Source organism: Rhopalosiphum padi, chromosome 2 (assembly GCF_020882245.1).
Source record: "Rhopalosiphum padi isolate XX-2018 chromosome 2, ASM2088224v1, whole genome shotgun sequence".
NCBI classification, from domain to species: domain Eukaryota; kingdom Metazoa; phylum Arthropoda; class Insecta; order Hemiptera; family Aphididae; genus Rhopalosiphum; species Rhopalosiphum padi.
In genome coordinates, this window is record NC_083598.1 from 73234418 (window position 1) to 73306506 (window position 72089).

At 26.7% G+C, this 72089-nt stretch overlaps 3 protein-coding genes and 1 long non-coding RNA gene across 7 annotated transcripts; 1 reads left to right on the top strand and 3 right to left on the bottom strand.

Moving 5' to 3' along the window:
• Positions 1-10330: 10330 nt before the first annotated feature.
• LOC132921005 (zinc finger protein 236-like) lies at positions 10331-20610 on the bottom strand. Its single transcript, XM_060983798.1, is given in 20 exon segments — positions 10331-11265; positions 11387-11883; positions 11958-12007; positions 12009-12020; positions 12088-12162; positions 13100-13174; positions 14755-14825; positions 15633-15781; positions 15850-15925; positions 16548-16772; positions 16854-16971; positions 17039-17209; positions 17525-17680; positions 18440-18604; positions 18686-18814; positions 18905-19068; positions 19151-19298; positions 19362-19480; positions 19931-20061; positions 20153-20610. Coding segments are annotated over 19 exon segments (2625 nt in total). The 5' UTR covers positions 20052-20061; positions 20153-20610; the 3' UTR covers positions 10331-11161.
• Positions 19822-54016, top strand: LOC132921004 (cytochrome P450 306a1-like). Of its 4 annotated transcripts, none has more exons than XM_060983797.1 (8): positions 19822-19998; positions 46214-46400; positions 49987-50310; positions 50680-50825; positions 50917-51116; positions 51198-51492; positions 53112-53430; positions 53521-54016. In XM_060983797.1, exons 3-8 carry the CDS (start codon positions 49998-50000, stop codon positions 53712-53714), a joined length of 1467 nt encoding a protein of 488 aa, XP_060839780.1. In that variant the 5' UTR covers positions 19822-19998; positions 46214-46400; positions 49987-49997; the 3' UTR covers positions 53715-54016. The 4 variants fall into 4 exon arrangements, with proteins under 4 accessions (XP_060839780.1, XP_060839779.1, XP_060839776.1 ...); XM_060983793.1 differs by having other exon boundaries at positions 19823-19998; positions 53100-53430; XM_060983795.1 differs by lacking the exon at positions 19822-19998 and adding an exon at positions 45916-46157 and having other exon boundaries at positions 53100-53430.
• Positions 42254-43341, bottom strand: LOC132921006 (uncharacterized). Its single transcript, XR_009660814.1, has 2 exons — positions 43067-43341; positions 42254-42786 (listed from the first exon to the last, which is right to left on the bottom strand). It is a non-coding gene; the product is annotated as an uncharacterized LOC132921006 (long non-coding RNA).
• Positions 54017-57788: 3772 nt separating the features above from the next.
• Positions 57789-61368, bottom strand: LOC132920890 (cytochrome P450 18a1-like). The gene is made up of 5 exons (XM_060983616.1): positions 60518-61368; positions 59765-59886; positions 58858-59555; positions 58586-58761; positions 57789-58421 (listed from the first exon to the last, which is right to left on the bottom strand). The coding sequence occupies exons 1-5, from the start codon at positions 60873-60875 to the stop codon at positions 58237-58239; spliced, it is 1539 nt and encodes a 512-aa protein (XP_060839599.1). The 5' UTR covers positions 60876-61368; the 3' UTR covers positions 57789-58236.
• Positions 61369-72089: the final 10721 nt, after the last annotated feature.

The window sequence follows — 72089 nt, forward strand, 5'->3', positions numbered from 1 at the left end:
GTATTTTTTGCATTAAGTCACTTCAGTGTATTATCAATCAAGGTGTGCGTTTTTTTTCTAATTTTAATGAGATATAAATATATCTAAATATCTTAATATATTAAATACCTTTAAAACTATTCTGATTATGAGCTTTTTTTCCTTAACAGAACGGAAAACCAAAAATGCTGTTAAAATATTTAAGTCAGATAGGTAGTTAGAAGATAATATAATATTAAATAATTATTTTAATTATTTTTTATTCTTAAATAATGATTATTATTAGGCTTACGAGTATACGTTGTGTATTTAATTAAATTATGTTTTAAATGTATTGTTGTATTAATATTAAAATACGTGTTTTAAAAAATATTGAATATAATATTTAGATGTAAATTTTATAAAAAAAATCACTTTAATTATGCGTTATTCGGTTGTTCATTTAATAATAGGTAGTTTCCTACCAATCTAGATACAATTATTTAAGTGTCGTGTTAACAACTTTTTATCGTATAAATTAAATTATTCGACAAGTTATATTTTAAAATAAAATCGCGTGACAGTAACCTATTACCTATTTTATAAGTACGCACCTATAATTTGCAAACTATAATCAAACAATTAACTTTTTTTATTTTTCACAATTATATGCTACCTATAATACCTGTTACATATACATGTATAATTAAATAATAACGAATTTACAGTAAAATGTATCAATTTAAAATCTACGCAGTTCAGATGTAAGTATTTACATTAAATCTATGTTAATAACAACTTTTATCAATATTTTAATCGAGGTAAACACATCTTTATAGTATCTGCTATTAGAAGCTTATTTTTCTCACGTTTATTTATGCCAAGAAATTTGTAAATGAGAGTGGGTCTTCTATTAAGTAATTCGTAAATTGAGATTACACACTGTTTATGGTGAACATGAAGATGTGCTTTAAAAAAAATTTGGCAGGGGGACTCAAAACTAATCAAGTACGTACTTACTAAATATTATATTTTATAATATTTAAAAATGGTTTATATTTTTTATTTGTAACAATTAACAATCTTGTTTTAGTTCTTTCTTTCTTTCTTCTTTCAAATCATCATCATAGTCAGTGTTACGTATGTGCTATACTGTGTATACAGAAAATCATAAATCTTAGTGGGAGCTATTATTTAGTGGGGAAGCATCAACTCGACGAATTGCACAGATAAATATATAACAAAGCAATTGAATTTGTATTAAATATAATTATTCAGATAAATCATTTATGGTTAATATAAATTAAAATAAAATTCTCATATGGATAATTTATTTTGATACAGTAGTTTTTCGGATATGTCTCAACGCGGAATACTGGTATTAAATACTTGTTAAAATCAATTCGAACATTTGATGTTATCTGAAAAAATTATTTTTATATAGTAATACCAACACAATGACACTTGTCCAGGGACGTCATTAAGAAAGGACGAGACAATAAGACATTCCGTTCCGCGTCTCTTACTTTAAAGCTTTTCAAAAAATGCTTAATTTTTTATAGTGATTTTTTCTGTAACTGAACTTTTTCTCTTTATATCAATGATTAATAAAACTGTATATATATTATGAATGATTCCATATAAATATTATAATAGTATTACTAATAATAAATTAAATAGTTACATTTTCATATATTAATATTTTATTTTATTATCTCGAAACAATACAACACTATAACGGTTATGCATTATCACAGTTACTGGGAACTAACCTTTTAATGGTTAAAATGTAATCCTTGATCTCAAGGATTTTGTACCTGTTGTCTCCGTTATGCTGTGCATTATTTAGTTACACAAAATATCGATTTTTAAGTTTAGGTAAATTTTAAGTCCATTTTCCTTGTTGTTTAATATTAACCTTAGGAAATTGATAATTCAACATAATATAAAAAAAAAAAAAAACAACAAATAAATATTTAAACTGTAGATATCATAATACAAATGCATAATAGTTTCTTAAAATGTTATTGGTAATCAAGAAAAATTGTAGCATAAAGTGAAAAATTTAATTTGTTAAAATGGACACTCTATACAATTTATAAATATAATATTATCAGTGTGAGAAATTTAAAATAAATCTAAATTGTTTAGATAAATTTATTAATATTATTTGTATTAAAGAAAAATGTTCTTAAAAAATTGAGCTTACCGTATTTACGGTAGGTATAGTCTGTTTATTGAATGTTTATATAATATTTTATGCAATATTTTTTATTAGGTACCTACAATATTTTAAGAAAATATTAAAAAGTTAAATTTATGATTAATATGATATAAACAGTTAATTTTTTATTATATAAGATTAAAAACATATCGCCATGCGTCCGTGCATATTACATTATTACCCATGAACACTTATAAATATTATAAATTAAATTGAAACTATTTTTCAAAAAAGAATTAATGTTATACACATTTAAAAATTACAATTGTATGCTATATTTATGTTATTATTTATTATTAACTATTTTATAACGCAATTATAATTGATTTAATTTCAATGCTATAAATATAAATTATGCATAATAAAATCGTATAAAATTGGATTTAAAATTAACCATAACCCAAAATTTGTGATACAGAACTAATAGAAACTTATTTTTTTGTAAGGGATAAGTCCGAAACGACGCTACGCTCGAAACACGATCGTATGACCGTGTCGAATATATTATATGTACGCCGAGCCATTGTCCCGGATCGGCGCGAAACAGTAAATAAAAAACTGCGTCTTACACATTTGGCTTAGCAGGTTGAGTCGCAGTAACGGCCGGCAAACCGATTCCATGATCAACAGATCGTGAACGTCATCCAGTACTCTAATTTATTGTTGTGGGCCTCGGAGGCGGCGGAGACGCGGTCATACTTTCGCCACACCGGGGGGTGAAACGAACAGCAATACGGTCGTAATCACCGGGTTAACTAGCCCCATCGCGTTGCTCAGCATTTCAAGTAGATTGCTAAGACTTTTTTTAATGAATATTCTTGACAGTCATAATTGTATGTAACTTTATTGTAAAGCATTTGGAACTTGGGTAGGCACTCGCTAGTATTTAAACATTTTTTTAAAAATCGATGAGTCGAATGTTTTAAAGTACTTAACTACTTTTTTTAAAAAAAAAAATAGATAATATAAATAATTATTTTTAAACATAATTTTCTAGTTGGTAAAGAATAATAGCCAATAGGTATTATATTAAATACCTATTAGTTATTACATTTTTTTCTTATCTTTACAAGATATTACACAAGGACAACTTCCTATATTAAATTGTAAAATTGACTAAAGATAAAAAAATATTGACAAAACCAAATTCAATATTGTATAATGATTAAATTTCCCATACATACAGACTATTGACTTATCAATTATCACAATCGTAGGAAATCATATAATAATAAGCTCGGAAAAATAATTACATAATTATATACAGTAACAATTTAAATTATTTTTTACTTGAAAGTACCTACCTAACTGAAATATCGAGTTCGAGTAAAAGTATTTTTGAGACTATGAGACTAGTATTCATTTTTAAATATTTTTTATATACCTACATTTTTTATAACATAGCGTTTAGATAATTAATAATTAACTAATATTATTTACTTGATTAACATCTAATCATTTGATATTTAATTTTATTGTTCAATCATAATTAATAATTGTATGAGAGTTAATGTATTATTATTTTTTGAAATTGTGAAATTCGTGGCTTTAAAATATATTGTGTTTTAATTAATTCTGATATACCTACCAACACATTTGAATCAACTTTTGTGATATATGTAAATATCATAAGTAAACGTCATTCTTGCATATATAGCGAATAAGCTATTATATGACTATACATTATTAAAATCAATATAACATTTATAGCAATATTATATCGTATAGTTCAATATTTTTTATATACAGACATACAGTATATGATTTAATTTATCTTTTTGGCTTATTGTTTTAAAATACGTCTAAGTATACGTATATGTATTTTCTTGCATAACTATTTTTTTCTGCCCAATTGTACCCTATTTTATACTTGAATGACTACCTATAATATAATATTCATAGGAAATAAATGGACCGGCCAGAGATTCCAACATCGTTATGAATAATTCACTTTAATTAACATTATTTTTCTCTGGCTTTTTATTTTCTTAAAAACAATGAAGCTCTTCTAGTATATTGTTTACAAAATACAACATAATAACAGGTGATAATGAATATTTTGATAATACAATAAAACGAACAAAAGTTATTTTTTTTTTTTTTTTACAAGTAGGTCAGGACCGAAAGAATTAATGACAGCTTAAACTAAATAGATGAGTTATAGAAGATTTCGAACGTACCGCATTGTTGTGTAAATCTAAAGTCACCATGTGGAAGTATTTAATTAATTAAAAAACTTAAAAAGTCAATACATCAACGTAGGTACCTACGGACCGTAAATAAGTAGTTCGTGGTATAAATAGCTTAACATTAGGTACTCTAGCTAAATATTGTGAAAGTTTCATTATATATATCTATAAGAAATAATAATAACCATAATATTCGTAATGTCGTAATGGCGAAAAATGTCAAATCTCATTGATAAATACATTTTGTATTATAACAAAAACAGAATAGGAACGCTCATTCTGCTAACAGTGCTAACATGTTAACTTGCGACCGTTCGATAATTTTCCAAAAAAAAAATTCGGGAAGCGATAGTTTTGGACAATGTCACCAATCGGGACATTGTTCAATAACACACAAATTTTTTCAATTATAAAAAAATGAAATTTGGAAGGCCGATAATTAAAAACTATACACATTTGATTGACAGTTAAAAATTAAACATGTATTGTTATTAAAACAAATTGTCGTAAAAATAATTCAATAGATGAGATTTTATAATTTTAATAATACTAGCTAGTACTAACCTAATTAAAAATAATTGAATATATATAATGATAATAAAATATGTATAGTAGATATTACTTAGATTGGAATAAAAATAATTGATCCTAATGTTTTCAAATATTTAATTCATTTCATTTCATTGCTAATAATTTTGTGATTTTGATTAAATATGATATAATGATTATTAATGTACAGTTCTAAACGATAATATGATTTGCTATGATTTTAATATGTGTGCTTTAGGTATTAATACATATCAGTGTGCGCGGTATTAGATGGTTTGATTTTGGAAAAACTGTGTGCAGGAATTGATGTATAAAAATGTGCATATTTGAACGACGACCTTTTTTTGAATGTGTGTGGTTATGACGACCGCCAACAACCAACAACCCGAAACGTCGTGCATTTCAGAATAAACAATAAACATAAAGTGGAAATAAATAACAATAATAATAATAAAATACAACTTACGACACAATAATAGATATAGAGAAAAATTTCGTTTAATCTTAAATACAAATTCATTTAATTCTGAGAAAACTCCAACCGGTGTAAAACTTGGTCAGAAAAAGAAAATAATTAGAGATAAGATTTAATATCTTACCTAAGATGGTGAAACATAAAATCATCCTGTAAATCTCTGTCCTGTGACATTTATAATGATAAATACATAAACCACCAACTGACAATCAAAGCGACTCTGGACGGCCATTGAACAATATTATATCGATGTCAAGTTATGACAATATTATTTTATGTACATAACTAGATATATATACCTCACATAATTTATTTACCTGTTTTTTTACGCAAAACATCGTCACCCGTACACGGAGAGCGCATTTAGAGCGGTGTACCTCTACTATACGGTATTATACAAAAATGTCAGAGGAAAAAATGTCCACGGTAAAAATGTCCGGAAAAAATGTCCGAAACCAATAATGTCCTTGGTAAAAATGTCCGAAATCAAGAATATCCGAGGTGAAAATGTCCGAAACCAAGAATGTCCTAGGTGAAAATTTCCGAAACCAAGAATGTCCGTGGCAAAATTTAGTTAAAATTGGGCAAAGAGATATAGGACAACCTCCGGCAAAAAAAAATATATATTAATATGCAAGAAAAATTTTAAAAAATTTGCAAGAGTATAATAATAAAGAAAGAAGTATAGAAAACTTTTTAAAATGTATATCGTTGACATTCATAAATTTTGAATTAGGCAATAATTATCTGGGGTTTTTTTTGGACATTTTTATAATCAATTTTTTTATTTATTTTTATATTCAATAACGAAAGAATTATTAATTATTTTTTTAAATATTATAATCAATGTTGTATAAATACACTTTTCATATCTGACTACCGCAATAATGATATAATTGTTTATTTTTTTTTTAAATATTATTATAATCAATGTTGTAACGAGGTCTTTTACTTAGTTTATTTTGGACAATTTTACCATGAACATTTTTGGTTTTGGACAATTTTACCATGTACATTTTTGGTTTTGGACAATTTTACCACGGACATTTTTACCTAGATTCCTATTTCCTACTATACACAGTCACGTCATACACACTATAAATAAAGTTTGGATATGATAAATAACGGGATCTGTGATGTAGAAAAATATCATCACTATTGACACTATTAAAAATGGGGAGAGAAAATGTTGGATTATAGCGAAACGTACGTGTGTGTTGATGGCTGATGCGGTAGCCTGAATATAGGTATGTGTATGTATATAGTTTTTAGCTGGGAATCTGAGATAGACGGGATAGTACGTGCGTATTATCGTAATCACGAAAATACGAGATACTTCAATAATTATTTGTGTACGGATGCAGATCTGTAACCAGCTTACCAGCGTACGTATTACCATTCTGCACATGAAATAAAACCCATGATAAGTCCGGCTCCATGATTGGTCTATATACATTTGGTGTGAAAAATTAAATTATCACAGACTTATTATTAACTTAATATGGTATATGTACTCGTAATATTATGATAACACACAGTCTGATATTTAATTACATTTCATAGCAGCCAATTAGCAGGGGAGTAATTAATAAGGGGTGGTTGATCAATGATCATGGTAGGTATGTATATTTAAAAAAAAATCCCAGGAATCTACTTAAAAATATAAAACTTTGTCCGTTGTTTAACTAATAGAAAAACTCAGCAATAATGTATATCTAAATATATTAAATTATTATTATTGAATTGAATATTTAAATATAATAGGTATTATTTACTTTTGAAATGAGATATAAATATATTCTTACATATTTCCATAACCGTATTTTCAAATGGTTAATTATTTAATTTACTCATTAATTACGTAGATACACCTTTAGGCTTTAGTTGATTAATTTGATTACCTAGTAATAATAATATAAATACCTAATAACCATTCATGTCATTATTTGGTAATTTCATATAGGTACTATTACTTTTCATACAAATCTCGAAATAGTTGATTAAGTATAATATAAATAATATGGTAGGTACAAATTTTTTATTTTATTTTACTAATTAAAGTAGATTTTAAGAACTTAAAAAATACTTCGAATAATCTATTTACACCTAGCTATAGGATTCTAGTGGTTATTAAATCCAGAAGCAAATATAGTCGGAAAGAAATCCCAAAATTCAAGTCACTTCCATTTCAATGTTTTCATTTGTATTTATATCTATTTTTTATAGGCAGCATTGTGCAACGATATATATATATATCGTGTCGTCGCAGGCGGAGGATATCACTATAAATACTGCAAGTCGCGGTCGCGTATTCCTCCAACGTTTCGTGTAATTTATTGCCGACGCGCGACGTGCTAAAACTAGCCTACACGGCTACACGACGGTACCTATTCAATCGTCGTATTTGAAGCTCTACTACAATATCCCGTTCGACCATCTTCACAATATAATAGTATGATGTAGGTACGTTTGCAAGTTTATCTGTACTGTTACAGCTGAACACATATTTCTATAGATTTGTCTTATCCGAGACGCATAAGGCATAACGAATTAGCAAATATATTTCTCAGTTTCTCACGGCCTGTCGTCTGTGCGGCTGTGCAAGTGTGCCCAGGGCCTGATTTAGGCATTTTATGGCCTTAGGCAAAATAAAAAATATGGCTCCTTATTGTCAACAGTAGCGTATATAGGCATATAGCAATACCCCCCTCGACGAATGAGTTGTACAGAACAAAATAATAATTTATTACAATTTAGTCTTTACCTACTTATACATTTTCACAAACATAATGATAATTTTATACATTTTTTTTACCTCTACAGGATTTCTTTTGTACCTATTATTTTCATTTACATTTTACGCTGAAAAGGATTAATTATTTTATTTTTTTGAAATATTTCATGTTTCTTATATTTATTTTATATAATGAATAAATGAAAGTAGTACTCTAAAAAAAAAAAAAGGTTCATAAAAATCCGAGGCCTTGTAATAACGGAGGCTATAGGCAGTTGCCTATCCTGCCTAATGTAAATATGGCCCTGAGTGTGCCGATTTTAATTTGTTCGACTGTAAAAGTCAGATCTGTTGTCTAAGATGGCCTAGCTAAGATATAAATAATATGGGTTCAAAAAGTCTACGTGTAATGTGTGTATGCCCAAAATCATAAATGAAAACTAGTAAAAACTGTTTTGTGATCGAGTGTAAATGCCGTGAAAGTGAATATTATATTCCGTTCACGTCAGACGAACGACTACGATAGTACGATACAATATAATAAAACATAATTTTATTTTGGATTTAACGCATAATATTATACGACTGACCGCACTCGTTAAGAAAGAATTATATCTTTGATACTTAGGTATAAAAATGTATAAATCAAAATAATAACATTCGATTTAATACAAGTAACTATTCCATTTTTTTTTCGTTGTTTATGTAGGTACATATTATGAAAATTTTAATTTCATAAATAATATTAAATTTCGTTATACATTCATAACATTGTAGTCATCGCCAATCGATCATCTTATTATATTACAATAATTTATCAATAAGTAACCATTGCAAACAACATTAAATTATTCGACTATGACAATATTTTTTTTTCAATTTTATAACACGGAAAATGTTTAACTTTGTAATCAATTATTTATATTTTTTAATTTTTGGGTTATAGAAACTTGCGGTTGGCGTCAAGAGGGCCATATTACATTAATAATAATATCAGACGCTAAAGATTTTCAACTTTTATACGGACAGCGAATTCTTGGTATCGTACACCAATTTTAATTGTTCACACCTTTGTTTAAATTGTATAAGATCATTAATTATACGGTACACTTATAATGGTTTATGACTATTATTGAATCATTTATAAAAAAAAATCCTTTTAAAAAAAATATCGTTAAATCAACAATAATTAAATATAAAAATGAAATGAACGTTTATTAACCGATTCATGATTATTTTAGTAAACATGACATTAACGAATTTATCGCGAGAACGGCTGAACAGTTATAGAAGGAAAAAACGACAAGCATATTAAAATAATTTCATATACAATTTTATTTGAAACATTAACAATAACAAGTCCTATTAAGGAAAAAATAGTAGAAGATTCAAAAGTGTAAAAATACTAGAATATGTCTTAAATGTTTAATTGACTAAGATAGAAGGGATAGGTAACATTAATATTTTTATAAATATGAGACTTCGTCAGCCCTCAATTCAAGCATTGTATAATATATTAACCCAGTGGTTTTCAACCTTTTTGGGTCCACGGCTCCTTTTGATTTTGGAATCAAATATACGGCTCCCATACGAATAATGATAATAATAAAAACATATTGTTTACAATTTTATTATTAGTTTATACTACGGACGCTGCTCCTTTAATAATAACCAACGCCGCCCCTGGGAGCCGCGACGCACAGGTTGAAAATACACTACTGTATGTCTGTATTAACCTATACATGCCACTGATCGAGTATATTATTATGTACACATATATTATATAAATTGTATATAACACAATCTATAATGACTGCATATTATAATATGATGGTCATTTTTACGACGAAAAAACATAACGCAAATAACATTTATCGAATACATAGCGATTTGCTGCAATGTAACTACTCAAAAGTGAGTGAAAATAATGCAGAAGTCATTATTGGGACACGTCGCGCGAAATAACCTTCTTTTAAAAACTTATATTTTGTAGTTTTTATACCATTCTGCCCATAATTTTTTTAATTTTTTGCAAGGACTAAGAAACAATATAATATATTTAGAGAGTTAGAGCTATGAACCGTGGCACAAGCATCATTCCTACAACTGTATAATCAGATCAACTTATCAGATTATTTATTTAGAAACTTGATTACAAAGGAGATTTATCTATGTTTCAAAGGATAAATAAAAGAAATCTGTAAAATGTATACATTTACTAATTTACGTAAATTACATCTTTAGTTACAATTCAGACAATAAGAGGAAGATTCAAGATATTGAATAGTTTTAAGTTATAAGAGTAATTTATAACGTACAAATTATAAGATATTAGTATAATTACACAATACAATTATAGCTAATAGGTATACACTTTTACATTGGTAAGCGTATATGTTAACTTTATAAATATTATTTTTGATCTGTAAGGGCTCGAATTAAGATATTAAGACTGTTGTCTATCATATACATTATACATATTATACATACATCATAATTCATGATTAAGCTAGTAGGAACATATTACCTTATAACATATAAAAAGTTATTACAATAGAATATAATCATATAAAATTATCAAAAAGCGGCTATATTATACATTAATATATACATTATACATTTATATAAATTAGATATATGTCTGCATAAATTCTTAAATTTTTAAATTATTTTTTTCATTATTTATTTATATTACTTGCATATGGATTATTTAAACATAAAATATAAAATCTTAAATTTTCTATTGAAATAATATATTATATATATTGATAAATATGTTTCATGTTTTTTCTGCCTAAACCAGTTATAGGACTGGCTAAATAATTCCTGATTATTTCTGGTTTATGGATATCAGAAGAGGCTATAATAATTTACTGATGGATGATGGTTAATAAAAAAAATAAGTTATTAACAAAACTATTCAAGAGAATTAATGCTCATGTTGGAAGGCAAATATGTCCAGTGTTTACTTTCAAGACCATCAGTAATGAGTATATTCTTACAAAATTTTAATCTGATGAAATAACATACTTTTATTTGCGTTTTTTTTTTCGTTCATGGATTATCACATGTGTATGTAAATGCCCAGTTGTTCGAAATGCATCCCCGCATACAGGACATTTAAATGGCTTTTCACCTAAGATATAATAATAAACTCATAATTATACTTAAAATTTCATAAAATGTTGGTTTAAAAATATTTAAGCATACAAATTAGGTATGTAAGTAGTTTGATTAAAAAAATAATAACCAATTACCTGTATGCTGTCGCATGTGAACTTTCAAAGTTGAGGTGGTAGCAAATAATCCATTACATTGAGGGCACTCGGCTCTTTTCATCTTACCTGAATGAGTAATTATATGATATTCAAGTGAACTCTTAGTGGCAAATGCTTTGTTACAATCTGGTTGGTCGCATTTATATGGTTTGTCACCAGTGTGTATTCTTTCATGTCTTTCGAGATCAGCATTCTTTTTAAATATTTTTTCACAGAACTGACACACTTTTGGCGATGGTTTTTTGTGTCTATATTTAAAAAACAAATTTAAAGAAATTCTTAAAATTGGTATGGTAAAATAATACTTATAACTTACAATACTAATAGTTTTTTCTGCTGAATTAGTAGCTATATTTGGTACATATAAAACTTTTGGTTCAGCTTTACTACTTGCATGATTTATACTTTTCTTAACTTCATTACTAATACTATTCTTCTTTTTCAAATTAAATGTGCGCACATTTTTTTTTTTTTGGTCTAAAATTTAATTATACATTTAAATGAAACATTATTAAATAATAATACTATTACATATAACTTATAAGCTTACACAATCTTTTGTGAATCCAATTTAGATATTTTATCACCACATTTTTTTTTTTCTTAAAGGAAGCTATTTAACATGACACAGAATTAAGTATACATGTAAATCTTATATATCTATCTAATAAATATACTACCTTTTTAGTGGTTTCTTTTAAAACACTCAATGGTATTGATTCATTTTCTGTAGTAGTCATTTCAGGTCCCATCTCCTGAAATATAAAAAATACATAATATTAATAGTTACTTACTTCCAAAAAAAAATAAATGTAAAAGTTTAAAAAGTTTTATTATTAAGTAAATAAATATTCCAACAGATAAAGTGTTAGTTTTTAATTTTTGTTTGATACACTATAAAAGTTTCTATACTTTTTATACTTTTTTACAGAATAGAAGAAATTCATAGAAGGAACTTGAATTTAACAACTATAGAAAAACTTAAAATTTCTACAATATTCTGAATTTTCTTACTACCTAAACTTTAATTAAAAGCTTATTAGCCAATAAAAACTGGTACTCAAATTATTTCTTAAATTCAGACAGAATATATTAGGTAATATCAATAATTTCTATGTCAACATTATTCATTTAAAAGTATGGAAATTAAACAATACTAAGTATTGTTAATTTATACTTCAAACATCTAATAAATATGCTACCTCTTTAGTGGAATCTTTTAATATTGATTCATTTTCAATAGCAGTTATTACAGGTTCTATACTCTGTAATATAAAAATATATAGTATTAAAATACTTAACATAATATGTATAATAGTAAAATATAGAACAATTGTATTAATATCAAGTAAATATATATTCCAATGTGTAAGGTTAAAATAACTTTATACTTTTATTTATTTAAATAAAACTAAAAATTTAAAAAAGAAATTTGAGTTCAAAAAGAAGAACTCAACATTTATACAATATACATCATTTTCCTATAACAGTGAATTCTATTGAGAGCTAATTAATCAGAATAACCTAGGACCCATCTCTCAAATTATGACAGTATTGAGTATAATAATATATATTATATTATATAATATCAATAATTTATTTGTTAGTATTACTCATTTAATAGTATGTAAATTAACTAATGCTTAAAAATTTAAATTTATATTGTATATATTTTATAAGTATATTGCCTACTTTTATTGTTGTTTCTTTTACGACATTTAAAGCTAATGATTCATTTTCAGTAGCAGTTGTAACTAATTCCATTTCCTGTAACATAAAAACTCATAACGTTATTATAACTGATAAAAACTAGAATCCATTTTCCAAATTATGACTATACAGAGTGTAACAGGACTATATTGTAACATTTGTATTGGAAGATTGTCAAATAGTCTAATTACACCTTATATATATATATATGACATTAGTAGTTAATATATTACAGCCCTACTGTATGAACAATCATTAAACATTTAATGAATCAATAGTTAGCTAATGGTCTCTTAAACATAATTTTGTAGACCATGATTGATCCATTAAATTATATTGAACAATACAATTTTTTATGCAACCTAGCATTAGTGTTTTTGTTAACTGTTCTATTACATTTCTCAATACAACATATTTAAAATGGGAAACACAATACCTACTCAATATACCAATTTTTTAAAACCATCGGTATTGATAAGTTAAGTTAAAATTGCATATATGTATAAAAAAAAAATTTAATCACCTTAATTAAGTTCAGCAAACAACCATACAATAAGTAATGTAAATATAAATACTAATGTAGGCTAATGACCTAGTTGTTGAAACCTTTATACCTAATACAAAAAAAAAAAAAAAAGGGTTTTTTTAAACTCATTGAATAACAACCCAAAATCATTTAAATAAGTAGTGAGTAAATATTTTCTAAGTGGCTATCCTTACTAAAAATACAAATGTGAAAAGAAAAATTTTTAAATTATAATTGAAAAATGAGAAAATGTATAAAATTAATATGGACAAATAAAAATTGATTGAAGTACCTTCTATAAATTATTTTAATTATTTTAATAATTGAAACTAAACATTTTAATAGGAAGATAAATTATATTTTATTATCCCCTTGGTCTGACTAAGTGATGATTATTCAGTGAGCCAGTACATGTTATTTTATATATTATATTACATAGATTAATTATAATTTAACACAATTAATATAGAACACTATCATACTTTTATTATAATGGTTATTACATATCAAAAACTTTAAATTCAAATTATACGTTTTGTACTTTTGTCTATGGTTTTAATGAATTTAGTAATATTCTTTAAAATAAATTAAAAGATGAATACTAAAATACTAATTATCAGGACTATACAAATTGATTAATTTTTTTTCTTGAATCGATTTCATTTTCAATACAAACCAAACAATTATAAAATATTTAACTGTTATCAATTATTTTTGATCATTTAAATAATGAAACATTATAGTTATCTTAAGTTAAAAAGAGGCTTTAACCTTCTACCACGTGTGCGGGGTAATTTATTACCCCATGTTTTATAGGTATCGTATTATTTTTATCTTTATTAACTGAATGCTGTTATCTTATCTAGCTTCTGAGTATTTCCAGGCATAAAAATAATATATTATAATAATATTACAGCAAACTTTTCAACAACTACTCAAATGTATTAATTATTATGTATAATAAAACATTCTACAATACATTTTTGCTATTCATTGACATAAAACAATATTATGCATTTTACCAAGTGCACGAGGGTAGAAGGTTAAGTGCCTACTACTACCTTATCATCTATTCTATGCATAAGAATACAAATATTCAAAAAATAAATACTTGGGTTTGGACAATAGCATTTTCGATTGTTGATTGATCTTGTTTATTCTTCATAATAATATAATCTTGACCTATAGAACCAAATTAATAATTAATTAATATTTTTAGCTATGATAGGCGATACAACAATATTATACCTCTTTTGATTACTATAAATTAATATGCATTAACAATTTGAACTTAAAAATCAATTTTTTGTTTAGAAATAATTGATTAAAAAAAATAGTTGATATTACGAACAAATTTACTTATTATCATATTTATAGAGAAAAATATAAACTGTGTTCTAATATTAACTACAAATAAACTATAGTAAGAATCGGGTACATAGATATGCTATGTTACTTATGTGTTGATTTCTTCTTATTACTGCATAAGTGACCATAACATGGTTAATTTTATATTCAGATGAATCAATTTAACATTTCAATTAGAATAAATTTAACTTAATCAAACTTAAAAATAAGAATATTATCAAGGGCTTCACATAGATTTTTTTAATATTTGTATGATAAAACAAGTTATAAGTATTTTACACTTTTGAAATTTACAATTTCAAAATGATAATATTTGTACTTTTAAATTATATCGTAGGTAAGTTCAATTGAATATTAAAAACAACCGTAAAATAGATTCTTCTGCACATAAAAGTTATCATAGTATAGGTTAATAAGATAGCAATAATACATGCAGGAACACGAGAGTTCACTTACTATCAATTTTTAAATTGATTAGTTTATTGTTTCTACTATTTTTAACTTTATGGTAAAATTAACTAAACAAACCACCATAATTTTTATTTAAATTTAAATAATGATACTAAATATTTTACATTTAAAAGCTTTATAATATATAAATATATAATAAAAATTTAATACCATCTGCAAGAGAAAATGTCAAGTTTTCAATGTCAATGTGATCACTAGTTTTTATATTAGAAATCGGGCTTAAAATTTGATCAAAATGTTCACTTTCAATTAGATTTAATCCAAATTCACATTGAGTAGTAATTGGATCATTGCAATCCCTAAAAAATGTGTAACATTAAATGCATTAGAACATTTTTTAAACCAATATATTTAAAATTGTAATTACTTTAATTCTGTATTATTATCACCATTTTGCAATTCATGAGCTACTTCTTCAAGCCATTGTTCTAATTTTGAGGGATCTAAACATAAATATCATATAAATAATTAAATAAATGTAAAAAGGCAAATCAAATACATACTATTTGTTAAATTACTACAAAATATTTTTTCATGAATAAAAATCAATTGTCCATATTATGTACTTAGTAATTCATGCTATTTGATACAGGAATTGTGAAATACATTCTAGCCTAGAAGTTCTAAGTATATTTCAAATGGTAATTAGAATAAAATTTGCCAGGAAAACATAGAATAATGTTGTATTTGCAATACTGTCATTGAAAAATTGTATTCTGTAGATTTTTTTTTAGTAGTGGGTGAAATTATTTTTCATGGGTTTCTTTCTTGAAAGATTTTTATCCTGCAGTTAATTTAAAATATTTTCAATATAAAGATACTTTAATAAAGTAAAAATTGTATACCTATTAAAAAAAGTTGTGGAGGTACTTTTTCCAATTTTCAAAATAGAATAATATTTAAACAAAAATAGTCATGATATCCTCAAAAATTATGATTAAAACAATGAATTCTTTAAATTTAACTGTATATATTATGCATAAAGTTCCAAGAATAAAACATCTACAAGGCATTTACATTTAAAAAAAATGTTTTCTTATTAGAAGAAATTTTGTTTTTTTTTACCTTTAATTAAATGTATAGTTTCATCATCAACTGTTTCTATATTCTTTGTTAAATAATTTTGAACAGTTTTATCTAATTCTTTAGTTTTTAATCCATGGTAAACATTCATATGTTTACTAAGAGCATTGATGCTGTTGTAAACACAAGAACACATAGAACATTTATGAATTCTTGTTGCTTCTTTTGTAACAGCATGACATTTTTTCATATGATTAATTAAATGGCCTACAACATATCCAATGATGTTTTTTATTTATTATCTAAACGATGTATAAAATCTAAAATATATTCACACTGTTTAATGACCTTTTTGACAAAAACTCATTTCACAGAATTCACATCTGAATGGTCGTATTCCTTTATGTTTCAGCAGATGTCTATTTAATGAATTTTGTTGAGTAAAATATCTTGAACAAGAAGAGCACTACAAAAAAAATCCTATAAATTTCCAGAACAACAATCACATTTTAATAAGTTAATAAACAACTAACTTCAAATGGTTTTTCTCCAGTATGTGTTCTCATATGACGAAGTAAAAGATTTGACTTATTAAATGACCATTCACAATGATCACATTTAAATCTTTTAACTTTATTGCTTGTTTTATGCAATCTTTTTAATTTTGAAGTAACTTTATGATATTTTTTCAACACTGAATCAAACTATAATTAAAAATAAATAATTGGTAATTAAATTTTACCTCGGTTAATTGATCAGCAACATTATATCTAATTTAAAAAATTTAATTATTTAAATATTAAATTTTATTTATATGTAATACAACTTAGGTATTAAAAATGCCTACTTACTACCTTAATATCTTGAACTAATAAAATAAATATAAACTTCATTTTAGTATTATTTTAATTACTAAGTATTTTTTTTTTTTAATGGATAATTTTATTTGTAAAATTGCAATCTTTTTGCCTCATCATCAATTAAATTATTATACATAATAAATAATAAATCCAGCTTACTTTTCTATGTTCCTTTATGTGCATTTTATATTCTGGTATAGTTGAAAACGACTTATTACAAACTGTACAAGTTTTAATACAAGCAACAGATGTTCCTTCATCAGGATTAATTATATATTCTTGCATACAATTTTCTTTATGAATGTCCAACCGGTACTAAAATAAAAATGTAATTTTATGGCATCATAAAACATAAAAAAAAAAAAAAAACTGTAGAATACACAAACAAATATAAAGCATTTGCTTATTTATTAGCTGTAATATAGTAATGACTGTGGTTTTTGGAAGGCAATTAGATAATATACTCATTTCAAAGTTTTAAATTCAAACCAACTTAACACTATTCTATTTTACTTATTATATATATTATAAAAACCAGATTGTGCAACATTTGTTATTTTAATTTTTTAGTTATTATTTTTTAATCATAATTAAGAAAGTATACATTAAACCATTAAAAATAATAGTAATAGTACATTGATAATAAAAACAACATATTTATTACAATGCGTAATGAATTTCCAGCAAAGGGCTTAGGTCTAGACTTTCTAAAAAATTATTCACCATTAACACTTTCAACGCCGATGACATGTACACGTTTATTCCATTGGGCTAATGACATGTTTACACGTCAGTAACATGGACGTTTGTGTCTGCCATAATTTTATCGATTTTATTTTAATAAACTCTGAAATGTACACCGACTGTAGACAATAAACTCTAAATTTAAATCTATAATTGGTTTGTTTTCATTATTTTTAGATTCGCATTATTGAATCATCGTGTCACGGTATGAACAACGTGGCGTCGCGGTATAACCTACGAAATCATGGGCGGCGTTGAAAGTGTTAAAAAAAACAGAAATCACTGAATATTATATTTATAAACAAAAACAAATAAACTATAATTAAGTACCTGATTGTCAAATATTTTATCACAAATATTGCATGTAATCAGTTCTTCAGTTTTATGAATTTTTAAGTGAGCCTTAAAGCTAGCTATGCGTTTAAATTCTTTTTTACATTTTGGACATTTCAAATTACTTGTTGAATGAGAAGCAATGTGAAGTAAATAGTTATTCTGTGAATATAAAATAACATAATATACATAAATACATTTTACATTATATTAAGCAATTTATGGAAAATTATTATAACTTACATTATAATTAAATGATTTCAAACATTTCAAACATTTAAATGGCTTATCATTTAAATGTTCTAGTTTATGTTTCTTATAATTTTTCCAGTTGTAAAATTCATGTAAACATAAATCACAAACAAAATGACCCTAAATAAAATATAATAATAATTACTCATCTTGACTTAATAATTAATAATGCTTATTTATACCTAAATAATTCATCAAAAACTAACTTACATTAGTATCGACAGGACTTTTAGCAACATCATCTAAAATTTTAATAGCAGTCGAATAACTATAATTCCCACTAGTTATATCAGTGTTGATTGTAACTTGCAAATGTTCTTTCAAGTTATTACTATCATTTGTGGTTTTCATTATATCCAAATTGGTTTTATTAACTGTAAAGATATAAATATCTGTAAAACTACATTTCAAAAAAAATATGTATAAAAAAATGTATTAAATAAATAAACTTATTACGATCTGAATAAATATCTTGGAAATGGTCATCAGAATTCATAGTAAAATTAATATTTTCAATTGTTGATTTATCAGAATCAACATTATTTGAAATAGTCTGGATATCATTTATTTGTCCATTAGAGTCGATTTGTTGGAATGTAATCAACTGTAAAAGAAAAAAAATCATATTATTAAATAACAGACAAAAATTGAAATCAAAATTATTTACCTCTGTGCCATTTACAAATAATGGTTGTTCATTAGTCTCTATTAAGAATGTTTGTCCCAACAACAAATCATTTAATGGAGTCATGGTACTAATATTTTGACAATGAACTGGGTCTAAAACTAAATAATAATTAATAATGAATTATAATATTTCATAAATAGCAAATTACATAAATACATTTTTAGAATTAAACATTTAACTACATAAAATTATTATTTACACCTATTAAACAATCAAACATTTTTTTTTTTATAAAAAGATAATAATTATTATAAACAATTATTAATTTGACATTATAAATAACATATTTGGTTAGTAATAAAAATCAGCAATCACAATCTTTAAATACCTACTTAACAGTCAAGTTTAGATATATGTGACTCCAAAAATTCAAATTATTTGATAAAAAATATTACAATGTTTGTTGCACTGGTAGTATAAAATATAAGACTGTATTAAACAGAAGAGGTTTTAACAATAACATGTTAAATGTTATTTTTTTTTCCTAAAATCTATGTTATTGTTTCAAGTACATTGTCAACACTTAATGCAAATATTTGGATACTTACTCATATCTGTACACTCGTCAGATAATTGTTCGGGATGAGAGACCAATGAATGATCAGCATACGATAAGGTAATAAATTCTGAATTGGTATTGTCTAACATAATATCTAATTGATCATCCATGTTTGAATATCTGTTGAAAATAATAATGTAAGGTAAACCATATACATTTGAGACAAGGAAAGCAAAAATAAGTAGGTAGATCAATTTAATGGTATACTTACTTTCTGGGTATTCTTTACAATTGCATGATAATATAAATTGGATTATTAACACGAATAAGCAATGATTGTTCTATCTAACTATAATATAATATATCTACTATGTAACTTTCGATTAAATTAATATACAATTATTTATATGCATTATTGCATTAATAATGCACAACCATTGTATGCTTATAATTTTTTTACAAACTGAAATATTGTGAATATTACGATAAAATCAGTAGGAACCCAAAATGTTAGTATTTTCTAATGATCTATAGTTATATAATTCCATTGAGCTGAGAGGTATGTAGAAAAATAGAAAATATGTAATATAATATAGCATTATGCTTATGTAAATACTACCTATAAACAGTATAAACTGAATTATTACACTATTGTAGTTTCATTATCATATTCAATGTACACGCTCCACTGACACTGATAAAAAAGAAACGTGAGTTTGCACTTAAACGGTGGATAGATAGCGCGGAATACTCAAATCATTAGATCTGTTCGGCATGTTCTATCCATAATATTTACAAATATGATATTATTAGTTATAAAATAATATGTAATAAAATAATAATTGCTATTTAAGTAATATTACCATTTTTGTTTTTCCATACGTACAAATCCGATATCGTTAAATCATTTCGATTGATTTCATCCACCTGGCGGCCACAGTAACTTACTCTTCACTCTTCACTGGATAAGGAAACTAAGGCAAGTAGGTACGAATATTAGTTGGGCGCAAAATTATTATAAGAAATTAATTTCCGTACTTTTCATAGACATTTATTAATATGGGTAGGTAGGCAATATTGTCAAATTCTCAAATCTAGCTAACTATGTGTCGTATATTATGTTTTTTTTTTTAAATAAACACAACACATACGTTCAAACCTAGATGTCGCAGCTGATATTGTTATATTTGATTCACAGCAAAATTATTATTATGGTAATGGACCATATAAGTATGGTTTTGTACGATCGGCAATCAATTAAAAAAAATATTGATCTAAAACCACACGCGTTTCGCGTTTGTCGTAAATGGAAAACGACGCTTTGTAATCGTTTTAAATTAATGAGTGAAAATATCGTAAAAACCAATGAATTATATTAAAAGGTACCGATTTGTTAGGTCATCGTTAAATACATTTAATACGAGTTTTTGCGAGCCGCGTATAATGTGTTTTAAAAGTAAAAATGTTTAAAAAAAGTTCTTAATTTAATACGCGCCTACAATCTGGTAATCTCACGGTCTAAAATAGTAAAAAATCCAAAACGATAATCGTTTCTGGTTTATACATAGCTCCGAAAGTGAAAATAATAGTATCCAGTGATACACGACTGTGTACGGTTCTTAACGCCTCGATAAAATCGACTTTTAAGTCTGAACACCATTTTTATGTAAACATATAATTGAAGAGATTATAATAATACTTAAATTTTGTTTTAGTTTCATTAATATAATTATAAACTGGCCATTGAAAAAAATCATCGTTGCACAGTTGTACAGCACATTAAATTTTGTGGGGCATTAAATTCCAACCCTAATGATGGCTGTAGGTTAAACTATGATTTGCACGTCCGTTTGAAAGATATTTTCATTATCTCTTTAAGTATTACTATTTACTATAAACATTTTCAAAGAAGTATTCATGGATCATTTGAGATATTACTTTACTGCATATAATTCTAACATTTTTTATGGCCCTTATTTGTTTCACCCTTGTATGTTTGTTCATTTTGTTGTACAAACATTAACTTTTGATGATTCACTAACTTAGGTCTAGTTTTTTTGTAATGTATAGAAAAATACTTTTTAAAAAGTGATTATGTATATATATATATAATTATATAAATAAGTTATAACTAATATTAAATGTATAAATTGAATGGTTCTATTTTATGAATTATTAGCATTTAAAGTTGAGATGAGTGAAGTAGTGCAAAATATCGTTTATGCCACTTGATTCCTTTTAAATAAAATTAAAATGCACAAATAAAAAAAAACTAACGCTATATAAATTGTTTTAATAAAAATGCATAATTTTCATAAATAAGTCGTTTTAGATAAAGACAATTAAGGGTAGTACACTAGTATAAATGTTAAAATCTCATACCTACGTAGGTATAGTAACAATAGATATCTTATATTTTTCAAAAACAATATTTCAAGAAAAGCATTAATGCATTTCAAAATAATACGAAAAATTAATAGTTTTTATTGATTAACAAATAACCGCTCATAGTATAATAAAATGTGTACAGTATTATATCATAATATGTGACCATTAAAATTAAAGATTTTTTCAATATGTGTCAATAACTTCATTATAGTAGTCAGTGGCGTAATTGTGAGGGGCAAAGGGGGGCACTTGCCTCCCTGGCAATTTTTTGAGAGATAAAGGTATATATTTTAACCGGAGGGAGGGGTGTCACGGTTTTGATAATAATAAATATATTACATTCATTATACATTGCACCCCCTAGATTTTTTCCCAGTTACCTATGCCACTGATAGTAGTATAATAGATAATGTCCATATTATTAACAATATTAACTATATAAACATAGTGCTATATCCCTATATCCAGTAGATTACATGAAAAAATGAAGGAAATCCATAGCTAATGCTATCTATAGATAACTATCTATACAGACTATTATAGGCTAATTTGGAGATTTAATTTAATTTTAGAGATTTTTTGAAATCATCTTCTATTTATATTGGGCTATTATATTGTTTTTAACACCTTTAAAATTATATTTAAAAAAAAGGTTGGTACTTGTTTATTTTATAAAACTAATAATTGTACGTAAATAAATTAATAATCATAGAATTGTTTACGGTTTGCAAAACCCGTGTAACGCAACAACTGTTTATTGCCTATACCTATAATAGTTATTAGGTACTTAAATGTTCTCTACTTATTTATAGAAAACTACACGTGCCGTACAAGTTAGTAGGTAGTCACCATATATGGGAGTGTGAATTGAGGATATTAAAGTAGTATATAGACATATGGTACATGTATCATGTTGTACTTTAACTATGTTTAGGCCGGACGGCCGTCAATTATCGCATTGCGGTGCAGAACTCTGTAAATTTAAAAACTGTAAAACTTAATCATCTCGAATATTTATGATGTCTGTACCGAGGCTGTTGCGTTATTGGAGTTAAGTAGCATTTTTTTTATTTAAAATTAAAAAAAAAATTTATAAAGCATCATAGATATATTTATGGCATTTTTAAGAAAGGCAATTTTTCAATATCCTAAAAGACTTTTGACAAAGCGTCATTAAGAACAACCACTTACCGAAAATCGTCTACAAATTGTTATGAGTTTATGACTATACTCAGTACCATACTCCATAGATGTAAACTAGGGGGAGAGGGCAAGCAGAGGCCATTGCCCCCTAGAATAAATGAGGAGTAATATAATAATAAATAATATATTAATATGTAACTATATATTTTCCCCCTAATCAATTTCCTATATTTTTGCCCCTCCCCCTAATAAATTTCAAAGTTACGCTCATGCTCAGTTCATAATAACATATATCTATGAAAAAAAAAAAAGTTTTGAGATAATGGATGGTGTTTTCTGTTATGACAAGCACCCGGTATATAATATATACATAATATTAAGTATTAAAACGATATTATCGTAATAATTATCATCTCTAACTAACAGTAAATCCGTGAAAACTTCTACATCAGTCAATGTAGGCATAGCATGTATAGGTATATTCTATATCATCATATACATACAACATACATATTATACACATTAATTTTGTAGCTCCGTGGATTAAAGTTATCGTCAATCAGCGAGACTACTATTTTACTATAAACCCGTACTATTATTGAACTCATTGTTTGTGCTTATTGCTTAGTGTTGTGATTTATTTTAATTATTTATATGCCCAACCTTTATAATAATTATGACTATACTTTTTAAAAGAGATACATTATTATCTTTATTTTATTTTTTCTGTGATAGCTTATATTTTTTATTAATTAAAAATAATAAAAATTGATTATTTTGAAAATTTCATATAACATGCTGCATCCAAAATTGAAGTTTGTGCACGTCGTATGCATGAGTATTATGAACTACTTATTTAATATAATATTAATATTCTTTAGCAATAGCGAAAAAATAGCTTTCGTCAACTATAATAGTTCAATATGACAATATGCCAACGCTAAAGACTATAAAGAGTGGCAATACCCACCCACAGCCAATTTACTGCCAAACTATCGAATATCGATGACTCTTCGAGTATATTATTAATTTATAAATAACGGTTAAAGGTATCCAAATTATTAATTATAAATTTAAAATAAAACTATTTTTAAAGTTGTTTACCATATAGTTACATACTATAATAATTAATGTATTGTATTATGATATGATAGTATTGATGTTACGTGTGATTTATACTGAATCTAAAAAATAATTAAGCTGTAAGCAAGTAAAAACGTGTTTCCTCTAATATATTTTTTTTTATATAATTTGAAGTTATTTTAATTCAGAACATTAAAAAAAAATATAACATATATTATGACAATATGCCCTATACGTAAGTATTTAGAATTTTCATGATAATTATTGATTGGAGTGGTGGTTCAATAAAGGTTTCCCGCAAAATGTAGCTAAACGCTTAAACTTTAAATATTCTATATAACATATAATATAATGTGTTATAATTCAAAATTCAATTTTTTTTTTTATTTATAGTACTAAAAAAAAGTAAGAAATTAAAAGAATTATAAATAATTTTATAATGCCCTAATTTATGTAAAAAAAAATTATTTCGAAAACCTTAATGCTTTTTGAGATATTAACAATTAAACCAGTAAACCACCATATACATCCTATCTTATACATATACCTACTACCACTACTAAATTAATCTTAAACGACTTAAACTTATGTAATATAACATGTAATACTATCTATATCATCTTTGAGCAACTATATGGAATGGGCAGCTGATAAACTGGATTTAAGGATGGAAAATCTTCAAATCCTTTATTCTTCTCTTGGTGATAACATAATATAATGCTGTTTAATACCATTATATGTTATATCGATATTTAATAATATTTCAAATTTCAAAATAATATAAAACATTATTATTCGATTTTATCTAACGTAGCTAATAAATAGACCAGAATTAATTTAAAATAATTAGTAGGTTTTACAAAAACTGGATTTTATGGCTTAAAACACAATGTTAATTTTTTACCACATGTACGGGTACATTCTAATTTATTCTATGATAATATCTCGATTACAATTAATTTTTGTGAACAGTAACTAATTTTAATAAATTGAAATCCGTTCGAAATCGATTTTCGAAAGCTATCAGATACTGAATTGTGATTTGTTAATAATAATTAATATTAATATAATATCATATTTTGTACTATTCAGTATTCAGGACTACAAAAAAAATTTGCATTTAATTTATAAACTAGTCGATTATGTGTGACATATTCGATTCATTGGGTCGCGTTAAATTAGAAGGTTTTTATATTATATTACATTATATTATATAGATATTATACATTTGTATTTTATACTACATCTATATAATATATGCGTACATGACCGTCCACCTGACTGTACGGTTGTTACTATAATCGAATCGTCACGCAGTTTATAATACCATTGTAGACTTTATAAAAAAAGTATCATTGTCTTATGTTAAAAAATTCCATTTGCTCGCGTCTGATAGATATATTATTACGTTGAATGTACATACTCGATTGTCTTTTGAATGTATTGTTTTATGGATAATAAATTGATTAATCGATAGTCTATATTATTTTCTAGGTATTAGATATATAAAAATAGTAAATTTCACATTTATTATAAGCTCACATTAAGCCCACGATATCGTTATATAAACATAAATGAGAATTTAAAAATCGCATATAATGCACTACACCCGCATTTGAATTTATCCTTAAAGTGCAATTTCTCACCATTAACTTTGATGGCTTCGGTCTCATCTCGTTTGAGGGTAGGTATTAGCTTATTAAATATAGTTTATTTAATTTATAAATATTTCCTATAATATGTAAGATTATACCTAAATCGATTAATTATAGCTATCAAAGGCGATTTCAGTACAAAAGGGTCCAAAATAGGAGGCCATTCAAGTAAATTATATTTTGGAAAACGGGGAGTAACCTTTTTAAAAAAAAAATTACGGGAAACAATTATTCATGAGCGCCCTTAATAATATCAGTGGCGTAATTACGGATATATGAACCCACCCCTAAAAACATTTTTTCTGTATTAATTTCTTTTTACTTTTTAGTTTATGATATTAAATTTATTCTTTTGATATTGATTGGGATATGTCATGTAAACTTTAGATTGCGTGTTTTTTATTAGGCGGATAAACATAATGCGTAAAGATATAAAAATATCTCGATTCTTCCGAGTACTGTTTGAGACTATCAAGCAAACTCTATAACGATATGATATGAAAAACATGAAATATTGACATACATAATTATTATAAAAATTTTTTTTAATCTTTGTAATTTGTGACAATTATAATATATACCTAACTAATACATATTAAATTATTACTTTTCCTATACACACCCACAAAATAGTCCTAGTTTTGCCACTGAATAACATTATAATTCACCTAAAACACCTACATCATGGCGTTATATTAGGTATTTAATTTTTGACTCGCGTACAGAATGGTACGGAGAAATACCAGCAGGAAGCCGCATTCTCATATAATAATAATGTATACTGATTTTTGCACGTGTATTTTTTTTTTAATGCACCCTTTATGACGGACTAATCGATCAGACATAACCACATAACGTATAATAGTTATATTGTATTATTAACGCGAAACAACGGATATATTGATAATTGATATTATATTTGTACGGCGTTAACGCTCGTCGCGCGTATAGGTACAATACAATATTAAAAATTATCGTTATTATAAGTACGTGCGCGCGTTCGCTTGCCGAGTTCCTTGACCCACCGATGAAGCGGGTCGGCGGCGGGCCTGTTTTCTTGGGAGACGAGTCGTCAGCGGCGGCTTGTTGGTCTTTGGTGTATGTATGTTTGTATGTGTGTGTGTGTATGTGTGTGTGTGTGCGTGTGCTCGCACTCGTATAATATAATATAATAATATGTATAATATAGTCAGTGGTTCGTCTGGCCGCCGGTTCAACGTCCGGAAACAGTGAAAGTGGTCCAGTTCGAACACGCCGCTGGGTGTTCCGGGGGTCGATGAACCGTAGCCGTGCTCGCGACCGACGACGTATACAAACACGCGGGCGGCACACGTATTTTAGTGCACTAGGACACGACGACTCACATGCACACATACACTACACAAACGTGTACTCCTTCCCCCCTTTGCCCCGTTAAACCCTCTCCTCGATAACATAATGTTATAATAACGCTGCAGTCATCGGTAAACGACGTGTGTCATGTGTGTGTATGATCTACATATTTGACTTGAATGTGTATTTTTTAACTGTTTCTTTTCGTTGCCGCTCTCCCCCCTCTCTACGTCTTGCGGTAAGGGCACTGAGTCAAGGTTCATAGCGTCTATTATTATTATTACTATTATTATTACGTTATGCGCATTTCCGTCGTTCGTTTTGGGATATTTATTATATCCACTACAATACGATTATTAGATATATTGTATAATATAATCTATAAATTATATCATTATAATATAATATAATGGGTATGTGTATATTATTACTAGCATTAATATTATGTAATAGGTGTAGAAAATTTCTATAATGTAACACTTGGGTTAGGTTAGGTTCCTTTTTTTTCAATTTTATTTTGGCTTCAACCTTCAACAATAAAGTCATTAGCTAGGAAAAAAATTTACTTTTCATATTTAACATTATAATTAGAATGTACATTCATCATAATTAATAATCATACATTATAAAGGTACCTTGGTAACAATAATAATATAAATAGTATTATATTTATGATTATTTAAATTCGGTTGTACAGCTAGGTTAGTTTTTTCGAGGAAATGCTTAATGAAAAAATATCTTCTAGATTCGCTGGCTGAGAGAAGACTTTTATCTCTCCTACTAAGTATGGGAATTCCAAGAATAGGTGCTTTATGGATATTAAAGATGTATTACAAAATTCACATATTTTATTTTGTACAAAAAAAATTCCAGGCAAATTAATGTAGATTAAGATTCATTCTTAATAGGTATATAAAAATATAAGTCTTCTATAATGTCGAAATTTGATAATTTTAAGACATCTACTAAATGTATAGTCCGGAGGTATGTATTTATTATACTATATGTCTATGTAGGATCTAGATCTAACTTACGTGTATAATACAAAATATGTACATATTGATATTATGGTGTAGTAAAATTAGAATTCATGTACGTTTAACCTATAACTATCTAGCCTAAACTGGCTAAACTTATTGTAGCACTATTGTCTATTCGTTTGAATAAGAAAAATGTAATTGAATGCAATATAGCATAAAACTAGCCTATATATTTTAGAAGTTGAATTCTACAGTACTAAAAATGGTTTTATTAATAATAAAATATTATTACACGTTTTAGTAGTTTGCACAACATATAATATTATTGATAGAAATATATTTAAAAATAAATTAACCCATTTACAATTATTATTACGTTTTGTAATAATTCAAACTTTAATATTTTTCACAAAATATGTAAGTTTTAATTACTCATTTTAGTCTACTCGTCCACCTTAAATCATATCATATTATATAAAACAAGAAAGAGTTAAGATCTTTTATATTTATAAACCTTCGTGGTTTCTATAAAACAAAACATTATATAATATTATATAAAAACAAATAAATATCTATCTTAGTATCTACAACATTTTTAAGTTTCTTAAATTTATCAAAATTATTTATTGTGTATTACATATTTTGTACCACGAAAATTATATAAATATAGTATAAATTATGCCTATAAAATATTATTTTTAATTTCTATGATATTCTACGTTATTTAGATTTAGGGGTTGGCTTAATAAGACTTGCTTTTTATATTGTATTATTAGAATAGATGGAATACTTTAGAATCATAATTCACCTTTTTTAAACAAAATATAATTTTTATACTTCATTTAAGGTATAAAAGGTATGGAAACCTACAAGTAATTTTTAAAAATATCTATTGTATTAATTTATAATTAGTTGTATTTTAATGTTAAAGAAACTATAAAAATGAAATGGAATATATATTATATACATTATACATGTATATTTATTCTATAAACTTAAATAAATTATTTTCTATTCGAGATTCTACATTAGATAGTTACATATTCGAAAGTTTAATGTATGTTTTCCCGTTAACGTTTTAAATTATAATGAAGAAACCAAATTTATCAACCATATTTTGTTCATTAATTTTACTTATTTGATTTTTGGCATTCTTATGTTAAATGACAAATTATTATTTAATACAACAATTTAAATATTAGTAATTATTTTTAATTATTTTGAATCTACCGAATAATAATAATAATAATTTTATTTGCTCATTAAATTCCGTGATAAAACTGTTAAATCATGTTATTTGAAAAAAAAATTATAATTAAAATAAATTAAATAGATGCAATATGCTGTAATACTTGTATTATAAATAAATAATAATAATAATACGTAATATAATGCTATAAATTAATATTTGTTTATAAATGTTGACGTGCGTCGAGTGTAAGTTTGTTTCGTTCAAGGACCCCTTTCTCTTGTATTTTGCAGTTTGTAGATATATCTAAAGAAGAGAGGTCGAATAAAAATAAATAAATAGGAAAGGATCTTGAACACGGTCCAAAAAGATCAATAAACTTTTAGTTCTTAAAGTTATTAAAACACCGTTGTACCCTGTATTGCCTATAGCCTATACTATTACATATTAAGTGTTACATATAAACAACAATTTCAAAAACATTCGACCTTGTAATATGACATGTTATATAAGCATCGGCTGAATGTTTACTTGATTATGATATTATTTTACGTAGTTCAATGTCAATTTCTCATATTAGAGGCGGATGTTTAGATCGTAGTCTCGTAATTTGCATAAATTCACAAAAATACATTTTATTGATGTGTTATAAAAATATCGTTTGCATATAATTACCAAAAAATGATCAATTAGCATTGCCTACGAATATTTTTTGCAACTATAAGCCAAATAGCCAATCAGATGTACTCCTATAGTCATTGGCCATTACATGTGATCAGATATCGATAAAATAAACATATAAGTCAATTATCGTATGATACAAAGTTGTACGTACAACTTAATTAATAACTATATGAGTTGCTAACCTTCTTTTTACCTCGAAGCACAGTAAGCCTTCAAGACGTGCTGTCCTGTCGCCCCTTTTATAACACTATTATTTTCTATGTGTCTCTGTACCCAAGAAGGTTTGAATAAACTAATGATTATAATAGGTACTCGTATATCTATAAAAGTTCATGAACATTTATATGCAATGTAAATTATAATAATATATCTAAGTACTAGCTATTTAATTTGCATGATAAATTCTCGTGACCTACATAGACTATAATAATATATATATATCATTCGAATACTTTTCACAACTGCAGTGCTTGCAGTTCTATAGTGTTGTATAGCCAAATAGCCTATAGGGTCATGCGGAAATCTGGTATATACTATCAACCACTCGCCAATACTTCCTTTTAAGTCTTTTGGAAGAATTGACAGGAATTTATGCGACGATAATAGATTTCTTGTTTTGCAGATTTGTTAGAGTATTTAATGATATATATAGTTAGTTAATTAGTGTAGATTGTTTTGAAACATTGTCGATTATATACTTTATTAAATTTCTAAAAAAAAAATAACAAATGTTTCATCATGAAACTTTTAAATTTTTGAACAAAATTGAACATTGTTTATAATATCTTTCCGATTATCGTTTAGAAAATCAAAAATTGTTTCCATAAAACAATTAAACAACTATATAGTACTGATGAACCGAATAGTTTCCTATTGTCCAATTCAAAATACAGAAAACATTTCAAGTTTAATTTATTGAATAAAATATATTCAATTTTTTAGTAAATCAAAAAAAAAAGGACAAGGTGTATAATATTTTATTTTATGATTTTATCTGTAATGTTTGTTTCGCTTTTATTGTAGTAAATGAATCTATATGCAAATAAACATGCACTACTAGTTTAAAAAAAATCTTATTCAAATCAATGTAAACGTATGAACAATTATATTATATTATTATTTTCAAAAAGCTATTTATTGTGCCGCAGATCTAAACAAACTATTAAAAACATTAATTTGTGTAACACATAACTTTTAAATGTTAATATTCCTTCATTATGCAACGTATATCCACAAATGAGTATAATATATATTAATAATATACGTTCAAATATTAAAAGGGTTGTATTTGAATGTTTTTAATCATAATATTACAATAGGTTATACACTTCTTTTTTTACAGTTTTGAACCGACGACACCGTGGGAACTACTTTATCATTACTTCCACGGCCCTCACACTTCTACGCACTTGTAAACTATATATTTTTTTATTTTTCTGGTAAACAATTTTCACAATAATTTTTATATAAGTAATAAGCTTAAATAAGGTTAAGATAATAAAGTTTTAGTTAGATATCTTAAGAGGAAAAGTCGACAAGTCGTCTAATGACACGACAAGACACTTGAATATACTATATGTCCTATACATATACCTATTGTATTATACTAATATTTTTTTCATACAGGGATCATAATCAAAACCGTAACTTGGGGGAGGGTCCAGGGGTTAAATTTTTAAAAGTAGAAATATTTTAGTGGTTAATATAGTAGAGTAACTATAAATTTTCAGTATTTATATTTTTTTTTAAATGTTGGACCTCCCCTTTCTCCCCCGAAATTTTTTTCAGTTACGGCCTTGATCATAATTTAAAAAATTATAATTTATTTTATTTGAATCCTTATATTTTTAGTTCTTTACACTATTTTACATCTTATTATATTCAATTCTTTTAAATTTGCATTTATAACTCATTGGTTTTAAATTATTTATTTACAATAAAATCATATTATTTATTATAGACATAAATACATAATAAATTCCTCCCTCAAGAGCCTTTTTAGTTTAAGCCAAAGTTATAATTTAAACTGCAGAAACATCTGTAGAATAAACCACTGTTTTTCACAAAGTTTGTACCTACCTACTTATTAGTAATATTAGTATTAGTATATATGGTATACATGTTGAGGTTGTTGACGTCCATCTTTCAAGGGAAATATGCTCCTGGAAATCACAGTTGTAGACTACTTAGTTAAGTCGACATACACACCCAAGGACAACTATATGTATATATATATTTTTTTTTTTGAGTTCGTTATTCAAACCCTGTTCTTCTTTTATTAATTTACATATTTCTCATCTTGGTAATTTGTAGACGCCAGACGGTCATCGGCCTTAGGTTCAGGGGTCAATGCATTTATGGATTGGTATCGTTATTGGATTTCACTGAAAAATTCTTGGGTGACTGGATAGGTTAATGATCTTTTATAATGTTTTATTACAACGATGTGATTTATTTTTTAGAACACCTTAAGCACTTTTTGTTCTTGTAAGTGGTAAGAGACGTCAAACTGTTATAATATTATGAAATATATAAGTTTAAATTATTAATATTAATAAGATCAATATTTAAGCAAAATATCATGGCAAGTGGGTTGGTGATAAAAAAAAAACTAAACTTCTATCTTATTTTAAATCCGAGAAGTCACTCTGCTGTATAGAAAATGTGGAGTACATCTCATCATTGAGTAGGTCACTGTAATGGATATGTTAAAATTGAATTTAATAATAAATCTTCGTATACAAAAAAAAAATGATTCTGACGGGAGACGGTCTTAGCATATATTTCTTAGAATATTTTATTATATATTTATAATTTATATTATTGTTATAAGTGATTTGGTAGGTTGAACTAATCACAATTTACATAACATTATTTATGATAATAGTATAATAATATTATTACATATAATTAATATATCATATTACTAGCTGTTATTAACTTATTGTTTATGACTTATGAGTAAAGTAAATATCATTTTAATTTTAAAAATCTAAAAAAGAATTAACCATGTATAATTTTATGATTTTTAAATCGGAAATAAGAACAATGATTGACCACAAATTTTGGAAAATGTCAAACACCTATAAATAGTATAAAATTTGTTTAAGCTTTTTTAAATGCTATTTGTGTAGAAATGATTATACACATAATCAAAAAATATTTAATTTTTCTACGATTAATATTTTTAAAAAATAACAGAATAACACATTATTTAATTATTATAAATATAATACGTTTAAATAGATTTTAATATTATGTGCGCGGTGTATACATATACTATATACACGACATAGATCAACATGATTGTTTAATAAAGTATAATATTGTATAATATTATAATATTATATTAAATATTATTTTATGTATTATTACTATATTATATTATATTTTATATTGTGTATTATTTTTTAATATTGTATAATGTATTAGAGATAATGTAAGAGTATGTCATAGATATTTGGCGTATATGTGATAATAAAACCATTACTCCAATTCCTAATAATCATATATCTACTAAACTTATAATTTTAAAAAGAATATTTTTTACGTTTTCCAGTAAATATTATGAAAATCTAAGTATTGCATTTTTGACAGTTATTAACTATTATCAGTTTGAAGAATGTGTTATTATAATTTATAGTATGCAGTGGCGAGCGAACAATTGTAATTCGAGGGTGTATTAATACTAATGTGAAAGAAATGAAAGAATACTACTAAATCTATGAACCATAATTATAAATTACTATTAATCCAGGGCCATTGAAAAAATGAAATTTGCCAGCTTTGACATTTTCCAACTACCCTCCCACCTACCAAATTTTTGTCTGGGATACTTGTCCCAAAAAATCACGGTCACGAAACCACTGATAGTATGTTAATAGTTATATATATATGCACGATTGCATCTATCTGTGCAATACCGTCCTAAGACTGTAGTAAATTATAGTCATATTTATTGTAATTAGGTAAATTATATTTTTATTTTTATATATGTACCTATATATTTTTATGTATATTACACTAAAACATTTAAAGTTTAATTTTTTTTACTAATGCCTATTAATTATATTATGTTACGTAATAATATTTAACCATGCCAAAATATATTGTAGTTTAAATACAACTATGTTAAATAAATTTTATATTAATTATGACAGGTTTGATAAGAAATATTGTAATTTTTGTTGTAATTAATTTATACTTATAATTCAAGTATAGAAACCAGGAACTTACGCTATTTTTTTCAATTTCCACAGTAGATTTCCTTCAATTCAACATTTATTTGAATATAAATTCTCAGTTCAATATTAAACTAGTCTATGATACATTGATACAGACATAAACTTATACAGTTTAAGGAAATAACTAATTTATCAAAATCTTTATGGCAGTGAACATTTATATTTATAAAGTATAATAAATATCAATGTATATTTACCTACTGTAATTCTTGAAGTATAGTGTAAAACCACAATATTCTGCAATAAAAAAAAATGTTTACTACTCTTACAACATATATTGACATCGTTAAGATGATTATTTTTATATTAAATTATAATAATAGTTATTTTAACAATCATAGATATACATAATTCACTGACGGTAACAATAATATATAGGCAGCAATAGTCCAAATTCACGAAAGTCTACGGGTGATTAGAAAATACTTGAAGCAAATCGAGATGATAACCTATAAATTACTAATTATTTAGGTTTTATAAAAATATTTTATTAAATAATATTTATTTTTAATTATTTAATTATAAATATACTTTTTATAGACAATTTAAAGCTGTGTAAATAATTTTATAATTACGTTGTTATGTAGTTGTGTACATTTTTTAGTAGTGCCTAATTTTGTCTCATAAGCAAATTAGTTTTAAGTTGTTGGAATGGTTCGAATATTATAGACGATTCATGAGAGATTTTGGAATACAATTTTCATTATGTAGGCATATTTTGTATACGTGATATATGTGAGTACGTGACTTATGTACGTGATATACATACTACTGGACATTTTTGAATTTATTAGTTAGTTGTTTTATTTTTAGGAACTGTACCTAAATACATTAATATTTGATACTTTTATAACCGGAGTGTTCGTACTTGATTTCTAATTTTCTTTGAAAGTAGGTAGTCAATATTTTTATTGCGCACTAAATTTATAATTTATACCTATAGAACATTTAAAAAATGCCTCTCTGTTAAGTATAAGTACATACATTTTTAGACATCGAAAAAATGTATTAAAAAACATATCAGGTACTTCAAAGCTTACCTATAGGTATATATAAGTTACTATTTTTAAATATTGTATATTTTGTAAATATTCGTATTAAAATTGAGAACGTATAGTTAAATGTATTCATGTTTAATATCGTTTATCATGTAGTTATGTAAATGTGTAGATATAGTGGATACCCCAATAAAACTATGTTGTTTATTTACATGTGTTTTCTGTATTCATTAATATCCAAAGAAAATGGGTTAACCTTTGATAACTCAAATCATATTTATCTAATACTTACATAATACAATATACATAAAATACATATTTATACGATACGTTTATGTCGGTATCCCACGTTTAATATATTATAATGGAATACCGCCAAAGACCTTACGTCAGTGGTTTAATACGTAAGTATTTTTAAAAATATTTTCGTTAGGTACCTGTTTGAGGCTCAAACGAGGGCAAACCTTCATAATATACATAATATATTTAATACAAATATATACATATATACATAATTTATCCATAAAAAAATAATGAAAACCTCTATAAGTGAAAAATGATTTGTGTACCTATATTATTAAACTGCGTATTGAAAAATTGGCTACAATTTTATATTTCCATGGTATATATATATGTATGTATATTAAAAACTCGTTGGTATACATAATGTCAGATGATCAAAAGTACGCGACGTAATTAATGTGCCCAAGGTCTGAATGGGATTCCGTTCTACGTCTCGACTGTATATATCGTCCATGAACTGTATATGCGTCTGATATTATTATCTCATAATGTATTATTTTGAATATGTTAAAAGTATCGCGAAAATAATATATAATAGCTGACCTTGAAAAGAATTCGTTTTACTTTCAATTGAAAATAATTGTTTCGTAAATAAAAAATATCGTTAAATAGTAGTATACTCGTACATACAAAACTTTCTAAATCAACATTAGAAATTTTTAGAAATATAGATCAAGTATAAAAAAAAAAAAAATAAAGAATAATTCACAACTTATTAATCATTATTTTATAACCGATGATATACAAACTGACGTACAATATTTACTACATTTAACTGTCGATATATACCATATATATATATTTATCATTATCATTTTCTATACGACTATTGCAGGATCGAAAAATATGTAGGTATTTAAAATAGATCCATCTCCATAGTACGGGTTCCATTTGAATTAGGTTATAAAGCCTAAAAGTTGATTATAAAAATATTTTTCCCAGTAAAAGAGAAATTAAAAAACTTATAAATATCAAATAATGTTAATTTATTGTAAAAGTCACCATAATTTGTATTGTTATCACTTATTTAAAAAAAATGTAATTATAAATTTATAAATTAAATATTTTAAAATTTATATTTTCTCAGATTATGAGCTAATCTACCACGTAATATGAAACATAGTCGTCCAACAAGTGGCAAATATTGTGTTCGTTGAGTGATGGCTATTTAAAAGAAAATTATTAAATATATATATAATTAAAAGACTATATCTAGAATTGTATTAATATAAAAGAATAATAAAATTACATTATAACTATAATATAATAGCGGTATTGTAATAATAATAATATTATGTATGTTTCTTTTGTACCTATATTAAATTTACCTTTGTGAAATTGCGGGTGTTAATTAATTAATAAATAAATAAGGGACAGGGCTTACACACTTTGATTCTAGTAGTACTATAAAGTCCCTTTCTAACGTATTCTCTATATATAATAATTATAATATTATGCTAACGTTAATATAATGAATTATAAAATATATCATTATTCATTACAGATTCTACGGTTAAATGATTTTTTTCTAAGTGAAAAGAATTTTATTCTCCATAAAATTGTTTGGAAAAAAGGACGTAAATTTAACCTAAAAAGGTAACAATTTAAATATCTTTATTCTTTACGGGTTCAAAGTAAAAATTTACTGGAAATCATGCTTAAAAAATAAAACTAAAATATCAAATTATACTTACGTGCAATCTACTATGTAGTATGGATATGGGACTTGGCTATATAGTAAATACTACTATTTAAAATAAACACATTTAAAGTATTGCAAAAAACAAAACAAACAAAAAACTTATCTTAACACTTATAAAAGAATAACGTATTCTCTTATACATGATTTAATAAAATAAAAATGAAAAAATAAATCAATTTTAACAAGTGATGAGAATTATTTAGATTTTGTTGGGATGTACTCTGAGTAATGTTAATCGATTCTCAAAAATAAGCATTGATTTAGAACCAAATAAATACTTATTCAATTTTAAAAATTTGTGTTAAACTTAAAATGTTTAAGTTTACTTCCTAAAATATCTAAAGTTTACAGTTAATATTTTCACAAGTTTGCTATTTCCGAGCAATACAGCTTGTTTTCATATCATCCCCTGAAAAAAAACTATAGAACATACCATTTACATGTACTGAATATAAGACGTGATGGAAAAGTGTTTTATATCATATTATAGTTTATAGAAATCATACATATCAAACGTTAAGAGGACGCCATACCCGCATGTGTTCTCTCTGTCTAACTAAAGTACATCATAACAAATTTTCGTTCAGCAGAATACATTTTGTGATTTTAGCTTTAATATTAGAGTAAACTTACTCATTATCAAAATTTAATATTATTATTTTAAGTGAGTTATGAACATTTTAAAGTTTTAATATTTTACATAACTATAATAATTCACTTTAAAATAATAATATTAATAAAAGCATATTATGTCATTGTCTAGATAATATTCTTACCTTTAAATTTGATAATAGGTAAATTTACTCTAATATTAAACCTAACATCACAAAATGTATTCTGCTGAACGAAAATTTGTTATGATGTATGTTAGTAAGACAGAAACAACACATACGGGTATGGCGTCCTCTCAAGTTTAAACTGAAACAAAAATATTGAATAGAATATTATGTGAACCACACAATTAACTTATAAAAATAAAAACATTTTATACAAATTATTATAACAATTATTGTTGGAAAAGTACGTAATATGTATATTAATGGTATATACATATCATTTTTCTCGAACATAATCACATCACAAAATAAAATTGTGATTATTTTTTTATTTATTTTGTTAACATTCTGGTGTCTACGAGATAAAAAAACGAAGGTCGGCCCTCGATGTGGCACGTGTGGGCTTAGCATTTTCCATGCCTGTAGTTCTAGTTCATAGTTGTATTAATGTATGCCTCAAATAAATTCTTTTGGATTTATTTTTTGCTAAATTTTATTAAAAATAATATCACATAATTTTAATTTATTTTAACTACCTACTTAGAATTACACGTTACAGCTATATAACTACCAGTGCATGCAGGGCCGGATCTAGGGGGGAGGCGAATCGGAGCACTTGTCCCCGGAAGTCTTGGTCGGGAGGTGCCAAATTACCAAATAATAAGTGAATATATTAACAGTTATTATTCATTACAAAATTACAATTTTCATTTTACTTTGGCTATGAATACTTAACCGTTTTTAATGTAAAACGTACAAGTCAAGCAACAGTTTTCATTTTAAGTTTGTATTTTATGTAACTGGTACATAAGTACAACAGTGGCATAGTAGAGGGGTTAAATTATGAGAGGGTACTAATTTTATACTTTGTCTCGAGTAAAAACTATGCTTGATCCAGACCCTGAACGCGTGGTTTAAATTCGAAATCTCAATGCTTATTTTTTTTTAACGACTATTAATATGCTTCGGGTGACAAATAATTCAGTAGCTATACTTGATATCGTTTTTAATTTTTTTCTTTAAAAAGTCACGATTCAAATCTTAACTATCTAAATGAGAAACTAAAAAAGTAGTCGGTAAATAAGTACCTATACTTATATACATTATAAAAAATACTGATGACATTATATATGCTATGTATAATATATATATATTATATATATACTGTCCACACGGTCTAACAACAAATTATTGAATTCTCATAATACACGACCTTATAGGACATCTTCAAGACGTATGTTTTCAATAATAAATTTGTATGTATTTCAAATATATGTTTACAAACTCTATTATTATTAGTATATTGTTGTTATTAATGTTATTATTATTATCGTTATTATTATTATTAATAATAATATTATTTTAACTAGTTAAAAGTAAATATAAACGAAGTATTTACCGACACGAATTATTAACACGTGGGTTACTCGTGATGTTCGAATACTTTTATGTTTTACATACGTAGATAGTGTAAATTAGTTGTGATGCCACTATGTCGTTATATATATGATATGAGTAAAAGGTAGATACCTTTAAATTATTAAAATACCTTAAATGAATCTTCTAAAGTGAAATTATACACGTGCATATTTGTGTAACACTGCTGTTTATACTTCGATTAAATACTTCAATTAATTCGTCTGTAAATACCGTAAAGAAATGACCGGACTTGAACCATTGACCATGAATATATTTATATTAGCATATACGGCGATTGAACTATGGAGTATAAATTTAGAGACAAGGTTATAAGTGACGTTTTACAAATTTGTTTATTTCGTGAATGTTCATAACAATTAAAGTAGTGAATTAATAGCATTTCGGATGTTTTTTTCGTGCTATTTTATATTTTGCACTAAATGACTCATATAGTTATATGATATAACTTACATCACCATCAATGCGTGGCAAACACGTGGTTTCGACCACATGTAAGCGAATATATAAAATATTCATTTTGAAATGTCTTTATACATTCATTGCACAGTATTCGGGATTCTAAACACGTGCTTATACAATTGAAGCAGAATTTAGGGGTGTTTGGGAGGTATATAAAGTTTATTTATCTAGATTTTAATACAGATGATTAGATGATTAAGGTTTAACATTATATAACTACTTATAGATAAATTAGGTGGAGTGATCCGAGCTTTTACTAATAAAAAATAACATTATCTTTTACCAAACACAAACAAATACATATACCATGTCGTTTTCTTATATGGACTAATAAGATTCGTGCTGACATTATTTTAGAGATGAATCATCATTTTCACGTATCTGTGGATCAACCAATATAACTTGGCCATACGGGGCAGTTTTCATATTTAGATTGGTGTCACTCAGTCACTGCTATTTCTAATGTTCGTTTAAGTATAATAAATACAAAATTTACAGTGATCAAGTTTTGAGCCTGAAAATATTATGTTATGTACCTATGTATATATTATATATATACACACAATTATACATACTATACTATGATTATTTTATATAGCGATTTTTGAACTGTTATAGATATATTTTCAACGATAAAGGTACATTTATATCTATAATTATGTACTACATGTACGTTATACAGTTAATATTTAACTGAAGATACTCTAACTAGTTTTTTATCTATCTCGAGTTACCGCAATATAGGTCTATTATGATACTAATTTAAACTCCTCGTTAGTTCGATATAATTTGTCTTAGTGTTTTTGACTATTGCTAGTTCAGCATCGTTCGTGGCATTATACATGTTGGATACCTACGTCTTTCAAATATTATGATGTTGTAATGTGGAGAACGGCTGGATAGTTCAATGAACCGTTTTTATTGCATATAATATCTATAAGTATATTTAATAATTTTCTTCACGTGTTTCAAACCTAATATATGCGTGTACTAATAATATATACACACAGAATGTCTTATTTCTTATTGTATTTTTACGCAAATATAATTTTCAACAAAATCGTTTTTTTAGTGTAATACAAGAACAAATAACCGTAGATATTGTAATTTTCACCAAATGTTTATAATACCATTTTCATTATATGATAAAATGTTCAAACATTTTTAAATTTTTTTAGTTATTTATAGACATAAGAAATGTTCAATATGTTTTGGTTTTTTTTTTTAAATGTTGATTAAAAATTATTCCCTGCCTCGCTGGGTAGAAATGCTTGAAAACTCTATACAAAACTTTAAGTTGTCAATTTTTCAATTAAAATATATCAAAAATTTAGTCACATTATTTTTTTATAGACATTATAAATTTAAATTTGGCCGAAATAACTTATTTAAACTATAAATAACGATGTTAATTATTTTTTTTTATTTTAAAAAAATTCGTGAAAACAGTTCAAAATTTTTAATAATTATATCATATTATTATGAATTATAGGTATTATACAGTATAAACAATGCAAATGTATACTAAATTACTATGAATCTATTTACTGAAAGATGTTATTACATTTTGAGTTGTATGTTATATAGTTTTATATAATATTGTAATCATACACAAAATACAATATTATCATAATAATTATAAATACTAATAATATAATAAATGAAATTTTTTCTGTAGTAATTATATCCACCTATTGTATTACTTAAAGTAAAATAAATTACTTTAATAGCTATATAGCGAAAAAACATGAAATATGAAATATACTTAGTGATATAAACCGATAGGCCACCTCAACTATATTATTCATGATTATTGATTATATTATAATATACTCTAATATAAATTCAGTAAGAATGTCCTTAAATATTGTTAAATGTTTATTATTGGGCGACTCATACCAACACTTACTTATTCAAGTGTAGATATTTTTCATTACATCAACTTCAATATTTTATAAATATGGAACACGATATAAATAACTATGATTATAGTCTCTTATTTTTACGATCAACTTAATCAAATAAAAAATAAAAATTGTATAACAATTATTAATTATTATTATACAATGCTTTTAAAAACTATATGAATATATTAATTAACTTTTTTAAATACAATTTCGAAGTAACGAGTAAATCAAAATGATTCGCAGAGTTGTCATTAAAGAGAGAACGATAACCGTCCCGCGCCGACACAGAGAGCACAGTATATTGAGTATTTAAATGTGTATATATAGTTATGTATACAATATATGATTCATTTTAAGTAATTAAGTTAAAACCACATACAGTACTAGCATAGTCATCCAGGACTTATACGTTATACCTATAACATATAGGTGTTAGGTATGAATTTACACAGTTTTTATGCGGATTCTGTGGTTGAGCAATGAGCCATTGTGGCTATGATAACATTTTTGACATCTTTAATCAAAACACATAGTTTTTCGCCCCGCACCGGATTCATACTTCACTGTGAATGAATGCACTCTTAGTAATTTCAGTCGCTATGAACGGGAAACACCTAGAAAACTGAAATACGATTTGATATTGATCGATTAATTACTATCAAAACTGTTTATAATGACCCTACCAAAAACGCAACTACTCGTATTTTGCCGAGGATTCGACCAGATTTTACTAACCTACCGATATAGGTTAAAATTAATTATAGGTTGAATTATTATAATTTATAATATATAGTAATAAAAACGGTCGTGGAAATGTACGAGATAATGAATGATAATATTATAATAATACATTATATATCACATCATATTAATGAAGTGCGATGTGCGTCTAACACTCTTACCTTGCACGACAACCTCGGCCCGCAATAAACCTCGGAATCGGAAAACAAGCGGCACGTCTCGTCTGGCCGACTATAATAGGTGATAAACTACTGATAATGCTCGCGAATACACGTTATTAATTAATTCATTACATAGACTCGTTTTGCTGGATGTCATCACAAATTATTTCTGAAAAACAATATTGAATTACTTTAAGTAAACAATATGCACTCATGGGCGACGACGACGTTTTCCCAAGACTAGCCAAAGGAAAATATCGCTCATCAGTCTTACCGTGAATATTACATACTATTAAGCCGGGTTTATAATTGCGTCGTCTCTCGTGGCGTATGTCTTTTATCGTGTTCTGATTGGCTGTTGTAATCATATGACATCATTGCCATCTTTTATTAAGCATGATCTATCCAGAAATTTCCTGAGTTGGGCCGAACTCAACTTTTAGACACAACACAATACAAATATACGTACGCAATAGACGGCGTAGCTGTAGACCCAGCTTAATAAAAAAAAAGGGTCTTGACCAACCTTATTTAAGGTTTGTAGGTATATAAAATCCTTATATTGCAGTCAACGGCACTTGAAAACTTCAATGGATTTTTTATTTGGATACGTTTTGAAATATTAGTCATTGAAAAAAAAAAATAAAAAAAATAGATAAATAAATATCGCTACAATTCACTATTTATTAATTATATAGAAAATGTACACATGTCGAAAGTTTTATTTTTATTTTTTCCATATTTTAGTTTTAGTCCATTTAAAAGAAATGTAATTACTTTTTATCGTAATTTACATAAAAATAAAAATCAATGTTCTTCTTATTTTTAAGGTGGTTTTATTTTAATCTGTGGGTATTAAATGTTTTGTGTTTTAGATTATTACTATTTATTAATGTATGTTATATACTAAAATATTAAAATCCGAATAAATGAAAAATGGTTTTTTATAATTATTAATGATATTTTATTAATAAATACCTAAACTGACACTGCCTTTAGCATGAGTCTAAGGCTCGGAATCTATTGAATTTACATGTGATATTAATTTCACGACACTACAAAAAAATATTGAATGTTTATAGTGCATATTTTTTAATTTTACCATTTTTTTAGAGGTTATTTTATGATTAATGATATGTTTATAATTATAATACAATTTTAAAATTTGACAATAAAAACAAACATTATTTATAATGTATAAATATTTTGAGTTTTCAGTATTTTCACTAGGTATTATTGTATTATTTTTTTCTAATCCCTAGTTATCATACGACTTCGCATGTTTATCAAAAGAATATTTAGTAGAAACTATTAAATATTTACATTTATAAAAGTTGTGAATAAAAATAAAATAAGTCCATATTTCTAAAGCATATTAATTGTTTTGTTATTATATAAGCACATAAGTCCATGCTTAGTTAATACTTTTTAAGTGTATAAGTTCTGAGCTCTAAGCATGACTGTAAAATACTAAAATGTATTCATGTTATAAGTAACCGATAAATCTAACCCGCAAATGTAATTTTATATTATAATTAATTTTGTTTAAAACCAAAAGAATAATGTATTTCTCTTTTGAATTATTTTCAACAATACATACGTATACATTTATATATATATATATAAGCGGCTACGGTCTACCACATGGAATGTACCCTTATAATTTATAAAATGATTCTCGTGTACCTTCAAAGTGTATTATTATTGTATGGGTTCAACAATTAATAGGTATAACAGGTGTATATAATAATATAATGGGAATATCCGAATATATTATGACTCTTTGAAATCGTCGACATTCCAATAACGCATTGGGGGAGCGAACCTTTTTTTCGTCTTATAACACGTAGGAACAATACCGAATTCCTTATAGACTGTTCACCCCAATGAGTATAAACGTGTTTGCATCGGATTTCTTGGAATTGCAGACCCTTCGTACATAATATAGGACTTGTTTACATCAATGAAAGTAAAACCGGATCCTACCTGTGGTAGACTAGACTACGTCCTGCAGACGACCTTATCGTCTCATTAATGTGTCTTCAAGGTTTTATTGTTCACGACGTCTGTTCCCATTGAACAATTTTGAATCGGTTTAAAAGTTCATAGAACTCTGGGTGACTCCTCCTCTGGATATGAAAGAAAAAAAAATTACGATTTATATTTTGAAATTAAAACAACATATTATAATTAATTATATATACATAATATATTTTATATAATACGAAATACCACTACTATTTTACACTGTATAGGTAATATTATTATTTTAATATAAATAATAAATTATTTATTAAGCTGTCGATAGTATAAACATTTTTTTTTAGTAAATATAATCCGGTCCAAGATTTTAGTTATTAGTTGAGATACTTAAATTACTATACTAACAATTATTTTTTTTTATCAAGGTAATAAATTTCAGAATAAATATTTATTGGCAAAATCTCAACTCTTCGTAATTTCAATAATAACTAAAAATTAGCACTACAAATATTAAATTATTATCATGATTAGGCTTATTCTCAAATTTCGAGGTGAACTACATGACACAAAATGAATAATATGTGATTTTTATAATTTTTGTCTATCAAGCAACTTATGAGTAAACAATTTAAGAGATTTATTTTTTAGACAATTTTTTTAGCAATATTGTTATTCGTATGTATAATACGTAATATTTTTTTTTATTCAATTCGACAAAAATCCATTGTATTACGAATCAACTATTCGATTATGCGCTTAACGCCACAATCACAATGTACATTAGATATTCATACAAATGATAATGTACCAACAGAATGAGTATTATAGAATGTGGAATTTATGAATCTGATTTGGTCAAATGTGTACGACAATTTTTATTGAATACATTTACTATTTTTTTCCTATAGCGTACGACAAATATTTAAAAGTGAAATCCACAGTGTGCTTACATACTTTGTACATTATTTTCATTATGGTCTTTTTATGCAGTTTGTACACCGACAAATAATTTTCAAACAAATACACAATAATTATCAATGTCGATATGAAATAACAATAATCCGCCGGCCGCTCGTGGTTTTTCTGCTTTTTTTCACGCGTTCAAAATGTGTTTTTTCTTTCGTAAACCATTGTATTTTGACAATACATAATATATTATTATAGACGGCGCAGGTACCAGACACAATACCGTCATAAATTCAGATAATCAGATTAACATCAACACATCATCATATTTTCTACAGTACGGATAATCGTCGTCAACAAGAAGGTTTATGTTGTAGTTTAGTGCCTACTGTCTGTATGCGTTAAAATATATTGGCTGCAATCAAAAAACACCGTTTACTGTCGGGTAAGTTATAATGAGCACCATTTGTTTTTTTTATAGATTTAACTTAAGCATTTACAAGTATACTTAAATAAACTCTGTCAAATTAATGTCTATAGTATCTACCTAATATAAAATACAAATGAATATAAAAATAATAAAGATTTAAAACTACGTATTACACTTATACAAGTAATCTTGCAGTGACAGTAATATATTAAATATTAAATGTCGTTCGAAAAAAATATTATTATGATTTAATAAAAACTAAATAATTATGTTAAGATTTTATTATATACATGGTGATTCAAAAAGCATGCTACCCCCTCCCCATTTTAGATCCTTTAAGTAGAGTAATGAATGCACATATTGGAAATATGGCTTTACATCAATATTATTATTATCATTTGTATGTCTCTCATAACATTATGAAGCAGTCAAAAATTATTAAGTGAGATTTCTAGTACCTAATCAGTTGATACTATTTACGGGGTCAAAGGCATTTTAGTTTTTAGAAAAATCATTCTTTAGTCGAAACGTTTCTTTATGATATAAAGTTTATATCAACAATGCCCGCATATGGATAGACAGACCAGCTGTCAATGATTTTTATACGCTTTTAAATACGATTTGTTTGTTCTCGTGACGATGGATAAATAAGTAATCTTCAAATATTAATAAAAATATTTCGATCTGAAATCTGGTATGGTAATAATATTGGATGTACATGTTTTTGCCCAAAATCGACTTTTTAGTTTTCGCCTAAATGACCTGTTTTTACCCAAACTCAAAAAAGAGTGAATTGGTTTTTGGTTAAAAAAATGTATCATCGGAAACGAAAAAAACATACATATGATTTTACGGACAAAATAATCCCAGTCATCGCATTCGGCACATTTACCAATGCGTTTTAGCTGCACGTAGATAACTTTTCCTCGGCTCAGAAATTGAATTCAAATTTAATACATCCATTACAGTGATCTACTCGAAATATACAGAAGAAAAAATATCTATGTTTTTCCATTGATTATGAATTTATTCATATTTTGATTTTCAGAATATTTAATTCTACAAAGACATATATGAAAATATGAACTTTTTTCAAAATATGAAAACTCCCTTATTATAGTAATATAGTCGCACCTATATTGTTAAGAACATAATTTCTTTTTGAAAATGTATATGTTACGACGTCAATGTTGAAAATGAGTCATAATAATGACTAGTCTTTATAAATCCGATTAGACAATGTTGTCATTAGATATACACTATATAAAATGTCTAAAATTAGAATATTATCATGTATTAAATTAACTGAAAAAACCTAAGTAAATAAAAATGTAAACGAATTTTTTTTAACTTATTACTATTATTATTATTAAACTATCCCTAAGAAAATTATCTTAAAAATGAGGGTACACAAAATATGGCGATAAATAATAACATTAACAATACTCAAAATACAGCAAAATGTAATTAAATTATTTATTTAAAAGGTATTAAGATCATTCAAGAAGTAACATTATATCTGATTTAATATTGAATAAGTATAATACACTATTGACTATTGACTAGGTTATTATTTATTATGCATTTGAACATTTTATATTGTAATTGGCTATTATGTAATATTAAAATATAATAATATTTTATAAATGTGCATGCCTAACACTGTGCCAAACACAGTTTAAGAAACACTGACCTAGATGATATTAAAAATGTGTATGGTGCACCTCTATAGCAATAAATGTTTAAAATTTAAAAAACGATAATTTAGTCATATATAATATATATATATATATGATGTGCATGTAGATACGTTTTATGCTATCAACTTACTTTATTTTTTTCTTATGTCGTATTTTGGAATAGTTCTTAGCATTATTCCTATAATGCGGTTAAACGAAAAATATATACCTAATGTATAGCGTTCCCATTGCGTCCGACAATAAGGAATGCTGACATTTGAATATTCCGGACTCTAGTGTTTAGTGTTTAAATTTCTTTGCATTTTCCATATGATATTATGTCGTTTCACAATCGTATAGATACGTATACCGTTTGAAATCTGTTTTTTTCTCCCGTACCATACCCGCCGGACACATTCTGTATAGTTTGTATACATTTTTTTTTCGTTCAACCCGCATTTGGGACGCAATCGGATAATAATATAATAAACATGCTCCACTTAACAACCAGTTTTGAACGGGACGCGATCAAAACACGGGGAAGGTAAAAAAAAAACTATATACAAATAAATAAAAGGTCGAAATGTGTCGTGAACGGAATACGCTCGCGGTGTGCACATTAAAATAAAAGAAAAAAATAACTCGGTGTGACATACTGCAGCAAAAGTCGGGTGGGCAGCAGTACTTACGTATACCACTGTATCGAATGTTACTACCCCGCAAGCGTTACGTTTGTGTTTGTTTATAATTATAATATTATTCAATATTTCATTTGAAAGCAATAATGATAAACTTAACATAAAATCATCTTATTCGATGACAGACAATATAATATAAGTAGGATATATCATTATGAAGGTGCAGTGGTCAAATATAGAAAAAATCTATTTTCGTAAATGTGTAAGTTATAAACCACACTCGCAGCATATACTGTCATTCTTCTGCCATTTTTCGTCATAGGTACATTCATCATTAGTGTTACGTCATAATTGTTATTATTCCTTATAAAAATTGATAATTGAATCATTTGGATCAAAACAAATTAATGTATAATATTATGTGAAAAAATATATATTTAAAAAAAAATTGAATGAAAAAAATATATCAGTTTCAATCTACAATAGCTAGTAATAATTATACTTAAAAACGCGCATTTAATTATAGTTTAAATATTAATTTGAGCAATATTATACAATAAAAATAATTAAATATATTTTAATAATTATTATACTACAATAAATGAATAATATAATTCAATACAACTTTACATTTATTTGGATCCAACAAATTTTTTAATAAGAAATAATAATTACTATGACGTACACATTGATCAACCGCGTATTGTTCGGAAGTTTATACTTATAATATTCGCTAAGAGGAAACCCCTAAAAACATCTATAAAATTCATACATGACATTTCTAATCCATGTTGACCACGTTTCGTAAAACTTTCGTAGCCCGGAATCTAAGACCAATAATTTATTACAGTATAGTGTTTAATATAATATTATGATATATTACTGTGTTTGTCACGTAACTGATTTATCTTGCGAGATAAATATAAAAAAATCTATAAAACTATAAAGACCTATTCACTATCCACTGATCCTTTCACAAGCACCATTCAGTTGGTATTATAATTCCACTATGTTTACATACGAGTATAATCTTCTCAATTTAACAGATTTTAAATATAATTGTATTTATTTGTCTTAATAAATAAACATAATTAAGTGTTATTATAGGTTTTCTAATTTAATTAATTGCATCGCATGTCGCATCGTTATTGTCCCCTCGTAGGTTAGGTACCATGTAAGTTCAAGTAGTACAACGCTGAAAATCTTAACTATTATTTAAAATCACAATTTCGTAAGTACCTATTATTGTACTACAATAATATATTCTATTGAATCGTGTTAAAGGAACTTTAATCATGTTTTGGATCATTGGGGTAATATTACTTGGTGCGCTGTATGCTGGTTATCTGTGGCGTTCCAACAGAAACTTACCTCCAGGCCCTTGGGGTGTTCCTATCCTCGGCTATCTGCCGTGGCTAAATCCAACACAACCTTACAAAACGTTGACGGCTCTGGCATGTAAGTATGGACCAATTTACAGTATTCAAATGGGGAAACATTTTGCAGTCGTTATGTCGGATCCAACATTGGTTAGAAAGGAATTAGCACGGAATGAACTGGCCGATCGCACTAACTTCGAAGTTGTCAACGAAATAATGCAAGAACATGGTAGGTATTACCATTGGCCTATACGGTTATACCGGGTTAAATAGTACATATTTAATTATTCGTTATACTTAGTTATACTATGAACATGAATTTAAATGATTTATATAATTAAAAAAATAAAACTAACGTATAAAAACTATGTGCCGTATATAATATATATATATATATTGTATATATTATATATAAGTATAATATAATAAAATAAATGTAATAAATGTACTGCTAAAACTACGTAAAATTTTTTTTTAAATATCGTAAAAGTAAACTTCCATAATAATTATATGTTGACATGCATATATTTATTCCACCGTAGTTATCATAGATCTTATAAGCAGTTTTGTAATGTAAATACAATTTAATAACGTATAGGTCTGATATTTACACGCGGACCTCTTTGGAAAGAACAGCGAAAATTTGTTTGCAATTGGCTTAAGGAAATTGGCGTGTCTAAGTTTGGAGAGAAGAAAAATAACTTACAACTACTTATTACCGACGTCGTGTCTGCTTCAATTTCGGTAACACTTTATACCAAGATAATCAAAAATTATTTAAACTTATACTATTTTTCTAAATATAATTAATAATGTAATATATTTTTTATTTTAGAAATTACGACAGTCAAATGAAAGTCCAATTGACACAGGAACTTTTTTTCTAGTACACGTAGGAGATTTCATAAATCTCATAGTGTTGGGTAAAGCGTGGCCAGAAGATGATCCTAATTGGATTTATTTAAGAAATTTGGCTGAAGATGGATCCAAAAAATTTGCTATAGCTACCCCATTGAGTGTTTTGCCAATATTGAAGTTAGAATCGAATATAATAATTTGCGTGATATCCGTATAACCATGTGTTTAAATAATATTTTGTTGATGTAATTTTCTTAGGGTAATACCGAAATACAGGAATACTGTTTTTGAAGTAGTCGAGGGAGTTAAAAATACGCATTGCATATATAAAACATTGATGGAAAAACGAGGTAACGAAATCAATGAATGTGACGATCTAATGGCTATGTTCATGAAAGAAATGACAAAAAGAATAAACAACACGGATTCCCACTTCTTCACCGAAAAACAATGTTGTTTTCTTCTGTCTGATCTTTTTGGTGCTGGTGTAGAAACTACCGTGAATACCCTAAGATGGTTTCTTCTTTATATGGCTTTAAATAAAAAAATACAGGTAAAAATTCACATATTTTTTTTTAATATTATTATTAGTGAATTTAAGTATAACAATATTGTATGTTATTATAACATACACAGATTCATTATCATTTATCATGGTATTTTATAAATATTTTATTTTTAAATTTTGAATGTATTGATTTTATAATTATATGTTTTTTTTTATTTGAGTACACGATAAGTTGTTGATAAAATTCTATGATTTTAAAATTTGAGGTTGATTTTGAATATAAAATTGAATCTAGTTTGTACATTTAAGAAGTCAAAGTTAAAAATTCCTAATATTTTTTTTTATAATCTAGGAAAACAAACAAAAAATTTAAAAAAAAAACTGGAATTTTCTTGCTATACCAGATTTTGACTAAATTGATTTCTTTATTTTATTTTAATTCAAAAATAAAATATAACCATAAATATATGAAATTTTCATAAAATGTTTAAATTTTCATTTTCATTATATATGATACGATTTTCAAAATGGTTCGACTGATTTTTAACTTTTTAAATTTTTTACTTTTTTTTACTTTACACAGTGTTGAACACTGTGGGCCGCTTAAAATTTGGGTCGAAATTAATGTCTGTCTTATTGAAAAATGGGACGTTTACTTTTATAGGGCTGGTTAAAATCCCAAAACTCGGTGTGGGATACCTTGCCTATCAGGCGCTATATAAGTTGATATACTCGTAATATAGTAAAAATAATAAATACATATTTTTATAAAAATTATTTATTATGATTTTAATTTATAATTAAATTTAAATATATATATTTAAATTTATAATTAATTATCTTCGAAAAAAAATTAAATTACACCTACCATATTATTATTTGTATTACTAAAAGTAAAATTAATTACTTTAATAGCTATACAAGTATATTATCAAAAGAACTTATTACGAAATATGCTTACTATACTTATATATTATAGGCTGACCGTCTCTGCTCAGAATTATTTTTGTATACAATGACATATCATTGAATTCAAATAAAACACACCCATAATAGTAACCCACTCCACACTTAATGTACAGCAGAACGGTACACACTTGCCTACCTTTATATATATATATACCTATGTTCATGGTTCATTTATTCTATCGTAAAAAATGCAAAGAAAATAATAAAATACTGGTATAACCTCATCTACATATTTCTATAAACTATTGGTTGTAGGTTAACTGCACTGGTATCTATGTAAATATAATTAATTATGGTGTCTAATTTTAATTAATGCTATTACATTTAATTAAAATTGTTTATTTATTTATTATTTTTTTAATATGATCGTTATAAATATTTAATATGACATATCATAATTATACTCTGATAGATCAATTTTTTAAGAACAATAAAATAAAAATATGTAGATAATAACTTTCAAAATATCTTGAAGTTAATAAAATAGCAGCACATGGCTATTATAATTTATAATTTAAAATAAATTATGATAATTAATTAAAATGTATAAGATATGATTATGTGAATAATGAAGTGTCACGTACGTTTAAGTCTCTAAACAAGTGTAATAAATATACATACTAATAAAAAAATCACTGATAACGTTTTCTTTTTATAATTTTGATATAATAAAACATTTTTAGAACGACTTACAGAAATTGTTGGATTCTGCATGCACCAATAACGGAATAATAGATTTAGAGCAGATTGAAAGCATTCCATTGCTAAAAGCTTGTGTGTCTGAAACCATGCGTTTACGGCCAGTAGCTCCATCTGGAATACCCCGATCGGTCAACAGCGAAATTACAATTTTAGGTTACCGCATACCAAAAGGGACCATGGTTTTACCTCTGCAGTGGGCAATGCACCACAGCGAAAAGTATTGGACGGACCCGCAAGTATTTGAACCGAAAAGATTTTTAGATGACGAAGGAAATATGATACACAACAAAGCGTTCATGCCATTTCAAGCCGGTTAGTAATTATAACTAATTAGAAACGTTCATTTTTTTTAAATTGTTGAACCATAGTAGTCAATATGACAATATCTAACAATGGTTTCAGGTAAAAGAGCTTGTGTTGGAGACACGCTTTCCTATTGGTTACTCTATTTATTCGGTGCAAATATAATTCATAATTTCAATGTTTCCATAGAAGACGGTCTATCTGAAAAAGAAATTAACACCATTATGGATGGGGAGTTTGGCATAACGCTCAGTCCGGCTACGCACAACATTGTTTTTAAATCTCGAATTTAAGACGAATTGATGCTCAATTTTTTTTCAATTGATTAAAATGATTTTTAAATAAATAAATTATAATCATACAAAATTTTTTAAATACAAAAATATTCTAGATATGTTATTAGTGGGATGTTCACCAAATGTACACGTATAATATTTTAAGCCGCTTATTATATAGTATTATAAATTGACTATATTAACTGTACACGATAATTTCACGTGTATTTTCCGATAAAATATTGATGGTCATTTTCGTTGAATCTATCGACGTCATCAATAATATTCGTTCGTTTACAAATAAAAATCACATTTACCAATTATTTGAAATTTGCTTCGAAGACATCAATAACTACAGTACTACACACAGGTAAAACGAATCATCCGCTAATTATAATATAATTGAACCTATCACTAAACCACTGAATGAGTGCGAGTGAGTGTGTTTTTGTGAACGATTTTTGTTCATTTTATCCGTGTTTGTATACAAATTAATTAATTAATAATTCATGATGTGTGTAATGCATTTCTGGCGGGAAAATTATTCCATTAATGTAGGAAGTATTATGTCCAATTAAATTGTAATACTATAGGTACATAATAAGTAATAATTAATAACGTAAACATGACCGGTCTGGTCAGTTAGTCAGTTATGTATATAGGTTATATTTACTGTATTTACTACGTCTCACGGTGTCTGCCATTTAGTGTTTTTATAATTATCAATTAACATAATTCATGATAATTATTTTTTTTTTACAAATTACGTCCGGTGGTAGATTAATTGAAAAACGGCACATGATCGATTTATAATGCTTATACTAGTTATACTATTACACCATATAACTTGTAGTTCTTACAAGTAAAGAATTTAAAAATTATTTAAAACGTACGAATAATACGAATTTGAATATTATCGTGATATAATCTATTATCTAGCCTTAAAAATCAGTTTTTAATCAATACACGAGTAATCAATACTATTTTAAGCATGCACTTAGATTGGTCAAAAACAATACAAGATATTTGTAATAATAGTGTAAGTTATAAAAATTAATGGGATTTCCGTCTCACCAGTTGAAATAGGATCTAAAATTTTAAATATACTATTATTAATAATATTATGATTTAAGTAATTTAGAGGATGGCAAAGAATATATATATATATATATATATATAAGAATCGATTAATAGAGTATCAGTTATATATTATATATTTTTATTTTACGAAGAATATTGAAGTATTTTCTTTATTACCCTTAAAATTATGATATAAAATAGTCGATGGTCAAATTTAAATAACAGGTTTTTTTCGCCCAATAACCCAAATGAGCATTAAAAAAAAAACAAGACATTTTTCATTCTTATTATAAATTTATACACGTTAGGTAGGCCACTAGGGTTATGTTATGTGTTGTATAAAATTACGATTTACAAATTTATGAATACTATGTCATTGGAACGCATTTTGTTCATGTGTTTTTATCGAATTCTATAAACGATCTAAGTACACCGCATATACAAAATATACGCAAATGCACCGTAATTTCAGTTTAGGTAAGTACTGCAAATTATTATGATACTACTTACGAGATATTATACTTATTCTTTTAATTGTTATCTGTTATTTGTACCTAATAATGATATAATAATATTATTATTATTTTATTTTACCATTTTATACCATTAATATTATTATATGTGTACGTATTCAACTATGTATACGGTACGTATTTAACTATAGTAAAATTAATTTATGTTTTAATTAATTATGCATACGGTATATAATAATTATAAAAAATATTAAAATTTACGAAAATTAAACAAATTTTGCTCATTCTAATGCAAATGCATTAACATTTGTAAACGATACAATTACAATTAAATGAACAATGAGGCACAATTTGTTACAGGTACATTATACAAATTTACATTATTATAATTCATAACATCAGGTAGAAAGCCTAACGATAGATATTTAATGCCTATAAGTCTAGATAAGTATAATGTTAAGAACGTCAATACTAAAATGTTCATTTACCAAAGAATTTTCTTTGGAAATTACTAAAATAATGATAATATTAGCTATTTCAGCTGTTCATCAACAATGTTGTTAATGTATGTAAGCTCGAAAAACATGGTAATAATATTTATTTTATATCGTATATTGAAATACTATAAAATAGAAAAGCTGTTTGACTCCTATTGACTTTTTCTGACGATGTACTTTTATAGTATGTACTTATATTAGAGGTCAAATACAAAACTGATATTAGTAACTAGTAAGATTAAAATATAATTACTATCTAGTATCTATGAATACTTTAATACTCAACTATTTTGTTTTTCAAATTCATTTGAAACCGTTACAACGCCATAAAAATATAATTTATGTTGTATTGAACATAGTGATTTTCTATATACAGAACAAAATATAAGTGTCTGAGTATAAATGTTATGCTTAATAATTAATCCAATATTAAATATATTTTTATAATCATAGAAATAAAGGAGGTTAGTTTTTTTAGATTATTTAAAATTTAAAATAATCTGTTGTTAAATTCCTATTTAATCATATGTAGATTAGTATGCATATTTAATACCTAATAATTAGTTTAGTTAAACATTTTTTGAAGAACTCTCGTCTCCTGAATAAGACAAGTGTACTTTGCTTTAGGATACAAATTGATATATTAATGGTTTTTTTATAGTATATTTTGAAATAGAAAATAAAGTTACTTATTTACATTGCGCACATGTTATAGTTATTACACTGTCATTAATTTTCAAACCTTAAGTGTACATGTTAAGTTCGTTGAGATAAGTAGTAGAAATTTATAAACAAATGCGAACAACTTGAAGTTACGATTTAAAAGCAGATTTTGATTAAAAAGTGCGATTTACCACTAAAAAGTATATTTTACTTCTAATACACAATGAATTCTCAATAAAAGCAATGAGAAATCATATACTTTGTCGATTGAAAATGTTATCAATAAAATACTCCTAAAAAGGCAATTATTTTTGATTAAGCACTAAGAACATTTTTTAACAGAATATTGTAAACAAAACAATGAAATATTATTAAGTAACGAATTTTTAATTTTGGTTATTTTTCTGTTTTCTTTACGTTTTATTTATGTAAAATTCGCCATTTTTATGTATCAAGACCTGGAAATTGAATACAAGGTTAACTATATAATATAATATATTAATATACATTATTATTCTAACCAGAACTAAAAAATCCCAATAATAATTATTGTTTGTTAACTTTAATATCGATGTCAATACATTTAGTTATGTTAAATTTATATTCTGTACTTTAGGCCGCTGCATGTATTGAAATAAAAATAAAATACATTGTTTTTTTAAATTGAATTTTTTTTTATTCAATTACACTTTACTTATATTAGATACTCTTTAATTCGTGTTTAGTTAAAATGATAAGTCTTCAATAAGTAATTAGTAACTTATAAGTTACTATTCTATATTATTCTTGTAAATTGTAAGTGAATTAAGATTATAAACATAATATGTAAACCAAAATTAGCTCAGAATTGCTTTTCGAATGCGACGGATTCATCATTGCTTTCAGCGGTTGGGGATAAACGAGTGTTTTTTTTTATGTTTAATAGCATTGTAGCCTTTTTTACAACGACAAAATTCATCATTTTAATTTTGACTCTATAAACCGTGTTTTTGTTTTGCACTTGTGAACAACATTTGCATGTAACTTAAAAAGTTTAATTTTACCATTGACGTAGGTACTATATATTTATATATGTATAATATATATATATTTATAACTGTAGGTTTTATATTATTAACTCTACAGTGTAGATTCTCTGAGGTTCAAAGTACTTTCTCACACACTTTTACTGGTAATTTATCGGATAAGATCTAAGTGTATATGCTTAAAAACTATGTGGTATTAACTATTAAACAAGGAAACTGATGTTGAAAAATAATTTTAAACCTTGGACAGCTCCGATTTGAAACGATTTAATAGTTCTTAGTCAAATAAGATGTCATTCGTGTCATATTAGTTGCATGAATAGTTCCCCTGAAGTAAATTAATATAACAAGTGATTGACAAAAACATATAACATTTAATTTTAATAGGTTGCTTGTACATTGGTAATATAAAAAAAATAACAATTATACCTTAATACGAAATAAAACACTACATCAAATATTTTTTACAAAAAATGGTATATGGCACTAAGTACATAAACATATCAATAGGAAAACATGCACTTCTAACTACTTTAAATAAACAAATACAATTTTTATTTTATATAACAGTATAAATTAAACTAAACTAGCTAGTCAATAAATAGTATGGTCTTAAATTAAATGTTAGAAAATGTATATAATTTATAGGGAACCACGTACAAAGTTGGTAAATAAATAATAAAACATTTTTAAACTAAACAATTATTATGGAATATTACTCAAATAAATACATAATATTCCATTAAAAATACATAAACAACCTAAGTAAGAGGATCTGAGAATAAAAAAGTAAAAATTAAATCTATTTGTGGCGTGCTTTCATGACGACCCTGAACGATTGTGGAGTCAGTGTGATACCGACTTGACCATCCATGCTAGGTAATTCGTCACCATCAGGTAGACATACATCGAATTCGTGTAACAAGGTCGAAAAGAACAAATATAGTTCCATTTGAGCTAACGTCTCACCCAGGCATTTTCTCCGACCTTTTATAAAAAAAAAAAAAAAAAAAATGCAACAATTAATTACTATTTCATAAAATATCACTTATAATTTATAACACATAGGTACATTTATTATGCATATTATGTGTATATAGTATACGATAATATATTGTATTATGTATTTAGAAAAAAATATAATAGCTTACCGACTCCGAAAGGTAAAAAACAATCGGGTTTTTTCACTTTGCCTTCGGCATTTATAAATCTCTCCGGCTTAAACGCCTCCGGTTCGTCCCATAAGTTCGGGTCGTTGTGTACAAAGTGTTGTAAAGGTATGATTTGAGCGCCCGTCGGTATATGATAACCATTGAGTGTTACATCACTGTTAAAACAATACAACACTTCGTGAAATGCTCGCACGTATAATATAATATTTGACGACCGTGTTACATATACGAAACGAGAATAAACAATTTACCTGGTTGTTGCGTGTGTCGTGCCCAAAGGCGTGATACTCGATTTCCGCAGTACTTCGTATAAGGTAGCCTGTGTATATGGTAAATTGGGGTAATCGTCGAGCACTGGCGATTTATATTGACCCACAACCGAATCGATCTCGTCTTGCACCTTGGTCATCACATCCGGATAATGGAGCATGTACACCATGGCCCACAAAATCGTATTCTTAATAGTCTCCATGCCGGCCGAAAACAAGTCACCGAGAATTTGCTGGACCTGCCGGTTTGGATCCAAACCCTGAAATAGTTGATCCATCGTGCCGGCTTCCTGGGAGCGTTTTATCTCCAACAAGTAAGCGTCGACCAGGTCTCGAATGCAATTCGGATCGAATGTACTCCTGTGTTCATCGATAATATTTTGAAAGTATCCGGCGATTTCTCGATGGTTATTCTTGATTTTTTCCTGTATGTTTCGTTCGTCATTAATATGACGTCTCGGCAAAAACAAACTCACCGGCCTCAACATGCCGAACAGCTTGAAACCTTCATCGACCATGTGCATGTACCGCTCGAAGCGCGGGTCGTTCGGTTCGAATCTAACACTCATCGTCAATGAACTAATTACGTTGGTGATGGCCAGACATAACGAACCAGCATTTAGATCTATTGGTTTACCACAAGCCTTGTGAAATGTTTCCGTTAACGTCGATACTTCGATCTGTGTAAAAAAAAAATTAATTAATAATAATAAGCGTACGTTAAAATTAAATTGCATTTTTATTAATTAACAAACGTCGGTACACTGAAATCTCTCATATACGCGTATTGATTTTATTATATTAAAATTTCGAAAATATTGGTTATCGTGTACAATATTAGTTTTTACGAAGTATAGTATTTATGTATTAATGATATGACGTTACTTACCATTATTCTGTTTTCCATGTTCAACCTGTTGTGGCCCGTGAACGTCATCCCCATGTGTCGAAGTACCAAGTGCAAAAACTTCCTTTGCGACTCCCATAACTTCCCAGTACTATTTACCGCTCCTGTACATAAAAAGTAACGTTTCTAATAACAAGTCTGGTCGGTATGGAAATGACATACAGTATTTTATTATTATTATTATTATTATTATTATTCTAGCCATTATTCGCGTGTCCGTACACGTTGTGTAATGTAGTAGTAGTAGTAATAGTTGCAGTATAGTAGTGGCAGTAGCAACAGTACGGGCCACGTGATTATTTAATAATTAATATTGTGCCGGCGTATAGTATGTCAAAAAAAATTGCGACACAGTTTCAAAATATTATATTCAACGTGCATGATATCTCGTCATCTCGAGGACACGCGTATATATTTTATTTGAATAAAAAATTTAAAAAAAAAGTTAATAGCTTACATCGGTACACGACATAATATTATAATATTAATAATATGCATTTAAAAAGTCGATTTACGATGAAACGATGACGAGAAAAAAAAACCCATGGTAAAGATTACTAATATAATTTTATGTTCGGGTACAATCAATTATTACATTATACACACATATATACGTCGGTCGTGTCGTCGTAATAACGTCCGAAAATAAAAGACCTTCGAAGTCCACGTGGATTGAGCAATACAAAACGCATATTATTATTATTATAGAAACGGGCGAATTAAACAGCGACTTACCGTATCCGCCGATGATGTCCATGTACCCGTCGTTGGGCCGGCCGGTGATCTGTTTCATGTCGAACGCGGTCTTGATGAGCTTGTGGTCGCTGAGAAGTATGACGGTGTTGCCGCGCTGCGTAAACGAGCATATGGGCCCGTACCGGCGGGCCAGCTCGTTGTACTTGAGGTACGTGCAGTGGTTGGACAAAAACGGCGCGTACCCCAAGAACGGTACGCCCCACGGCCCGGGTGGCAGCGTCCTGGCGGCCCGCAGCTGCTGGTACGCCGAGTAGGTCAGACCCAGCGCCGCGGCGACCGCGTTCAGCCACAGTTCCCGGCTGTATCCGCCGCCGTCGGACATGATCTCGGCCGTCATCTCGCGCCGCCTCCGCCGCGCGGAGAGCCGATGTACCCGGTGGTGCGAACAAAACGGGCGAACGGGCGAGGAGACGTATTGTGTTGGGCGACGTGCGTATGGCGGACGGTGAAAATATTAAAATACAATATTTATATATTATGTATCGGATGGATATATTATATAAAACAATATTATGTGAAACGACTTTTTTTTTATTTATTTTTTCGAAAAATCACTCCCGACTGCAATTATTGATAATATATATTATAACGGCGAGCGCGCGAAAATAATAACAATCTATACGATATTATTATTGGTGATATATTATAATATCGATGGCGATGGTGATGGTCGATGGTGACGGCGATGGTGGATATATAATAATAATATAACAATATGTGATACAGTATATAACAGCGCAAGTGTGTACTCTGCAGAGTCAGTGTTTACGCAAGAGACGCGTGCGTCGGCATCGAAGAGTTGGGATCACTTTTGAAAATAATCGTGGGAGAGTACTTCTTTTGGTCTTTTATAATATATCGGGGTGTCGAAAGCCCATATAGTAGGGATAGGCGTGTGCGTGCGTGTGTGCGTGCGTGCGGGCGTGCGTGTGTGCGCGCGAGGTAGGTACACCTCGTATAATACATATTATATTATATACGCCCGGGTATACAGGTGTGTGTGCGCGCGCGTGTGTGTGTGTGTGTATGTGTGACGTGTGTGTACAGGTATACACGTGTATGCCTGCACGCGTGTGAGTGTGTGTTTTCTTTCTTTTTAAATATTTTGTTGTTGTTTTCTCTCTCTCTGACCAGCGCGCGCGCGGTTGTAGGGGGATACCCGCGATCCGGGGCGGCGGCGGAGGAGGAGCGCGAGAGCGTTCGAGATTTCCTTCCCTTTTTTTTTTTATTTCTTTTTCGTATGTCTCGCTTTTTTTCTCTCTATCGCGCGCAACGGGTACCCGTGCGGCGTTATTTTTTCTCTCTGTCACACTCTCTCGTTCACAAACACACACACACACACACACACACATACATACACGCGCGCGCGCGCGCGGCGCGGTCCCTACTCCCAGCACGCGGCGGTGACGACGGCCCAAAGAGCGAGTTTCGCCAGGCCCCGGCGGTCGTCGCGCGGACAGACGCGGCTGAGCGTTGGGCCGGCGCACACCGCGACCACCGATTATTTATTTCACGCACGTATACATATACATGCACACTCGTAGATCCTCCCAACGGCAAGCCGCGCCGCGCCCACAACACATGTATTTCGAACGAACGTTATTTTTGATTTTTTTTTTCTTTTCGATATTTCACGCCGTACACATAAATAATATATAAACGGTATAACATATTATACGTACAAGTATGTGTGTGTGTGTGTGTGTGCGTGTACGTAAGTGCATGTTTGTGTTTTTGTTTTGCTTCTAATTCCGATATGTTTCGACGTATTCGCCGAGAACTCTGAAAACAATGTTTTAGTCGTTTAAATAGTTCGTTAGAAAACCAAATAGAGGGATATAATATATATATATAATAATAATAAATAACCAGAACATAGGACACCAGAAACGGCAAGTTGAGTTTGGGAACTTTCGCTTTAGACATTTATATACCTATATTATATTATATTAACGGTCATTTTCACAAAACGAGTCTGTTATATTGTTTTGTTTGTGTTTACGTATGGGAAAATAAATATTTCTAACCATAGAACTTTCGTATATTAGTTATAGGTATAGGTACTACATAACAAACCTATGCGATATCTTGCCCAGTTTGTTCTATACATTGTGTTCAATATTTTTACCATATTTTTTTTTTCGATATTTGTAAAGTTTAATGCTTATAAAATGTATTAGTTTGAATATTAAAAAAAAAATGATTATTTATCGCATATATAGCTTATATACATAAATAAATGAATAAATAAATAAACACTGTTGATCGTACGGATTGATTTCTAAATTATTTTCTTACGCGTGTTAGATATATTAATATATAATGTTACTAACTATTTTTTATCTATAGCGCATTAGCGCACTTTCAATATAATAAGAATTGCCTATCGGTTAAATGTAAATATTAGTTATTACTGAAGTATTAAAAATAAATGTAAATATGTATACACTTTTTTTATTCACTCCACAAAGTTGTTATTGTTAGTGGATTTAAAAAAACATATTCGTCTATATACTAATGCTGTAGAATTTAGGTACTCGTAGTGTTTTAATTTGGTTTAAAAATATTAATAATCTAATAATGGACAAGCGCTATTATTATTGTGATTTCATTACATTAGTGTGATGAAATTATCAGAAAGACTATTTAGCATTTAAATAGGCTTCAAAATTACTTGTGTTATTTTTGTTTAATTTAATTACATTATACAATCAGAAACGGACTATATTCCTATAGTTTTAGTTGATAAGGTATTAATATTATATTTACACACACATAATAAATATATATTTAATAATAATTTAATAAACTATATAGTGACTCGCAGGAAATAATCCAGCATTAATTTAACTATAGATATATTGATACTAATAAGTAATAGAATACGATATTATCAGAAGCAAATAATTGGTGAAAACATACAATAATCTTTAAATAATGTTTTTTACCATACATTTTTATTGAGAGTGATGAACTGTTTCATTTACAAACGTATTGAACTTCGAAACATACTTAATGACAATTCATTAATTCTATAGACAATAGATTAGAAGTTCAATACAGATTCTACAATATTCTTATAAAAAAAAATGTTAAGTTATCTGAAGATAAATTTGCAAAAACTACAAAAAAAAAGAATTTTATTTATTTACATTTAAAACCTTTAATTTAAAGGAAACTGTGCCAAAAGATAACAACGATCTAAAAATAGTTACTAAATTCGTATGGTTAAAATTTAAAATTCTAATCACAATATTAAAATTTAATATTGATCGTTGAAATGAACCATTACGACTTATTTTGGATTTATTTAATATAATTTTTACTTGCTGCAAGTATTAAATATTATAAAACTTCAAATTTAATAATTAATTAAATTACATAACATTATACTCAATAAATCTTTAATTATTTTAATTATTTTATTTAATAAAAAAGTTACATTATAAAATATATGTATTTATATATAAACATTCTATACACACAAATAATAAGTCGAGCACTAATGAGAATCGTTTTTTTGAATGGTATAAATTATGGTACTATAATATCCTGAAAACAAAATTATTTTACAATACCCAACTACAATAATATACACGTCGTATCCTGTTTTTTTAAATATATATTTATAGAAGGAAATACGTGAAAATTTTAATACTATGTTCTAACGGCATGTAATTATTTTCTTTTTTTGTGTCTGTAATATTCTCTATACATTTTTTACTGCATATATAAGTGCATTTAACCACTCCCCAATTTACAAATGTTTATATTTATTTTTTAATATAAATAATTAATATCATAAGTTGAATTCCTCCGATTTTTTCCTGAATCTGCGCGCCACTTATTTTACATACAATAAAGTTTTTTTATTTCACACAATTTCTCAACCCCAACTAAAATACTTTTCCTCATATTTCCTTTGCGTGAATTGAAAACTTTTTTATATGTTAAGTGAAATTATTAAATATATTGACGACTAATAACATACCAATAATATACGTTTAAAAATGTTATGTGATATTTGCCATCTAGATAATAATATTAGATAGTACATAATTACTTCTTACTTAATCAAATTTTTACAAGTAGAGTGTTGTTAAGTTTATTGTTATGTATAATTTGTAATTTATATTATTATCTTTATAATAATTTGGAGGGTTATATTAAGTCAGGTTAAATTAAAATAAATTGTCGTCATTGCCTACAATCACACAAACGATACCTAGTAAATATTTTTGATAATCTAATAATTTTAGGGATCTTAAAATTGTTGTATATTTTGTTATACGTGTACATATTAGGTTTTTAGTATTTTAATATAGATATAGTTATTACTAAAACTTCGAAAATCACGTTGCTTAACATTCTCTATTTGATTTTCAATACTTAAATAAGTATCATATACAAGCCCTCCGAGAGAATAACGCTAAAATTGTAAGGTAGTGTTCATAAATACATTTTTACTGAACAATAGGTAGGTATAATGTACTAATGTTCCTCATCATTTCTATAATCTAATCTAATAAGGTATATTATGAAAAAGTCAATGATTTGTCAAAATTACAATTTTACGTTACGATTAATTATTATTTAACAATATATGTAAATTAATATAATAATATTATATTTATATCAGTTTAAAAATTATACGTATTTATGTCCTATATATTTAAATAGTAAAACTATTGAATATATGAATACTTGCACATAATATTATTGCATATTTGCATTTCTGTTAATGCAATCAATACACGTTTAATATGTGTAATCTGTGTATTAAAAATGATTTTCTTATTGTTAAACAGATATACGTCTTAAGCTTTAATGAAAGTCATTGATAAAATTATTATCAATACAATTTAAAATTTGCTATAGAATTCAATTTTGGGTAAAAAAATTATAGTTAAATAACTATTTTTTTCCTTTTAAAGCAAAGTACATACGTGGTGTTTAAGGCCATTGTACAATACAATTTAACTTGTAAATATTTATGAAGATTGTAATTTTCATTTGTTGCGCTAGATACATTACCCACCTGCTCCTTCGAAAAAACATCAGATTATTATAACTAAAATTTGACACTATATTTTTTTAGGTCTGCTCTTAATGAGAATCAATAAAATCAACAGTTTGGACGTTACGTAGTTTAGATTGAGAAATTCGGACATATGAGTAGGTATATGATAGTACAAATTTTAATGAATAATCTTATTATTTTAAATCTAGTATTTTTAATGCTATTGTAAAAAAAAAATAACACGTATATCGAATATTTAACTATATGTATAACTAATAATTATTTTGAATTTGAACTTCAGTAGCAAACAGACATTAAACATTTATCTTAATTGAAAATTTCCATACATCAATATTTGTTATGATAATTACTAAATTAAGAGAAAAAACAAAGTATTATTATAGCATTAATCAGTGAAGTATAATTTATAAAATTTTTGTTTTTTATACTTATACATAAAAATTGTTTTGTTTATTACAACTATCAAAATAATAAATTACATAATCTTTCAAAATATTGACGTATAAATAAAGTTTAGTGTATAGGCAATTATCCACACATTGAATGTATAAAAAACGTATAAAAAAACAATAAAACAATAATTAATTTCATTAGTCTTTGAATAACTATTTTTAATCGTATACAAAGTACAGAATACTATAATATATTATTGAAGTAAATGACAATGTATATATAAATGAACTAACAACCAACAATTTTCCGGAGTACGGTTATTTAACACATAAATAGCTTATAGACTATATATTAAAACTAAAAGTTGGGTGACCTAATAATATATTATTGCCTATTGGTGTATTTCAACCTCTAGCTATCTAAGAAAATTATTAAACACATTCTAGCATATCAATTTTATTATAAAACTATAAAAAATATAATCTTTTTAAATGAAAAAAATCTGATATCGAAGTTGTATTATTCATACCTACTAGTCATTTTATTGGTTGACGGTATGCTTAAATTGGAAATCAATAATTAATAATTATCGTGGTGGTGACGGTAAGAATCCAAACGAGTATTATAACCCATTACCCATCACTGATTTAGCAAAAAAAACAAAGTAGAGACATTTAGTTGGAAAAGGGTGTGACAGTTCTGTTTCGAAATTGAAAGCTTTGAAAGAATAGCTAGATTAAACTATTTAATGCAAAAAAAAACCTCTATAATGACATAAAGTCCGACCTGAGCAAGAGCATAACAATAAAGAACAATCGATGTGGAATATATATATATATATTTAAGATAATATATATATATATATATATATAATGCAGTTTCGCCACTAATCACTATGAAACTAATAACTACCTATTCAATTTTAAATTTACCATAACCACTAACATGTTATGATATTATATTAGGTATGAGTCAATGTCAAAAAAAATCTTTATAATGCTCTGACATTGAACTTGAAAACGAAATGATGAATGATACGATAGAGGCCCGAAGATGAGTAGGTTGAAAACAAAATCTTATAGAAAAGCGACGACGCCGACAACAACAACAACAACAAAAATAACAAAAACAACAACATCGATATCATGCCGCTGCCGCCGCTGTAGTTGAGTAAGGTTGGTGTACGTAGAGAAAAAACAATGACGTCACTATATGATCGGACCTACTCGATTTATTTGCTACGTCGTCGTCGGTTGGCCCCGTCGCATATTGAGTACTACTTATGCTTTGTATATCTACGTCATCATATAACGTGTATCGAAACGAAAGTATATATAGTATTAATAATAATAATAATAAATATATGCGACGATAACCCCCGTTTGGGACACGTCTCTTCCACTGCTTCCACCGATTACCGTTGTACCGTAACTACAGGGGTCACGACATCAGATGTACATATTATACCACCTCCACTTATGTGAGTTTTATATGTCGCGTGCCACCTTTGACGTAATAATTTGGCCAAGACACGAGTCCCCATGTATTATTATTTCGGAAAAATTGAATTCCGAAGAGAGTCGATTTTTAAAAAAAAAAATTATTACCATCAATTTTACTATATTGTATATCATAATGTTACGATAACAATTAATAATATAATATAGTATTATTATTTCACGTGGGTTGGAAAACTCAAAACATTAAATACAGAATAAATTGTGTTTAGACATCTGGGTAAATCGCTAATCAAAGTAATAGACCATAAAGGTATATAAGAATTTCAAATGCAATATTTTAACTATAGAATACGAAATTAATTGAAAATTTGAAACAAGTTTACAATTCAATATCAATATAATAATATATTATACTATTATAGGTACTGACTATGAACTATCATTTATTAATTCATAGAATATAGGTACTTAGCATTCACACCAATATTAAAGTTAAAAACACAATATTGGTCGCACGTAAAATTACTATATTATATGTGTGTGAAATGAGATTTTTAGAAATTTTATATAACTTATAAATAATAAGAATTAATTCAATTTTTACGAGCTGTTTCAACTAATATCACTATAGATATAATGTATAGGTACTCAGTATACTCACTCATTACAGCAGCATTCAATCTTTAATTTTCATACTACTACTCGTATACTCCTCTAATTATTAGTCGATACAATTATGAATATTTCAAGTAGGTACCTAAATATATATTGCATATGTATATTCAAGTTGTGTCTTGTGTGTATTTAACAGCTAACACATACATCTATAAATGATGATTTCTGATCTCCGCCTCCTTCCCAGGATACAATGACTGCTGGATACTGGACGTTGTGTGCACATCATGTTTTACTAACATTGGCAGAAGAAATAATACCTACACTATTAATATAAATATATATATATTTATTTAAAATTATAGAGCAACAATAAACTATAGAATTTAAAAATAATTTAGAGCAATTTCGGATAAAAAAAATATGCCATGTGAAATTGTTAGAAAGCAGTATAATGTTTGTCATACACTTTTCCTATTGAATGTCTAAATTAAATAACTAAATTGTTTACATTGAAAAAAAATTACTATATTTATCGTCATTAACTACTATTAACTATATATAGCTCCTACTACTAATTTTTCAATTTATAAACACTTAAATGTTATTATGAGTACACGTGTTATATAATTGAGCTGCGTATTAAATTATTTCATGTACATTTACAGTAAGGTAAATCATTACAAACTTGTTTTAATTGAAATCTGTGAACTTTATAAAGTAATGACGTGTGTAAAGTTCATTACACCTATTATACTTTTGTTTTATATTGATAACAGCATATAAAATATATTATTATTACATGGTTATATGTATACATTAAATAAAGCACTATAAGTAGGTACAAATGTATAACATTATGTAAAAAGATAACTATTTTAAGAGAACATTCGAAATATTTATAATTAATTTTCAGATTTAATGCTTTTGTTATATTCTGTATTAAAGCTAAACCGCACAATTTGTTGTTTAATGCAATGAGATAAAAACAATTATTGTTCATAAATTATTTTAAGGAATATATTATGTGCAAACTGCAACCACAGTTATCTATGCTATGTTATATTGTTATTTTAACATTTGAAAATCTAACTATGAATGGCATTGACACACTTCTATCTCAACCAAGTACCGTGGCGTAAAGATTACTTTACAAAAAGTTGGGCGGGGCAGTGTACTACTGCGGGGTGAGTGATTTAATTTTAATAAATATGTATAAATTATGGTAAATACATATTTTTCTTAAATCGTTTGAAAAACGATTCGATTTATATGCAAAGAAAAATGTAAAGAATTAGTTAAAAATAAGTACCTCATATAAGTTAAAGTTCTAATGTTTAGGTGAGCGGAGTGGAGTGGTACGGGGATACACTTTAAAATATCGGTCTACTACTCCGCTCAACTAAACTTTAAATAGATATATAACTCATAAGCTACTCATCTGAATCTCGATTTTTATGTATTGAAATGTTTTGAAAAATATTCTATTGCAGAATATGAAATTAAAAATGTATGCTGTTATTAAAAAAATTAAAAAATTATAACTATAAATAATATTAAAAAATGTTATTTTATTTTTACCTAATTAAAATAATATAAAAAAAAATTAATAACGTTAATATATTTTTAAATAACGAGTGTAAAAATGTTAAAGAATCATCCATTATAAGTTTATGTATTAAAAATATACAATAGTTGATACTTGATATACGTATACCTACACATCTATTTATATTCACTACAGTATTTATTAAATTAAACTAAAATTGTTTAAATACGAGTATATAAATAATATATAAAAATTTATTTTTGAAAATTCAAATTTCACATCTTTTTTCTTTATGGTACATCTCATTTTATATACTTTACAAAATTTATAATAATTTTATGTGTGTAAATTAGGGGGATTAGCTTCCTAAAAACTCCTAGAACTTCCTAAATATTTCATAATTTTACTTTGTAATAAGTATAATAAATTATATTAATAGGTGCATGTTAATTAATATGTCTAGCCTCACCAGATTTTTAATCATATTTATGCCAATGAATACTGTTTTGCTCTATTGTCGAATATGAATAATTTTTCTTATAAAGTCCTCATTTACGTATAAGCATTAGACAATAAGCATTTTGTGTTGTGACTTTGTTTTAAGTATCACTATTGAAATATCATTTTTTATGCAAATTATATCAAATACTTACTTTGTGTGTAAAATATTTAAAAATCGAAAAACCCTTCATTTTAATAAATAATTATATATATATATTATGAGGTCAGTTAAAAATTGAAATAATGCTTTTATACCTACACAATAAACGGGTAAATGATAATCATTTGTGCCAAATTACAAATAACTATAAAGATTATGTAATGGCTATTTTTGACAATGTTGAGAATGCCTTGAAGTTTCACTTGACCGTGTTCACTGACGGTCGACCACATTTCGTTGTAAAAGAACATTCCGCATCAGATTGCTGTTATTGGCACACCATTATATTCACGTTGTATTCCATTAGATGTACTGTCTTCCACTTTTTTTTTAGAAATTATTTAACATTTATTTTTTTTTTTGCGTTTTATCAAATAACAATTTATGATATCTTATTAAACAACATAAAAATATCCCGTGATTTTAATCCAAATATTTCAATACAAATTCGTGCTTATATCGCCACTAGCATTATATAACACAATGTATCCAATTGGATGGGCACTACCATTTAATCTATTCTGTGGTACTACCGCAGAACAGTTTAATAATTATGCAATTGAAATTTTTTATTTTAACAATAGTAGTCACTATATTCGGTATACAATAAATTCAAAACTGTATTCAATAGGTGTATTTTGGTCTTTGTTCACTTTCATAAAAGTTAATATTTCGCTTGGCCTGCAATAATAATACCTTCTTCTTATAGATAATATATTATAATGCTAATCACGAATACACAATTGTTCATTCACATGCTTACCAACAATTAATCATAACCCATGTACTTTAAGTACTAACTGAACAAAGTATAATAATTTGATTTAATTATATAATAGAATAGTTAACAAACTATTAAACTAAACTACAACACATTTTACTATTTATTACATATTTTCCAACAAATTATACAAATTATTTGTTATTAATCTATTTTTATTTGTATTTATATGCCGTACACAATTTTTAAGTTATTGTAATAGTCAAATAATCACATGGTTAGGTATGGTTATTAATTAATATAACTATTTTTTACATTATTTAATATTATAACAGTTTCAACAAATAAATGTTCCATTTTTAAAATGAAAAAAAAATTCAGGTTTTAAAAAGATATTTATAAAAGTTAAATTCTCATTGCTAAAAATATCTTATGAACAATGACCAGCGGTCCGGTTTTGTAATTTTATACTTCAAACGTGTACTATAAAAGAATGCGGTCAAAAAGGAATGGATACATAGGGACTAAACACAAAATAATAGGTTAGAAAAAATTGAATTAAAATGTTTAGTGTATCATCTTTAGTATCAAGTTGTTATAAGCTTATAGATTAGTCAGGTGCGTTATTTTTTTTTTTGTTGCCCTCTAATCAATAATCAATAAAAACATGCATGGCAATAAATCAACAATGTTTATTTTATGCAGTTAACCGGTCTTTATAAAATAAAAATAAATTGTAAACGACCCAATAAAACTCCTCCCGTGTACAATAAAGAACAACTCTTTTCAACATCAATTTCGCACCAGTTGCGTTCAACGTTAGAAATAGATTGCCGCACAATATTATTAAATAATAATATATAAATAAGTGTATTAAAATCACTTGCCAAATATTTAAATGCACCTAGGTACCTATAAACTAGGTTTTTGCACAAATTGTTATAAAATTAAACTATAAATTACCTAGGATTAATTATCGCTTAACTAATCTAATAGGCACTTTCCGGTTTCTGTATTTTACTTATGCTAGGCTCTTATTTATATTTACACGTAAATAACTTAACTGACTACTGTACTGTATATATTATATTAATATGCGTATGTCTGATTA

Excerpts from the sequence above, each read along its gene's own strand:
- LOC132921004 (XM_060983796.1), top strand. The coding sequence starts at position 49,998 with ATGTTTTGGATCATTGGGGTAATATTACTTGGTGCGCTGTATGCTGGT. Across the intron at positions 50,826-50,916 it reads TCGTGTCTGCTTCAATTTCG|AAATTACGACAGTCAAATGA; the intron begins GTAACACTTTAT and ends TTTTTATTTTAG. Across the intron at positions 53,431-53,520 it reads GTTCATGCCATTTCAAGCCG|GTAAAAGAGCTTGTGTTGGA; the intron begins GTTAGTAATTAT and ends CAATGGTTTCAG.
- LOC132920890 (XM_060983616.1), bottom strand. The coding sequence starts at position 60,875 with ATGACGGCCGAGATCATGTCCGACGGCGGCGGATACAGCCGGGAACTG. Across the intron at positions 59,887-60,517 it reads GGACATCATCGGCGGATACG|GAGCGGTAAATAGTACTGGG; the intron begins GTAAGTCGCTGT and ends TTTTATGTACAG. Across the intron at positions 59,556-59,764 it reads ACATGGAAAACAGAATAATG|ATCGAAGTATCGACGTTAAC; the intron begins GTAAGTAACGTC and ends TTTTTTACACAG.